Source organism: Meles meles, chromosome 2 (assembly GCF_922984935.1).
Source record: "Meles meles chromosome 2, mMelMel3.1 paternal haplotype, whole genome shotgun sequence".
Taxonomy (NCBI): Eukaryota; Metazoa; Chordata; class Mammalia; order Carnivora; family Mustelidae; genus Meles; species Meles meles.
Window position 1 is genome coordinate 112,776,870 of NC_060067.1, and position 72,089 is coordinate 112,848,958.

The 72,089-nt window shown below is 34.9% G+C and overlaps 2 pseudogenes; one reads left to right on the plus strand and one right to left on the minus strand.

The window, feature by feature from the left end:
- Positions 1–5,489: 5,489 nt before the first annotated feature.
- LOC123936883 lies at positions 5,490–11,281 on the minus strand (annotated as a pseudogene).
- A 159-nt stretch (positions 11,282–11,440) lies between these two features.
- Positions 11,441–51,920, plus strand: LOC123936884 (annotated as a pseudogene).
- The last annotated feature ends 20,169 nt before the right edge of the window (positions 51,921–72,089 follow it).

The following is a 72,089-nucleotide window of genomic DNA, read 5'->3' on the forward strand; positions in this document are numbered from 1 at the left end:
CCTCTCTGCCTGGTTGTGATTTCTCTCTGTCAAATAAATATTAAAAAAGAAAAAGAAAAATGTTTGCATTATTTAGTAAATCTGAGCGCTCTCTCCCTCTGATCCTGACCAAGGATATTCATGTCAGTTTTTTCAAAAAGCTTCAAATAACTCAAATGTCCACCAACAATAGAATAGTAAACTATAGTTATAAGCAGCAATGTGATAAATTTCACACACTTAATGATGGTGAAAGAAGCTAGATACAAAACAATATGTGCTATTTGTTTTCATTTTTATAAAGCTCTACCGTAGGCAAATCAAAGTAATGAATTGCTTTCAGAGGTGCAAAGAAGTGAGAGAGGATGAAATGCAGACTTCTGGGATAATGGTAATATTTTATATCTTCATCTGGATTATAGGTCTATGTTCACTTCTAAAGCATCATTGCATGGCACAAGTTATAGTCCATGTACTTCTCTATGCATGTGTGCTGTACTTCAGTGAACATTTTAAAGAGTAAATTCAGATTTAAGTTAAATGGAAAAAGTGTTTGTCCACTAAATTATTTTATAGCCATGCCTACCTTCTGTTTTTTCTGTTGATTTCTGAAACCATCCATGTACAGATCCTAAATTATTTTATTCGTTTTATTTTTAAAATAAATTCAGAATTAGCTAAATAATTCTGGGTTTAACTGGTAGGGTTAAAAAACCCACAGTGAATATCATCCTCAATGGGGAAAAGCTGACAGCCTTCCCTTTGAGATCAGGAATATGACAAGGGGGCCCACTCTCGCCATTTTTGCTCAACATCATATTAGAGGTCCTAGCAACAACAATCAGACAACAAAGAGAAATAGAAGGTGTTCAAATTGGCAATGAAGAAGTCAAACCCTCTCTCTTTGTAGATGACATGATACTTTATATGGAAAACCCAAAAGACTCCACCTCCAAACTACTAGAACTCATACAGCAATTCAGCAATATGGCAGGATACAAAATCAATGTACAGAAATCAGTTGCTTTCTTATACACTAACAAAATACATGTATTCTGAAAATACAGAAAGGGAAAATTAAAGAATTGATTCCATTTACTATAGCACCAAGAACCATAAGATACCTGGGAATAAACCCAACCAAAGAGGTAAAGGACCTGCATTCCAGGAACTACTGAACACTCATGAAAGAAATTGAAGAAGAAACAAACAAACAAACAAACCAAAAAAAAAAAAAAAAAAAAAAATGGAAGACCATTCCATGCTCATGGATTGGAAGAATAAAATGGTTAAAATGTCTATACTGGATAGAGAAATCTATACTTTCAGTGCCACTCTGATCAAAATTCCACCAGCATTTTTCAAAGTGCTAGAACAAACAATCCTAAAATTTGTATGGAACCAGAAGAGACCCCCAAATTGCTAAGGAAATGTTGAAAAAGAAAAACAAAGCTGGGGGCATCACATTGCCCAATTTCAGCTTTATTACAAAGCTGTGATCACCAAGATAGCATGGTACTGGGACAAAAACAGACACATAGACCAGTGGAACAGAGTAGAGAGTCCAGATATGGCCCCACAAATCGATGGTCAAATATCCAACATGTGTTGGAGAGGATGCAGAGAAAGTGGAACCCTCAAAAAAAAAAAAAAAAAAAAAAAGAAAGTGGAACCCTCTTACACTGTTGGTGGGAATGCAAGTTGGTGCAACCACTTTGGAAAACAGTGTGGCGATTCCTTAAGAAATTAAAAATAGAGCTTCCCTATGACCCTGCAATTGCATACTGGGTATTTACCCCAAAGATACTGATGTAGTGAAAAGAAGGGCCATCTGTACCCCAATTTTCATAGCAGCAATGACCATAGTTGCCAAACTGTGGAAAGAACCAAGATTCAGTGGATGAATGGATAAAGAAGATGTGGTCCAAATATACTTTGGAGTATTATGCCTCCATCTGAAAGGATGAATACCCAACTTTTGTATCAACATGGATGGGACTGGAAGAGATTATGCTGAGTGAAATAAGTCAAGCAGAGAGAGAGTCAATTATCATATGGTTTCGCTTATTTGTGGAGCATGAGGAATAACACGGAGGACATGGGGAGATGGAGAGAAGTGAGTTGGGGGGAACTGGAGAGGGAGATAAACCATGAGAGACTGTGGACTCTGAGAAATAAACTAAGGGTTTTGGAGGAAAGGGTGTGGGAGGTTGGGTGAGCCTGGTAGTGGGTATTACAGAGGGCGCGTATAGCAAGGAGCACTGGGTGTGATGCATAAACAATGAATTCTGGAAAACTGAAAAGAAACAATAAATAAATAAATATTTATTAGTATTTTACTGAGATTATATTTATCAGTATAGAACTCATGGAATTAATATTGGGTTTTCCTCACTAATGATAGAATATGCATTGTCATTTGTTCATATTTTTTGGTTTTATATTCTTAATTTTCTTTCTTAATATTTTATCTTTCTTATTGCCTTAGTCAATGAGTTATTTACTTTTTATTTATTAAAGTTTTTTTTATTTCAATATAGATGATACAGAATGTTACCTTAGTTTTAGGTATAAAACATAGCAATTCAGCTTGCATGCTACGTTCACCACAAACATTGCTAATATCTATTATCATGCGATGCTATTACATCATCGACTATATTTCCTATGCTGTGCCTTTTATTGGGGTGACTTACTCATTCTATAACTGGAAGCCCATATTACTCATTTCCCTTTGACCATTTTGCTCATCCCCCTACCCCCTTACACTCTGGCCACCATCAGCTTGTGGTCCTTTGCTTTAATGGATACTTCATAATGTTTTTGTCTTGAAATATGTGAAAGCTACTTTTCATTTAAAAATTAATTTTGTGGGGCACCTGGGTGGCTCAGTGGGTTAAGCCTGTGTTTTCATCTCACGTCATGATCTCAGGATCCTGGGATCGAGCCCCGCATTGGGTTCTCTGCTTAGCAGGGAGCCTGTTTCGCCACCTCTCTGCCTGCTTCTCTGCCGACTTGTGATCTCTCTCTCTCTCTGTCAACTAAATAAATAAAAATTTTTAAAAAATTAATCTTGTAAGTAGCTACAAAGCACATTCTCTTTTAACACCAAACTATTTTGTTGATGTCTTTCTTGTGCATCTAAGTATCCAATTTGATCATCTGGAAATGATGGCAATTTTCTTTCTCTATATACAAACTTTCTATTTCCAATTTCTTGTTTGTTTCTTTTTTCTTATTGCATTATCCATTCTGCTCATAAAAAATAATATATATTTTTAAAATCTTGATTAGGAATCCAGTGCGGTTTGTTCAGAGTCAATCAGAAAACAAGAATAAAGACTAGGATGACAGACTGAAAATTAACAGGTCCATCTTCAATGGTCTTCTGACAAAGCATTATGTGGTGAAGAAGAGGTAAGAGGACGATAACCATTACAGTAATTGTAGCATTTGTTATAAGGAGTGAAATGAATTGTTTAAAAATTTGCTATTTTCTTTCTAGAGACACATATTAAAAATAGGGTAAACTATATCAAAATTTCTGAGTTAGGTCACTATTTGGGGAAACTAAGACCAGAAAATAAAAGTTTGTTTCATAAAATCTCATGATTAATCACTGTAAGGGTCAGATTTCCTATCTCCCAAACTAGTACCTGGATGAAAGAGTATTACAAAGTCATTTTATAAGCTAAGAGAAATTAATTTAGTATGAATGAAACATAAACATTTTGATAAAGCATAAGATTTAATTATCTATAAAACAGTGCCTCTCTTTTGAAATAATTTTGGCTGATTTTTTGCCCAAAACAAAGTAGGGTTTAGCATCCAATGTGCACATAAAACAATCAGCCCAAAACAAATAGAATATTAGATGTACAGAACTATTTAATTTCCTTATCTTTGAATAGCTATTAAATATATGAAAATTTATGACCACAAAACTGTGCAGTTTTCTTTATTCTGAGCCCTACTTTTAAACATCTTTACAAAGAAAAAAAAATTAAACTAAAGCAAATGGGTAAACTGCTTTCAGGATGTTGTTTATTTATAAATTCATTTATAAAGATTTGTTTATTTTTTATTTGAGAGTGAGAGAGAGAGAGAGAGAAAGCTTGCATAAGTAGGGGCAAGGAGGGAGAGAGAGAGAGAGAAAGAGAAAGATAGAGAGAGAGAGAGAAGCTAACTCCCTGCTGAGCTTACTCATGGCTCCATCTCATAACCCTGAGATCATGCATGACCAGAACTGAAATCAAGAGTCAAATGCTTAACCAACTCAGCCATACAGATGCCCCTGGGATGCTGTATATTTAATTATAAATGCCTCAGTTTGATGACTGACTTTTTGTTTTTGTTTTTCTTTCATTTCTATCACATTCTGCAAAGGATGTATTAGACTCACTAAAATTAACATTAGGTCATGAATAGTGACAATTAACATTTCTGAACTTGTTTTTCAAAATAAGAGAATTATAGGAGAAATAACATCAGGCTTTACTTATTAGCAAAAAAAAAAAATTTGCATTTGGACCACAAATTCTGTAAGGTCACGTAATATAAAACAAATTTCAGTAAAATTACCAGCACCATGCATATTTGTCATTTTGAAAGTAAGTCAAGATTCTAAACATTTGGGGCACCTTGGTGGTTCAGTCGGTTAAGCCGCTGCCTTCATCTCAGGTCGTGATCCCAGGGTCCTGTGATCGAGTCCCTCATTGGGCTCCTTGCTCAGTGGGGAACCTGTTTCTCTCTCTGCTTCTGCCTGCCATTCTGCCTGCTTGTTCTCTCTCTCTCTCTGACAAATAAATAAATAATTTTTTTAAAGGTTCTGGACATTATGGGTAGAGATAAGGCCTAAAACTTACTTGTTGTTGGACATCTTACAAATTGAAAATTGAATCACCTGTGTTCATAAGGTAATTAAATTGTTGACATTGTCTTTCCCCAGTCAAAATATCCTTATGCTTCTGTGCTTGAGAAAAGTAGATAATCAATTTCAATTTCTCTAAGCAATTTCTCCTTTCCTTCATCCTTTAATTATTTTGACCTGGAAATTTACCATTAATTAAAAAATAATGTATCTACACTGACATTTGGCAAACAATGGATCGATGTTACTGTGAGACACATATATCATAGGCCATTTCCATTCATAAGCAGTTCAGTCATTTGGACTAAAAAGCTATACTTAATGGATGACTTAGTAGTCAAAATGGTAAATTGGTATGTGCTTGTTTTAATTGTGTTGATAGTCAAAGGCCAGAGAGGTGAAATAAATGAGAGAAGGTGAATGAAATCAGTAAGTAATCAGGAGTGGTGGGGAGTGTGGCCAACCAAAGAACAAAGAATCTGCATGAAGTGCCACTCAATATTTGAGTAGTAAAGATTGTCACTATTCAAGAATGTGGGCAAATTCTTGTCAGGTCTTTCTGTTTCAAGAGAAGCTGATAATAAGGGGTTTTTGTTTAGATCCTCAAGATTTTATTGTCTTAGTATAAAAAATATGAAGCTTAAAACTGGATCACTTGGCCCTTTCTATTCTATTCCTCCCAATTCAAAATGCTTGCATCTCTTAATAGCCATCATTCTCTTAGATTTGTAGTAGCTGGGCTCAATACATTCAAACCTCAGCACAATGTTACTTAGCTTTAGCCATTTTCCAGAAAATTGGCTTACTCTGCCCACATAGCCACCCTGCTTCCCGTCATAACACTGCTTTCCCTGGGTATGAAGAGAATCTTTGCCTTTCTTGAACTGTGTCACGTTGTGATGTTGGTGCTTGCCACACTTCTTGCAGAAAGTCAGGCGACTTTTAGGAATATTTCCCTGTTTGTGAGAGCTCTATCAGCACTGGAAAAAAGAGCCCCAAATCTCTTTTTGTAAGAAAACATGGTGGACAAAATAAAACATAGCTATAAACCAGATCCAAACTCTTGGGGTTCTAACTGCCCATCTCTCTTTTTGATAAATGAGAGCAATATTCAAATATGTACTCTAACCAGTGTATAGTCTTAAGACATATAAGACATCTTTGTAAGTTAGTTGTATGAGCTTCCATTCTAATCTGTGTGTGAGCAAGTGTTATTGCAAAAAAGTACCCTTGACTGGGGACTAGTTTGTCATAAAAACTTGAGAACTAAAAACAACTGTGCAGTGCTGGCTTGCCAGGGAAGAAAACAAAGATTGTTATCTAGTCCCTCCTGGTGGGGAGATAACTTCTCCCTACATATATTTTACCAAGGTATCCTCCTGGGGTTTTCAAACATTTGCTCTTAAGAAGCCCAAATTGAGTGTATTGATAATGGTAAAAGGGGGACTGAGGCATGGAATCATAAGGGACTTTCTGTATACGTGAATTTTAAGTCTTTTAAGAACATTTGGGGATTTCCCCTCTTTTTCATGACATATCTATGTCTGTGTATGAAAATATTTTAAAGAATATTAAAATTGCTCTCCCAAGAAAATGGGCCAGTTTATTTTGTGGCTTCCTAGGGAAGACAAAGAATTCCTTAGCTGTGGTAGACTGGAATAGTCCGTAATGTGACTCCTAAGCACTGGTCCAATAGAGTGGACAAGGCCATTACAAACCAGACAATATCATTACTATGTTGTAGTTCCCACCTACATTTGCAGTTTTTTCAAGATCTGAAGAAAGCCAGGCACCTAATCGCCAAAAATACGTTATTTCCAGAAATCAGTTACAAACGGAATAGCACTAGTCTGCAACTTAATAAATGAAGCATAGTTTTATTTGCTCCCTTGTCACATTTGTTACAGCCAGTGGTGGTGTGTATGCCAGAATTGCTCGTATAAATAAACAAAAGGCTAAAAAGTATGCTCTTTTATAAGTCCTTGAACATTACATAGGAAAAAGGAGAAGTTAATATGAGCAATACTGGCTTTTAAGAAAAACAGACTCTAGCAACTATTTCAAAAGGCTAGCAACCTTACTTTTTGTTTATTTCAATCCCCTCAGCTATTATGAATTATTTAAATGATGTATATTTATACTGTATGAAACCCGATTGTGTGTTTATCTAGACACAAATTATAGAACAATGTATTTCGTGTAGAAGTCCACTTTTGATCTCTATTTTTTCGCACTAAAAATCTTGAACCAGCATGGGTCAAGAGTCTAAAATGTGTACCAGTCCTTTTTATTGCAGCATAAAATTTGAAATATTTCTATGGAACAGGCAGAAGGCAAGTAATCTGTTATAGTGCGCATGAAGATTTTTCTTTTTCCTGTATACTTGCATTCCTGTTCTTTTGTGTAGATATGTTGAGTAATGACAAAATGACATTTAAGTATGTGTATGTTGGCACTGTATATGACATGACTTCTTAGAGAATATAAAATTATATATAATAGTAGATAAGAGAAATAGTTCTGGAGTTAAAATGGGTAGTTTGTCCAAGTAACTCATTTTGAACACTTACCATTTGTGTGGCTTTGAAAAGTTATCTAACCCCTCCAGGCCTTACTTTCTTCAAATGTAAAATGATAAAAATGGAAATTTCTGTTCCAGAAAGTTGTTACCAGAATGGAGTCACCACTTAGACAAAGTGACTGCATGCCCCAGAGGCCCTAAGGAAGACCTGAGTGTGGGGACAAGGAAATGAGTCAGTGGCAATTGATCTATAGAGTTTGCTCTTTCTATGTGACAAATCTATTCGACCCTACCTATCTTAGTACAAATGCACCTCCAAGTGATATTATCAAAGCCCATTTTGTAGGTGTTCTTTTAATCTCCAAATCTCAGCATTTTATCTTTTTATATGTTTTACTGGTCTTTCTCCACTACTACATTATATCTTTCATGAATAAGGATATGTATTTGGAACTCTAAACAAATTAAATATTTACAGTAATGGAATTTTTATTGCCCTCCAAGCTATACTCAATGTCTTTGAATATAACAACAGGTAATGTTTAACTTTTTTTTTTTTTTTTTGGTGGGGAAGTGATAAAAGAATGTAATTCTGTGAACTTAAAAGTAAGCTATCATGTTTTACTGCCTTTATCTTTAGGTTATTCCTCAAAACAAACCTTTCCCAATATTTATAATAGTCGTTTATTGTTTCATATTGTTATTGCATATTGCCATAACAAAGTACTTAAAAAGAAGCACTCATACTGCATGCAATGTACACTTTAATTCAATTTGTTAAATATATTTGCAGAAATTAAATTGTCAGCAGGATGTGACTGATCATGAAAGTGCATTTTATAATCTCAATGATTGTGAGTCATGTCTATTTATGTTATTAAATGTTAATATGATTCCTCTCTCATTTATGTTATATTTTGTTCAATAAATGCACATAGACAATTAGCACATAATCTGCAAAATGGGTTAATTTTCACAATGTTTCCTTCAATTTTCTTCTGGAATATTCTTTTATATCTCTCACTGCTTGTGCAAATATTGATAAAAATATTTAGAGACTGTACATGTGTAAGTTAATAAAAGAAGCAGATCCCTATTACCTTAGGTATAGTATCCTTGTTTCTTGGCAGTGGCAAACAGTCCTTCCCACCTTTTTCCTACCCTCCATATACCCCTGCCTCTCTGTAGAACAGGGAATTATAAAGGGCCTAAAGTTTCATTGGCTTTAGGAATTTAGGAAATTTCTTGGTATGTATGTCTCACTTTCTTCATTTATGTAAAGGAAATGATACTCCTTCCTTCTCAGGTTTGCTCTGAATCTAAAATGAGAGGATATGGGGTGCCTGGGTGGCTCAGTGGGTTAAAGCCTCTGCCTTCAGCTCAGGTTATGATCTCAGGGTCCTGGAATCAAGCCCCGCATCTTGCTCTCTGCTCAACAGGGAGCCTGCTTCCCCCACCCACCCACCCTCTGACTGCCTCTCTGCCTGCTTGTGATCTCTGTCTGTCAAATAAATAAATAAAATCTTTTAAAAAATAAAATGAGAGAATGCATATAAGATACATAGCACAGAATAGACGAATTTAATTCTCCTCCTCCTTTCTCATTTTGTTGAACCCAGTAATTAACAGTCACAAGAGGATCCCTTAAATATAAATTTAATTTGACATGCAATTACAAGGATATGTTGGCCTCTGAAAGAGAAATTGATGCTTGATGAAGATGATTCTTATTGGAGTGAATAGAACCGCACGGAAGATTAGAGACTCCAAAGCCATGAGTGCATTATCGGCATATTGGTTCTTGCAGAGACAAACTGCATGGCATTTAGGGATTATAATACAAAAAAAAAAAATCATAGATTAATAGTAGATTAAGAAATACTCTGGAGCAAACTAATTACATTTTTTTAAATGATAGAAAAAAAGGGAAAGAGAATACTGCTTTTTGGTTGTAAATTTAACTAACTGAAAGAATAGAGCTTACAACAGCATTGGCAAGTTAAAGGTACACTGACGTTCTCAAAAGTTACACTGGATTTGGAAGAGAAATCCATGATTTCACATCATTCAGGACTATATATGTTAGTGTGAGGAAACTAAAAGAATGAAACCAATACCATCTAAGCCATGTCTGGCTAAGAGAGAGACACACCATCCATGATCAAGTTCAGTTAAATGGCCAGGGGATTTGGTACTAACTCAAATCATGATGTGTTCCAAGAGAAAATCACAATTTTAAAACAATTATTATATCTAAGGAGAATGGGGAAGGGGATAAGTTAGGATGACGGATAATTTGGAGAAAAAATAGAATACAAAAATTTGGAATACAGTAAAAAGCATTACATTTTCTTTTATATTACCTCAAATGTGTATATATTTATATGGTATTAAATATGAGAGATTCATATACGTGTGTAAATAAATGTGTTTGGTGAAAATAGCAAAATCCATTTGGAAGAAGTAATCTTCCAAATCTGAAAAGTGAATTGCTTTCTCAATCTCATTTTCTTAATTGTGTTATGTTAGTCACCATAAAATACCTCATTAGACACAACATGGGGAGTATCCTTACCAGTGGCAAACTAGGGATATGTGCCCCCCAACACACATACATACAAAAAAGTGAGAATTTTTTTTCCGAAGTTACAGGCCAAGGCCAACCCTTGACAGAGGCAAAGAAGGAGCGCCTCTCCATTGCTTCATCATTTGAGCTGACCAAAATTGCACTCCATGCTCCACTAATGCAGAGATAGAGCTACAGCATTTCTTCTCATTTAAAATATGAAACTGAGTTTGGAAATTTGGTATGATTTGAGAAGAGGGGTGAATATGTAGGAAAGGTGGTTTTTTATTCACTGCACAAATACTGCCTGTTCATCTGGAACAAGCCAGTGAAGCTGGAGGTTTCAAATGAGAAAGGAGAATCACAGGGGTCCCTATTAAATTCAGCTTCTACTCTTGATTCAGTTTTATCACTGGCTAAACAAAGCTTGGTTTTCAGGGATTCAGGTTTCATGAGTCCAGACCAAGTTCCTTCTACTCAGTGAACTGGGTCAGTTTGTGACCAGTCTAACTTAAAATCGGTGAGTATGACTTGTTTAATCTATTGGGCAGATTAAGAGTCATTGAGGATTCCAAATCCTCATTTACCTTTCATTCTCTAATCCTCTGCTATCTCCAGCATCAGTGGAATTTGACTCACACACACTTGGAAGCTCCAGATGGTTTTGCCTCTAAGATATACTCAGTGTATTTCAGTGTCTACATTCGTCATTTCATACTGTCCTTGATTGAAACTGGACTTGAACAGAACTCTCCTGAGTTACCTCAGAGCTGAAAAGCTTAATCTAATCACAGTTTATTAATGGTGACAGTAATACATAATGAAATGCCATTAATTCACACATGTACTATTGGTTTCTAATTTAAGGCATCACATCTAATTATCAGTAGATTAGTTACTCAGATTCATAGCCTGGTGACAATGGGGAAAATGTGCCTACTTCTACTACCTGAACTGTCAGAAAATAGAAAGATGTCTATTTCTTATGAGGGCAACTAGGAAATCTCTGAAGCCTTCACATCGTTATAGATTTATGGCTCAGTCCATAAAGAGCTCAGGAAAATCAGCTCTGCTGCTTGTTATTTCTCCGTAGCTCTCATCCCAGACTGTGCTTGTAAAGAGCTTCGTCTTAGAAAAAGCACTTTATTTCAGTGCAACAGTTAGAGGCCATTATCCTGCTGGATTTAGGAGTAAAAGGGCATCAAAACATGGCAGCCATGTTTCTAAAAGCCCTGACTTCTGAAAGTATAAAGGAGTTCAACATTTGATCAACCTTTTTGTGGGCAAGCTTCTTATTCATAGCATGAATTCCTAACCTCTGATTCCGCGTTTGCTTAGCTAACATGGAGCATTTGCACCCCAGAGCAATCTGGCTTCCACTTACAACTATTGTGTAAGGCTAGTTTCAGAAAGTGCTTTTGAATTCTGGGAAACTATAGTCACAGACATATTGAAGTTACAACTACATATTCACAAAGACTGGCCTCTTTACAAAGGACTCTAAATGTTTGTAGCAAACATTGTGTATCTTGGCTTCAAAGCACCCACAGCCAGTCAGCGGGGAAGTATGAGGATGTCAGGTAAACATAATCAAACCATTTGTGGAAAATGTGAGAAAAGAAAGAGGAAGGGTAATGAAGCAGGGAAACAGCAAGGCTGTTTCCCAGTCTATTTAGCTAGATTGTCTGTCTCTAATTGTTTTTCTCCCTGGAGGTTAAAAAAAGAAAAAAAAAAGAAAAAAAAAAACAGAGAAAAGAGAGAGAGAAAGAGAATTTCAATATGATAAAACTAAGCTTTATCATTACCCCTTTTGATTCCTTCACAAAGAAATATGTACGTCATTATATTTGTACACAATAGCAACTCCATAGCCAAGGATTTGTCAGCAGGTCCATTACAAACCCATATTTTTGAAGATTTCTATTTCAAAGTAAAATATTTGCTTTAAGGTAAAACTGTGATCAATGTTCTCAACCCAGGAGCATTTCACTTTGTTCCCTACTTTAGGAAAATCTTCAAAAGTGTTGTCAGGTTTTTTCTGAAGAGTTTTATTTATATCTTATGTGATATGAAGATTCTCAAAATTAAGGTTCAATTTATTATCTAGAATATAATGATAAAAAGTGGTAATATCCTAAACTCAAGTTTTTCTTTCTGTCATGATGAATGTAGCTGAATGTGAATCATCTATGAAAATGGGAAATAGGAGTGACATGGTTAAATAGAGCACCGAATAAATTCCGAAACATCTTGTAAGTCATTTACTTCTTTTATTTTCAACAGCCCTCACCAGCTATCAATCAGACTGGTAAACTTGACCAAAGATGATATGATTTCTACCAACTTTCAGAGGTTTATTTTATAGTACAAGAAAATGGTCATTACAAGCAATAAAAAAAGAAGAAGAATTCAACAGTGGTCTAAATTGAGACCCATAGCTCAGGCTCATGGACTGACTTTGAGGAAATCCCTGAGTCCTCATACTTATGTAACAGGTCTTGTGTATGCACATGCATGTATATAAATATGCCTAAGTAGGAATCCTATATTTTTTGTATGTATATAAGATTATATATATTTATATATCATGTGTATATAAGATTATATATATTGTATATATGCATGTATATAAATATGCCTAAGTAGGAATATATATATAATACACACACATACATACATGTATATATTTTTGACTTTTTATGACAAAATCAGATATTTAGTGTCAATGATCTAGAAATTTCATTAATTAGTTTGTGAACAAGTAATATATGACTATATTCTAGTGAAACGAACCTAGTACTATTTAGCACCTAGTACTTCAAAAAAGTACCTTGTACCTCTACTAAAGCCTAATGTAATTTGAAATGTTTTTCAAATGTATTCACCATTTTATGCAAAAAAGAAAAATAGTGAGACTAGGAAATTGTAAGTTATTGTATTAGGCAAAGAAAGCACCTGTGAACAAGAATGTTGAAGATAAACATTTACAAAAATCACAGCTAATGGAAAAAATGTGTAATAAGAAAAAAGATATTTATGTCCTAATCCCCATGGTGTGACTTTGGGCAATAACAGACTTTCTGGGTCTCATTGTCCTCATGTATAAAATAAGGTTGCTTATGGGTCTAACAATATATTATTGCAAGACTTGATAAATTAATGTAGGTATTCATTTTTTACCTATACCAATTTGTGTTAAAAAATTCAATGAAAAGGCTGATCTTAATTAAATTTGCTCCAAAATATTCAGGCAAATTTTCAATCGTTTTGGTTGTAATTTCTGATGAACGCTGGGATGGGTATCTTATTTTGCTTTTCTTTGCTTAATTATTGTTTTGTCTTTGTTTGTCTAAGGTCACATAAAAGTAGAAAACAATATTTGTTCCTCTTTTTCTCTATAAGGATTAATGGTGACCTGTAACTGACAGCAAATATCACAGAGAATCAGATAGAGGCCAAACTGGAACTAACAGACGTGTCTGCTAATCTTTGAAAAGTTAAGGTACACATCAGAGGTGCAAGGATACATTGGAAACTCAGCCTGATGCTCCTGAATGAAATTAGAAAGAAAAAACAAGGACGAATGGATAGAAGCATTAAATAAATCTCTGTGCTCTTGGACAAGTTACTTAACTTCTCTGTTGCAATTTATACACCTGTAAAATGAGAATAACAGTATCTAAATCATAATGTTATTATGATATTGATATGTTATTATGATTATGATATTATTATGATATTGACAGCATAGCCTTTGAAAATATATACTGGAAGAAAACTAGAACAAAAACAAAAATGAATAAACAAACAAAACCCATTTGTTCTACTAACAGTATCTTTGATTTAAGGGTAGTCTGTCTGCTCTTTCCTCCTTCACTTAGTGCCACTTCCAGAAGGCGCACCAGAGAAGGAGACACAAACAAGTCAGCTGCAACACAGTGGAGCAGGGGACGACAGTAGCAAAGACTGTGGCCCGGAACAACTCCTCAGTCCCGTGTTTATTAGATATTAGATGGTAATTAACAAAGGAGCCAAAGAAGGCTACACGTTAATCATATGCTTTGTAGATAAAAGAGAAGGAAGGCAAAGTATATCTGGTCAAGCTGTATACAACTCAGAGTTGAGCAGCCCATTCAAAGGAATCATCTCATTAGCCACAGGTGCTCTCCGGAGAAGGGGAGATAACAGAAAAATGAAGCAGGTGGTTCTATCGTGAGCAAGCCGGACATCCCCAGCTGCTGGGCTTCAAAAACATATATCATCCTCTCCCCAGAGGCCTGTGGCCAGTACATGTTTTTCTTAAGACTATATCTAAGCATGCTTGGTAACTTGTACAGTTTCTTCTAAGTTATATTTTAAGTAATGCATTGTTCTAAGAGACACATGGGTGTTTCAGGAAAATGCTTTGACTGGATGTTAGTTAATGCACATTTGCTTATGTAGTCACATTTCAGACGCTTTATTTTTTTTTTGAGTATTAAAAAACACACAAGTTGATTGAAATAGTCTTTTTTCCCAGAGCAAAGTATAATCTTTGCACTAATTTTTTAAAATCTTTGTATTTTATACATTAAAGTTTTGATATTTTGGAACACTGGGGTGGCTCAGTCGGTTAAACCTCTGCCTTTGGCTCAGGTCATGATCCTAGGACCCTGGGATCCAGTCGTGCCTCAGGCCCCTTGCTCAGCGGGGAGCCTCCTTTTCCCTCTGCCTGCTGCTCCCCCTGCTTGTATGCTTGATCTTTCTCTAACACATAAATAAATGCATCTTTAAAAAATCTTTAAAATTCTGATGTTCCTTAGCTTATAATTCTATGCCTGTCTAGATCTGAATTTTAAGGACTTCCAACCTTTGTGAAGGCACAGAGGGATGATTATAAACCATCAAACCAATGATCTTAGTATTCAGCTGTTTCCACTCCACTCTCAACCCCCATTCAACACTCTTCTATAAAGCTATTGCAGTAAGAATCATAAAAAGTACATTAAAATTTCATCTGATGTTGATTTTGCTTTTGAGTATATATATCTCAAGCAGTTTAGATGTTTATGGTTGCTTGTGCCTTATTGTATTTAGTTAATGCACTTAATCGCTTGGCTGAAAATGCACGTGTAATGTTCTAGGGTTTTCATGGAGAGTAGTCCTTATTTTACCTATCATTATTCTACTCTTTTTGTTAAGAAGCACATTCACTACCTTTTTCTTTGTATTAAGTTCAGAGAACACATAACTCTCACACAATATTTATTTTATTTATCTCAGTTTTATCTCCTTAGTGCATTTTTCTCCTACAATCTCTCTTCTTCTCTTTTATTTAAATCTCTTTCATGAGGATATGTATAAATATAATAACATATAGTATATATTTTAATTAAATATGAAAATATATTTGATTTTGTGTATTTTATAGTATATATTTACATATTCAATAAAATATATAATTTGTAGAATAAAATTTAAATAAAATAACTTAAATATGAATATATATACATACATATATGTACACACACACACACACACATACCCATCACCCATCATCTCTGTCTAGAAGTTTGCCAAGGGATGTTATCTATTGCTGCATAACAAATTAGCTCAAAATTAAGCAGGTTAAAACAACAAATGAACTCTCTCACACAGTTTTTGAGGTTCTACATAGTTCTGGCTCAGGGTCCATCATGAAGTCACAATCAAGCTGTTAGCCTAGGTTGTATTTCTCTGAAGGCTTGGCTCATGCTGGAAGATCTACATCTCAGCCCACTAACACAGCTGTTGGAGGGAGCTTCAGTTCCTTACTATTTTGTCTCTTCATGCCATGTGTGGCACGGCTGGCTTTCCCAGAAAGAGTGATGCAAAGTTGAAAGTGACAAAGATGGAAGCCACAGTGTCTTTATAATCTAATCTTGAAAGACACATATCATCGCTTCTACTGTATTTTATTGGTCAAGTAGACCAAATTATATGTCCTTGAACTATGTAATGGTGTATCTAGGGAGAAGAGAATTCATGGTTATCTTGAAAGCTGACTCCTATAACCAGCATTAAAATGAAATATACAGATAATAACTGGATTTTTCTTTAACACTTTCTGTCTTATAGGGGGAGAAAACACTTTTGATTGTGTGTGTGTGTGTTTTAGTGAGATATAATTCACATACTATAAAATTCAACCTTTTAAATTGTACAACTCTTCTGTTGTTGTTGTCGTTTGTATACTCACAAAATTGTGCATCCATCACCACTATGTAATTATGGGATGTTTTCTTCACTCCAAAAGAAATTCTGTACCAATTAGCAGATTAGCAGTCACTGCATATCTTTTCCTTCCTCCTGTTCCTAGAAAGTACTATTCTACTTTCTTTATTTACAGATAGAGCTTTTCCATCATTTGATGTAAATGGACTTACACAATATGTGACTTTTGGGGATAGTATCTTTCAATTAGCATAATGATGTCAAAGATTTTGAGGTTACAGCATGTAAAAGCTTTTCCTTTTTAGGATGTACCACATTTTATTTGTCCATTTATCGGTAGTTGGGCATTTGGATTGTTTACACATCTTTGATACTGTTAATCATACTGTCATGAATATCTATGTACAAGTTTATGGATGGACATATGTTTTCAATTTATATGCCTAGGAGTGGAATTGTTGGATCATGTAGTAACTAAGTATACTACTTTGAGGAACGGCTAGATTATTTTCTAAAAGTTGCTGCACCATTTTATACTCTCACAGGCAATGTATGAGAGTTGCCCATTCTCTACACTCTCAAGAACACAATAACAATTGCCTTTTTTATTCTTGCTGTCCTCGTGGGTAAGAAGTGATATCTTACTATAGTTTTGATTTCCCCTTCTCCTTATATGTGCCTTTTTGTAGACATGTATATATATCTCTATTCAAATGTGCAGCTTTTCAACCAATAAAAGAAAGGAAGGAAGGAAGGAAGGAAAGAAAGAAAGAAAGAAAGAAAGAAAGAAAGAAAGAAAGAAAGAAAGAAATACTGAATTCAAGATACGCGTGTTCACATGCTCATATAAATGCATTATATTTATTCAATAAGAATCCTTCAAAAATTGAGATGACTCATATGTTAAGTTCCTAAGTAATCTAATTTAGCCTGGAATTGATACTCAAGACATATTCATTGTTTTAAATTAAATGTATTAAATAGAAGACAAATGATATTACCATCAATCCTGAGTTCCAAACCAAAATCACACTTGAACTTGTTAGGTTCCAGTAGGAAGAAAAGCAGAGCAGAGTGTCTGGATTAGGAACATAGGGTCAAGATTAAATTCTCCATGCTGAACAAGAATCCATACTGGACAGATAGAAACAAATGATGTTGCTACAAGACAGGGTTGGTAGTTTCAGACTCAAATCATCCATGTTGGAAAATAGGAGAGAAGAGTATAGTCAGAAAGAGTAAAAAACCCAACTTAGGATCAAATAGAGGGAAAGGGGTTAAAAATCAGTGTAATAAGACTGTGGCTGCTGAATGTATGTCAAAGATAGTATGGAAGTGCACTGCCTGGATCTCCGTTCACAGAACTGGATGATCAGCTGTAAGGAGTTCACTTCGCTAACACCCTCCACCTGCCTTGTGGATAGGACACAGCATTTGCCTGAGGCTATGCTCTTCCCAAGGCAACCCTCAGCCAAAGGGTGAGCATGGTGGTGGTATTAAGCCCAACCAGCCCTATGCAGGACTCCTTTTCCAGGAGACTTTGTGCTTGAACTCCCACAGCGGCATGCTGAGACTTTTTCAGAGGTGCAAGCAGGCTGAGACTTTGTGTACCCAACAGGTATCAGACCTGTAGAATTATCTGAAGGATTTCAGGAAGCCAACTCCTGTTACACTCTTCTCCCCTTATTTCCCATCAGCATTCCCGTCAATAAATTCCTTACGCTTCTAACTCTGCCTTTACGTTCTTGATGTGCCAACTAGAGGAACAAACAGGTACGAAGGCTGCCAGTTTTTTTGTTTTTTGTTTTTTTGTTTTTTTGTTTTTTTTTATATGAAGCCCTCTAAAATTTGCTGTCTTCTGTGGTGGTGGTACAGAGGAGGATTTTGTAGATACTGAAAAGCATGATTATATCACAGATAGGAACTTAAGCTTCTGTGGAATCTTTATGTTTCTAACACCACCATATATTTTTTATGTTATTTTAAACACTTTTATGTAAATATTCTTAAATACAATATACCCCCCAAATAAGAAAATAGACTTCCCTTAAGGATTTGGGGCCTTTTAAAGTTTATATTATTGTGCTGTGTACCAACAGGGTGCTTAGAATTTTGAGGGTCTCTTTTCTTTTTCTTTTTTTTTTTTAAAGATTTTATTTATTTATTTGACAGAGAGAGAGATCACAAGTAGACAGAGAGGCAGGCAGAGAGAGAGAGAGGGAAGCAGGCTTGCTGCTGAGCAAAGAGCCTGATGCGGGACTCAATCCCAGGACCCTGAGATCATGACCTGAGCCGAAGGCAGTGGCTTAACCCACTGAGCCACCCAGGCGCCCTTGAAGATCTCTTTTCATAGTCTCAGTGTTTATAGGCTGCTATTTCAGTGATGTCACCTTTTTCACTTCTTATTGATATGTGTTTCTATTCTGGTCCTACATGTCTAAATGGGTAGAACATGTGTGATTTGGAAATATTTCAAGTCTGAAATAGTTTAGTTGTGTTTATTCCCTATTGTTAAATCCATCCCCCAATCAGGGACTAGCTTTGATTCTTGATTTCATTCATAGGAACTCTGTTTGGGTTTATTAAATCATGAGTCTTTGCTAAATCAGGGTGGATCCAGAGGCAGAATGGTGAAATGGTAGTAAGAACATAGATTTTAGACTCGGATAAACCCTTACTATCTATATGTCTTTGGGTAAGGAATTTCACGACTCGAGACATTTCCTCAACATCTATAACACTTATTAATAACATCACAGATGCTCTGTTGCTGTAAAGTTTAAATAACATAAGTGCTTACAAATTCATCAGCGTGCTACTCAGTCCTTTGTACATATAATATTAGTCCTCTTTAACTTCTCTACAGGAATGATGAATCTTTTCAGAAGTTAGTCGGGAACTTTATCAAATACACATTTCTTAGCCAACTATGATAAAACAGTTTGCCCGCAGGTTGTGTTTAACTAACTGCAATTTGTAAGACATAAAACTTAAATAATTAATATTTGTTATTAGAACCATGCAAGTGATCATGCCCTAATACCTTAGCATGTCTGATTTTGTGAATTTATTTCCCAATCAGTGTTTGCTAAGTGGAAGTCACTGGAAAGTTGAAAACATATTGGTTTGGAAGGTGGGTAGTATTAAGTAATGGAAGCCTACACTAGCACTTTTGAATTTCTACTTTGAAAAATCAGTGAATAGTTTTAATAATATAAATACTTTCCTCATTAATACAGAACAGTTTGAGTGACCAAGTGTATATTTAGAGCTATTAGGGGAGATTGAATGAACATACTCAAGACAGACTTTCAGGGGTTTTTCACATGGTGAAAATGAATTTGGTTATAAGTTCTTATGAATATCATAATTTTAAATTGTCTTTCTTATTTCTTATATATTGTTTAATTTCACTCATAAAGGACAAAAGATCAAAAAGGGTAAAACAGATAATCTGAAAATAATTAATGTTGAAATACAAAAAGTTAATAGGGACATAAAATAATAATAATTCTGCAATCAAAATTTTATATAACACAGGAAGTATATAGGTATTTGGTAATTCTTAAAAACTTTTCAGAGACAATATAGTGATAATTATATTCAACTGCAATTATAGTCAACATTTAACATTGATTAAATTTAATGTGGACTTTTATTTTTTTTAGAATGAAAGGTATCAATAGAAGTGATGCATTTTTGCAGAGAAACATTGGCATAAATCATGCTGAAGCACTCTAAGGTTTTTTGGTCATTAAAAAGAATGAAATTGAACCCCTTTCTTGTATGATACACATAAATCAACTCAAAATAGATTAAAGATTTGAATGTTTAATACCTGAAATCATAAAACTCCTAGAAAAAAGTTGGAAATTAAGCTCCTTGTCATTGGAATTGGCAATAGTTTATGGGTTTTTTTGTTGTCTTTGTATTGTTTTTTTTTGTATTTTTGTTTGTTTGACATCAAAAGTAAAAATAAACAAGTGAGGGGTGCCTGGGTGGCTCAGTGAGTTAAAGTCTCTGCCTTTGGCTCAGGTTATGATCTCGGGGTCATGAGATCGAGCCCCGCATCGGGCTCTCTGCTCGGCGGGGAGCCTGCTTCCCGCTCTCTCTCTGCCTACTTGTGATCTCTGTCAAATAAATAAAGTCTTCTAAAAAAAAATAAAAAATAAAAAAAAAACAAGTGAGACCACATTAAACTAAAAAGCTTCTGGACAGCAAAGGAAAGGATCAACAAAATGAAAAGACAACCTGTGGAATGAGAGAATATATTTATAAAACATATATCTGATAGGGGTTAATATCCAAAATAAATAAGAAGCACTTGCAACTCAAAAGCAATAACACAAATAAAAATATAAGTAGAGGAACTGAATAGACATTTTTTTTCCCCAAAGAGGACATACAAATAGCCAGAAGATACATGAAAAGGTTCTTGGCATCACTAATCATCAGGGAAATGCAAGTCAAAACTACAGTGAGAAACCACCTTGTTAGAATGGCTATCGCCAAAAAGAAAAGAAATGTGTTGGTGAGGACGTGAAGGAGACCCTTGTGCAGTGTTGGTGGGAGTGTAAACTGGTGCAGCCTCTATAGAAAATAGTGTGGAGGTTACTCAAAAAATTGAAAATAGAACTAATATATGATCTAGCAATCCCACTTCAAGGTATATATCAAGAGAAAATTAAAATAGGATATCAAAGGGATATCGGTATACCCATGTTCATTGTACCATTATTAACAATAGCCAAAATATGGAAACAACATGTGTCAATGAATAGATGGATGGATAAAAGAAATGTGTATATAAGTATATATATAAATATATACACATATATTTAGCTATGGGTAAAAACAAAATTCTGCTATTTGTGACAATATGAATAGACCTTGAGGACATTATGTTAAATGAAATAAGTCAGAGAAATACAAATGCTGCAAGGTATAATTTATATGCACAATCTTAAAAAAAAAAAAAAAGTCAAACTCATAGAAACAGAGAGTAGAAAAGTGGTTGCCAGAGGGTAGGGGGCAATAAGAAGAAGTTGGTAAAAGGGTGCAAACTTCCACCGTAAGACGAATAAGGTCTGAGGGTCTAATGTATAACATGGTGACTATAGTTGATAACATTGTCTTGTAAAATTTAAATTTGCTAAGCAAGTAGAACTTAAATATTCTAAATAAATAAATAAATAATAAGAGAGGTGATGGATGTATGAATTAAACAGGTGGGTGAAATTCTCACACAATGTATACATGTATCAAATTATCAGGATATACACTTTAAACAACTCACAATTTTATTTTTCCGTAAAGCTAAAATTGAAAAATAATAAAAATGAAAGACACACAATAATCTGTTGGATAGTTAAAATAAAATGCACAAATTACAATAATCTAATTTTAAGGCACTTTTGCCTTTCTAATGTTGTAACATAAGAACATTAATTTATTATACCTTATTATATTTTAAATTGATTTTTGTTATGAAACAACTTAACCATGTAAACTAAGGAGAACTTAATATAGTGAATACCTGTGTAATGATTTTCTAACTATATCAAATATATATATACATATATATATTTAAACCAAGTTAAAACTAAAGATATAAGTAAGGCTATTTAAAGAACATTTTTTACTCGAGGAACTACAGAACACTCATGAAAGAAATTGAAGAAGACACAAAAAGATGGAAAAGCATTCCATGTTCATGGGTTGGAAGAATAAACATTGTTAAAATGTCTATACTGCCCAGAGTGATTTATACTTTTAATGCCATACTGATCAAAATTCCACCAGCATTTTTCAAAGTGCTGGAACAATCCATCCTAAAATTTGTATGGAACCAGAAGAGATCCTGAATTGCTAAGGAAATGTTGAAAAAGAAAAACAAAGCTGGGGGCATCACATTGCCCAATTTCAAGTTTTACTACAAAGCTGTGATCACCATGGTACTGGGACAAAAACAGACACATAGACCAGTGGAACAGAGTAAGGAGCCCAGATATGGTTCCTCAAATTGATGGTCAAATAATCTTCAACAGAGTAGGAAAATATATTCAGTGGAAAAAAGACAGTCTCTTCAATAAATGGTGCTGGGAAAATTGGACAGCTATGTATAGAAGAATGAAATTTGACCATTCTTTTGTACCATAAACAAAGATAAACTCGAAATGGATAAAGGACCTGAACGGCTGGGAACCTATCAAAATCCTAGAGGAGAACATAAGCAGTAATCTCTTTGATATCAGCCACAGCAACTTCTTTCAAGACATGTCTCCAAAGGCAAAGGAAACAAAAACGAAAATGAACTTTTGGGACTTCATCAAGATCAAAAGCTTCTGCACAACAAAGGAAACAGTCAACAAAACAAAGGGGCATGAAATAGAAAAACATATTCAGAAATAACACTACAGACAAAGGGCTGATATCTAAGATCTATGAAGAACTCCTCAAATTCAACACCCACAAAACAGATAATCACATCAGAGAATGGGCAGAAGACATGAACAGACACTTCTCCAAAGAAGATATACAAATAGCTAATAGATACATCAAAATGTTCACACCATTAACCATCAGGGAGATTAAAATCAAAACCACATTGAGATACCATCTCACATCAGTTAGAATTACCAAAATTAACAAGATAAGAAACAACAAGTGTTGGAGAGGATGTGGGGAAAGGGGAACCCTCTTACACTGTTGGTAGGAATGCAAGTTGGTGCAGCCACTTTGGAAAACAGTGCAGAGATTCCTCAAGAAATTAAAAATAGAGCTACCCTATGATCCTGCAATTGCATTACTGGGTATTTACCCCAAAGATACAGGTGTAGTGGAAAAAAGGCCATATGTACCTTAATGTTCATAGCAGCAGTGACCACAATTGTGGAAAGAGTGAAGATGCCCTTCGACAGGTGAATGGATTAAGAAGATATGGTTCATATATACAATGGAATATTAAGCCTCCATCAGAAAGGATGAATACCCAACTTTTGTATCAACATGGACAGGTCTGGAGGAAATTATGCTGAGTGAACTAAGTCAAGCAGAGAAAGTCAATTATCTTATGGTTTCTACTTGTGGAGCATAAAGAATAACATGGAGGACATTAAGAGAAGGAAAAGAAAAGTGAATTGGGGGAAATCATAGGGGAAGACAAAGTAAGCATGAGAATCTGTGGACTCTGAGAAGCAAAATGAAGGTTTTGGAAGAGGGGAACGGTGGATGGGTGAGCCTTGCGGTGGGTATTAAAGAGGGCACGTATTGCATTGAGCACTGGGTGTGGTGTATAAACAATGAATCTTGGAATACTGACTGAAAGTAAAATAAAATGAAAAAAAAATCCTTCTTGTAAGATTGAAACATAAATCATAGGCAGTAGACTCAATATACTTCCTAGAAAATGAAGATGTCCATAAACCATCACACCATACTCTCCTATCAACTTAAATAAGTAGCAATTTTAGTAATAGGGTAAATGTGTAAAGAAATATAAATACATATGGAAATATAAATCTTTAGGTATAATTTTTCCCCTAAAAACAGTAAGTTAAATTTGATGCTCTCAGTAAAGTACCAAGATAAACAAAGTTAACCAGGTCAAAATTCGGTGCTAGAACAATACATAACTTTACATAGAAATATTACAAAATGGTTATATGATTCCAAAAACTCTCACCCTTGCTGAGGGCATTTGAAGAAAGAGAATTTCTCTAGAGATAGCTGGGTTGGGCTTGTGCTCCCCTCCGCATCCCCAGGATCCAGGATCCCCTTTTCCTCAAGCCTGAAGAGAAAGACTTTGTGAGATCTTTCAGAGAGTTTAACAACTACTCTGTGATGTAGTGTAGATACAGAGAATATGGGTTGAAGATAGAAATATAGGAGAGAAGACCACTTGGGTTCCTAAGTCCTTTCAGGATGTATTGGGTATATGAGTATTTCCCCTGGACCTGATTTGTGCAGAGAGAGAAAAAGAAGGAGAGAGGGAGAGAGAGAGAGATATTTTATCAGTTATAGTTGAAAAAAGCCCAAGTGAACAGAAGTGAAACAGGCAGTGTGGTAATATATAAAATGTGGTTATGATTACAACCCATTTGTGGTGTTTTTTCACTACATTCATTGCATCAGTAAGCTTGCTTTCCTTACGTCCCAGGTGTGTGTTTGTTTATATCTGTATATACCTGTTCAGTTTTCTCCTCTTTTTCAGTATTTTTCTTGACTTTTGTGTTTTCTGCTTTGCACTAACATCATTATCTATTTGCAAATGTCTTCTTAAGCAATTCAGATTCTAAATTCAGCATCTGCTTCCTTTATATTCAGTGATAAAACAAGCAAAGTTGCAGCATCAAAGAAAAATTACTAGTCAAAAGATCTGAGATTGTTTGCCCTTAAAATGAGGTGTAAAAAAATCTTGATCTTTTTTGGAAAACACCAGGGTATGAGCCTGCTTTGGAAAAGACACCTGTTTGCAATTTAGCCACTACAGGTTCATGAGAGGGGTGCTTATGTAGTATTACTCAGGACTTTTAGAGAACACAGGCTGTTGGAACATCAGAATTTATTTTCTAGTTTAGCTTAAATCCCAAGGGAAAGTATCCTAAGAAAATGTCTAAGTGTGAGTGTTTTTTATTCAAGAGAGAGTACTGTGGTTTAAAGCATCAACTAAAATATTCTAAACTAAACAAAAATAGCAACAAATTTTGAATATGAAAAGCCCCTAAATGTATGCAAAGCTTCATCTTTAGCCTGTTTATTTGATATAAATTTGTAAATCCCATGTGATTTCACCTCCAACTTTAGTGATTTGTTTATGGCGCTTAAATTGGTTCTTTCTTTCAATTAAATTATTTTGAGATAGGGTTTAGTTATTGGAGAAGACACAGAAAAAAATGTTAAGTGAAAGTGGAAAATAGCTTTAAGGTTCTCCTGGGTATCTCAGTCAGGCAAATATCCGTCTTCAGCTCAGGTCATGATCCCAGGGTCCCGGGATGGAGCCCTGTATCAGGATCCCTGCTCAGTAGGGAGTCTGCTTCTCCCTCTCCCTCTCCCTCTGCCTGCTGCTCCACCTGCTTATGCTCATTCACTGTCAAATAAATAAATAAAATCTTTAAAAAAAAAGGAAAATAGCTTTGAGAAAAAATTCGTGTTAGTTTTCTTTCTCTCACTGCCTACCCTGCACAGCCCAGTCCTACTCAGTGGGGCAGTAGTAATGGCAGAGAAATAATCTAAGCATAGGCTGCTACAGATGCTCTAATGTAAAGCCAACTTGAACAGCTACCAGTAGAACAGGGTTCTCTGAGTCAGGAAGTGTCAATGAGCTGCCAGCGCTACCATTTGGCAGAATGTTGAGTGTGCAATAATGGAGAGGAGAAAATCTACGGGATAAAGAGGAAAGTACCCATATTAAATAGTTGATACAGAAAGAGTAAGTTCAAGAGAAAATCAATAGGATAGCAACATTTAGAGCGAGAGAAAAAGAAAGAGAGAGAGGAAGATTAAAGAAAGAAACAGGCAGAAACTGTAAACTAGTCACACAAAACTGAATGGGTCTAATCCTACAGAGTACATTTATTTGAGAAGAGTTAAGTTTTCTGCAAAGACAGCAATGCCCATTCTTTGCTCTGGTTACCCTGGCAACATGACTCTTTTCTTAAAATAATGCTATTAAAACAAGGAAAGAATGAACAAAAATGATGTGAAAAGTGATTAGAGGGCAGGTCTCTAGCCACCTTGGAATGTGCCCCAGGGAAAAATTTGAAAGCTATTTGTTCCATAGAGCAGTGAAATCATGAGGAAATTCACTGAATTAAGTAAGGACAAGAGGACTGTGTTGCCTTCAAATGTTTTCCCTGCGTGCTGCATAGTTCCACTCTTGGACTGAGACAAATAGAAGCCCTGCCTGCTTTGTCATGCACTAGAAGAGGCCCCACTCTGGTCTCCTTCCAACTTCATGTGCCTGGGAGGTTGGGGTGTGGTGGGGGAATAGCCAGGGCTTCTGGGATGTGGGCACTCAGAAACCATGCATGACCTCCAGAGCATGGTGCTGGTTCCCATACACTGGAAATCCAAGCCCAAATGGCTTCAAGTCTGTTTTCTGGATCTTCCTGAGTCCTGTATAGGGCAGATTACCCACTGTTGTGGGTGCCTCTAGGCTGGAGTGTCAGCCAAGGGAAGATTATTTGAGGAGACTTTGGACAGATTTGGATGTCCAGGCTGGGGTGCTTGGCCTCATAGTATAGGATCGAGGCAAGGCTAGAACAGAGGGTCATACTGCATAGCCACATTTAGTGTCTTGCCACTGAATTCTGTCCTTCTAAGTAATTTTGAGGAATGCCTTTTTCAAAGTAAAACATTAGAGCATACTTAACTCTTTGTTATTTTCAGTTTAATGTAATATTTAAGTGTTAAATATATGGAATATGAGACTGCATTTCTGTTCTTGTCCTGGTCTTGCAAATATCAAAGGCAGACTTTGGCTGCCTGTCACAGGTCATTGCACTTAACATTTGTGTTGGCAGTTCTTTTTTCTGTAAGTGCTTTAAAGGCAAAGAAGAACAATAACCCACATGCATTATGAGTACTCTTAGAATATGATTTGGAAAATCTGTAAGTACTGATTTAAGATGATTCATCTTATTCTTATGCATGCACAAAATTCTATAAGACCTTCTACACATACTCTCATTAAGGACCAGAAAAATGAGCAGACCAGGAGCCAAAAGGGAAAGTATTTGCAGAGGTAGCCACATGGATCTTTAAAAACTACATTAAAGAATGAAACACAAGAGTTATCATTGTGAACATAAGTCCAGCAAGGTGCAAAATTTTAAAATATATTATTTTCACATTTTTAATCTTAAGAATCAATGCTGAAAAAGTGTGACCTAATGCTTCTCAATAGACATCTGGGGTTGGTATCTTCCTTAGTAGTATTTTTCCTTAATGACAATGATGATATTTTTAAAATATTGTCCCCACCAGTTGATCAAAAGAGGCAAAGAATGTGAAAACATTTTGAAGCTATTTTATAAACCTAAATATTTTATATGTGTTAAATTAAATCAATAAAACAATTATATGTGTATATGTTTTACAGTGAGACTGTATCATATAAATATAAATACTAAATTACAGTAAACATTTATGAAAATGCCTTTGAGATAAATGTTGCATTATTAGCATTGGTTTTTAATATATTATAATGATAAGTAATGATAAGAAATGTCTCAGGCACATAAGCTGGGATGTCAAATCTATTTCTCCCTCACACTTAATTATAGTATTTTAGTATAACCTTCTTTGTGCAAGCTATTTGTATAATCTCTACCTTTTAGAATCAAGTGCCAAAATATGGTGGTATTTGCCAGAAATAATGTTGCAGAGAGCTAAATGACAGTCAATGAAGGACCCTGGGGATACATAATGAACAAGCACAGAGAAGATTTTTCTTCCAGTAGAGCTTACAACCTAGTTGGAAAAAGGTAGAGAAGAAGCCCTATATATTAATAAACATGTATAATTTAACTTATTCAGATAAGTGCTTTGTGTGAAAGGAACACGGTGTATAAGAGTATCTCACAAAGCAGTGGTTCTCTACCTTTAACATACATCTTAATCTTGTGGAGGGCTTAAGTTATTGTACAGAAACTCCAGAGCTTGATTTTTTTCACATCTAGCTACTTCCCAGGTAAAGCCAATGCTACAGGTATTAAAAAACAAACAGACCAAAAGCCAATCTGTCATTAAAGAAAACAAAAACAAAAACAAAAAAAACTCCACCTAGATTGGGATATGACTACTCCTGCATTTTTATACAGTGTGCAAAAAAATTTAAACTCAGCAAGTGCAGAATAAATGTCTATCTATGGATTTCAATTATGTACTTTCTGTAACATATACTCCTTACCAGGAATTTTTCTTATGACCATTTCTTCAGAAATGATCCTGAATTTACTATGATGAGTACAATCAATTGGGCAGAAAACCAACAAGTAGTAGTTTTATGACCCAAAGTACAAACTCTGTATCTTCTTTTCTCTTTTATTGCTGTCATTTATAAAATTATATTTTAAGGTAATTGGAAGTGCAGATAATTTCCCATAAAATTACACGGATTTGAAATGTCAGTATGTCAAAATATTGTAAGCTACAGCAAACTAGTTAAATGATGGATACTTAATATTTGTAATATTTTACACCTACCCTATCTTTCCTATCTTTGAGTAAGGACTACCCTATTCAAACTGAAATATGAAATACCAAATATTAAAGCAAACTGAAAGATTAAGCATTATATAAACATAATACCATAACAAGGTCTTATGGCTATTCTTACTATCATTATATAGATAGGAATATAGAATAAAAACAATGTGGTTACAATTTTATAATTATATTTATGGATAATTTTATATTAATGAAATGAATGATTAAAACAAATTTTTTAAAATAGAGTTGTATATGTATCAATAAATTATTCACAATTTTCCCTCTAGGCTGCAACTACACAATGCAACAACACTATAATTTTCAAGTAATGAAACAAATGACCTTTGTATGCATTTAAAAGAAGCTATTCCTAAATGTTTCCTTCAGACTATTAAGTTGAATCAAAATTCCTCAGCCTGACATTTTTTTGGATTCTACTTGCTTCAATAAAACTCAGGTTTGTTTATTAGTTTAATCCTAAATAGCAATTCTGAAAAAGAGTAACCTAATGCTTCTCAAGCATAATTTTGCTCAAAGGATTTCGGTTTTAAGAATATGTGTTAGCTGGTAACTAATGACTGACTTATGAACACATGTCTCACTAAAAATAATATAAAGTAATATATGTACCAAAGTATAAATAAATCAGTATGGAATGGGCCATAATTAATGCCACTCACATCTATACAGGATAACTAAATAAAAGTTGAAAATAATTTACATATTCTTCATACAATTTCTATTTTTTTAAAGATTTTATTTTTTTTAAGATTTTATTTATTTATTTGACAGAGAGAGATCACAAGCAGATAGAGAGGCAGGCAGAGAGAGAGAGAGGGAAGCAGGCTCCCTGCCGAGCAGAGAGCCCGATGCGGGACTCAATCCCAGGACCTCGAGATCATGACCTGAACGAAAGGCAGCGGCTTAACCCACTGAGCCACCCAGGTGCCCCAAAGATTTTATTTTTAAGTACTCTCCACACCCAGTATGGGTCTTGAACTCACGACCCCAAGATCAAGAGTCACATGGACTACCAACTGAGCAGGTAAGGCACCCCTGTACAACTTATGCTTCCTATTGTTTTAAAAATTTGGAGGAAAAAAAATGGCATAATGAATACATTAGACCTTTAATTCTGATTTGATTAATTTGTCTTTTCTATATAACCAAGACCTCTGGTAGTTGGGGTGGAATGCAATTAGAAATACTGGGAGTTGAGTTATGATTAATTTTAGTGTAAGGAAATGTCCTGAAAGAGATAACAGAAACTTTCAAAATTATTAAAATGAAAGTCATGAGGGAGCCTGGGTGGCTCGGTGAGTTAAAGCCTTTGCCTTCGGCTCAGGTCATGATCTCAGCATCCCGGGATTGAGCCCCTCATCAGGCTCTCTGCTCAGCAGGGAGCCTGCTTCCTCCTTTCTCTCTGCCTGCCTCTCTGCCTACTTGTGATCTTTGTCTGCCAAATAAATAAATAAAATCTTAAAAAAAATAAAATGGAAGTCATGAAACTCAGCAATATTGCCATCTCTAGAAAATTCTTTCTTGACCCAAGCTATTAGACACAGAGCAGATTACATGTCCCCTCTTCAGTGGCATTCAGTGCTTGACTCTGGTGTGATCTACCTCACTGTGTGTTGGTGATGCATATGCACTTATCTGTCCACTCTATTGAACTGTGAACTCCTTAGAGACTTTGAATATTTCTTACTCACTTTTTCCCTTCCCCTTCTTTTTTTAAATTTTTCTTCCTTTTTAGTAATGCTATGTTTTTAGAGCAGTGTCAGGTTCCATGCAAAATTAAGGGGAAGATACAGGCATTTTCCATATACACCTAACCCCACACAAGCATAGACACCCTCATTATAAACATCATTCACCAGAATGTTGCATTTTTTTTAAAGATTTTTTATTTTATTTATTTGACAGAGAGAGAGATCACAAGTAGGCAGAGAGGCAGGCAGAGAGAGAGGAGGAAGCAGGCTCCCTGCAGAACAGAGAGCCCGACGCGGGGCTCGATCCCAAGACCCTGAGATCATGACCTGAGCCGAAGGCAGCGGCTTAATCCACTGAGCCACCCAGGCGCCCCAGAATGTTGCATTTTTTTAAACTACATTAACACATCATAATTATCAAAATCCCTGGTTTACATTATAATTTACTAATGGTGTTGTACATTCTGTGGGTTTGGACAAACGCATCGTGACATATAACAACCATTATGGTGTCCTACAGAGCATTTGTCCTGCCGTGATGATGCTTTGTGCTCTGCTTATTCGTCTTCCTTCCTTCCACGCCAAGACTTTGGAAACCACTGATACTTTATTGTCTCTGTAGTTGTCTTTTTAAAAATATTTTATTTAATTATTTGAGAGAGAGAGCGAGCTAGAGAGAGCATGAACAAGGTGGGGCATAGAGAAAGAGAAGCAGACTCCCCACTTAGTAGGCAGCCTGATGAGGGACTCCATCCCAGGACCCTGGGATCATGACCTGAGCTAAAGGTAGATGCTTAATCGAATGAGTCACCCAGAGGCCTTCTATAGTTCTTTTTTAACCAGAATGTCATATAGTGGGAATCAGAATCATACACTATGCATTTCAGACTGGTTTTTCTTTTTCTTTTCTTTTTTTTCCCCCCAATCAGTAATACGCTTTTACATTTCCTCTTCATTTCATAGCTTGCTGGTTCATTTCTTTTAAATGCTGAAAAACATTCCATTATCTGAATGTACCACAGATTAAGCTATTCACCCAAAGAAGGACATCTTGGTTGCTTTCAAATTTTGGCAATTATAAATAAAGCTGCTATAAAATCCATGTACAGGTTTTTGTGTAGATCTAAGTTTTTATCTCTCTTGGGTAAATACATGCATTTGCATTCCCATGACCAATGAATGAGAGTACTGCTGCTCCACAACCTCACCAGCATCTGGCTGTTGTTAATTGTTCAGGATTTTGGTCATTCTAATAGCTGTGTAGTAGTATCTTATTGTTATTTTAATTTGCATTTTCCTGATGACTTATGTTGTAGGGCATCTTTTCATGTGTTTATTTGCCATGCCTAGCTTTTCTTTGGAGAGGTTTTGTCCCATTCCTATGTCAAGCTATTTGTTTTCTTATTGTTGAGCTTAATTTAACAGCTCTTTGGATAACAGACCTTTATTAGACACCTCTTTTTGTAAATATTTTCTCCCAGTTTCTGGATGGTCTTATATTTTGACAGTGTCTTTTACAAAACAGAAGTTTTTATTTTAATGAAGTCTAGTTTACCAACTATATTTTTCATGGATCATGCCTTTGGTGGCATAGCTAAAAAATCATCCCCATGCACAAGGTCATCTAGGTTTTCTAGATTTCTATTATATTATCTTCTAGGAGTTTTATAGTTTTGCATTTTAAATTTAGATCTGTGATCCATTTTGAGTTAATTTTTGTGAAGGCTGTAAGTCCTAAATTCATTCTTTTTTTCTTTTTTCTTTTTTTTTTTAATGTGCCTGCCACCTTGTTCCAGGACCATTTATTGAAAATATAATCTTTGGCCTATTGTATTTCCTTTCTCCTTTATCAAATATGAGCTGACTATATTTATATGGGATCCTATTCATTTTTATAGTTCAATACCCAGCACTATGTCTGGCACAGGGTGAGTTTTCACCATATTTTTGTTCAATGAATAATGAATGAATGAGCAATCTTAGATTAATATTATATGGGTACAGTGTTTTATTTATTCAATTTCTAAGTTTTTTTAAAGGCAGGTGACAAAAATCATACTAAAATAAAAAAATAAATGAAAGGGAGCACTCTGAAAGAAAAATGATTAGAATAGTATTAATAAGCAAACAAAATAACTGAAAAATTTTTAAATGCTAATTTTAGATTAGTATTTAGATCTTAGCATCTTATTGGCTACATTAAAAAAAGGGAATGCTGTAACAATTATGTAACATTTTGGAAAAGGCAAAACTATGGAGACAGTAAATGATCAGTAGTTGCCAAGTATTGGAAGGTGGAAAAGGTGTGAATAGGAAGAACACAATGAATTTTAAGGCAGTAAAAGCACTCTGTATGATAATATAATGGTGGATACATGTCATTATACATTTGCCCAAATCCATAGAATATACAACACCAAATCTGAACTGCAGTGTGAATAATAGAATGTTGATTATGATGTATCAATGGAGATTCATCAGTTCTAAGAAATGTGCACTCTGGTGAAAGATGTTGATAATAGGGGATTCTATACATGTTTGGGGACAGAGGGGTATATGGGAAAGCTTGGAATGTTCTCTTCAATTTTGTGGTGAATATAAAACTGCTCTGAATAAATAAACTTTTAGTTTGTTGACAAATTGTAGGTTTAAAAAGGAAAGACTGTTGATAAGAATGAACTCTATGATAAATAACAAATATGTTGATCTGTAGAGAAATATAGAATATAGTTAAATTAAATTTAGTAACTAGATAAAAAACCAGAAACTCTTATTATGTTGTTAGCTATAGGTGAAAGTTGAGCTCTAAGAGTCTCATAAACTAAGGCAAAGGGAGAAACACAATCTTAAGATTTCAACATAATCGTTAACATAATTGTTTGGATTTTTGAAATTAAGACACTAGAAAAAAATCCTTGATGCCTCTTGAAGGAACACTGTGTGATATAGTAAGCAATATCCCTTAAAAATCCCTATAATGATTATAAAGGCAAATTTTATATAATGATTCCTACAGCATTCTTAATGCAAGCTGAGCTCATGATGCACAGGAAAGTCTAATCAAAGAAGTTAAGATATCAAAGCATTGAAGTCCAAATCCAGAGACCCTGAAATATAGTACTAATATAAGACAGTACCTATTTTCCATATCAAAGGTGATACATCATTCAACACATCCTCCAGGAGTAACCCTATTAATAGCAACCACCAGTTTTATTGGTTCTTTTTTTTTTTTAATTGAGGAGCGAAGAGTATGATATCATAGTCTGTGGAAATCTAGAGACCTGACAGTCACTCTGCTGATCAAAGGAAGCCCTATGGTGTGCCTGAGTGCCTCAGTCAAGGAAGTGTCTGACTTGTTTTTGGCTCAGGTCATAATCTTGGGGGTCCTGGGATGGAGCCCCAGGTTTGGCTCCATGCTCAGCAGGAGTCTGATTGGAGATTCTCTCACTCTGCCCCTGTTCCTGCTCGCTTGCGTGCGCTCACTCTCTCTTTCTCTCTCTCTCTGTCAAAGAAAACAATCAGTTGTTAAAATAAAAAAAAAAATAAAAGTGGGCCTATATGCTTTATATATTATTCATTTATAATAAATAAAAGTAGTAAGGATGGTTGATATCTAAAATGAAAATTAGATTTCAAACAAAGAATTAAAGCTAAATTAGTTGCAAAATATACCCTGAGGTAACTAAACATGTTAGCACACTGGATAGAGTTGTTGGATATAAGCCAATTAGACATTGGAGAACATGTGCTAAAAATGGATTTCAGTTTTAGAGTAGTTGATTCTAAGTCATTCTATCTGATAGTAATTGTCAGCCACTAAATCATGATAATGAAGTCATGTTGCCAACAGGTTGTAGATACAATATTTTTATTGTTGTTGTTTTTAAAGTAAACTCTATCCCCGATATGGGGGGTCAAATTCATGACCCCAAGATCAATGGGGTCATTGTAACACAATGTACCTACTGAGCCAGACAGGTACCCCCAGAACATGGTATTTTTTGGTTATCTACAGTTGTGAAAGCCATTCATTCAGTGTATCTAAGAGCTATATTAAGTCATTAATCCAAAGTTAAAGAGAAGGAATGTTAAGAACTCTGATTTTGAGAAAATGGGGTTTGGTATATATTTCAACATTGTATCACCATAAGATTTGTGGGTAATAAAATTATGTATCTATGTATTATACTCATCTACATTGTGTGAATTATATTAAATAGAATCCAATATACTGTTTCAAAATGAAAGTTAAAAAAAAAAGAAAATGAAAGTTATATGTGCAAGCTTTAATGGTTTAAATCACTTGAAATCTAAAACTTCAAACAAAAATTACCATAATCATAATAAGTTATGCTATTTCCAGCCATCTACATTTTTGTGGATGCTTATCTTCTGTCATTTTTTTTAACAGTTTTATTTATTTATGACAGAGAGAGACAGCGAGAGAGAGAACACAAGCAGGGTATAGCTGGAGAGGGAGAAGCAGTCAGCCCCGATGAACAGGGAGCCTGTAGCAGGGCTTGACACTAGGATTCTGACCTGAGCTGAAGGCAGAGATGCTTAAGGACTGAGCCCCTTTTGTCATGTTTAAACAGAAAAAATTCTCTATGACTGAATCTGAGAAGAAATAAAAAAAACAGTAAATATCTAAATTGTATATTTATCATTGTAAAAAAGAAATTTGTTTTTAAACTTGAAATCGAGACTAAGATCATTTTTCTAGAAAATACAATTTACTTTCTTTTTAAAATTTTTCAGAAATGTTAATTCATTTATTCATCAATTTATCAATTATATAAGTGCCTATCAAACCGATACACTGTATACCTTAAAGTTACACAATGTTATATGTTGATTGTATTTCAAAAAAGAAAAGGAAAAGAAAAAGAACATAACCAGGTGATGCGCAAAGAAAAAACAAATCCCAAGCCTCCAGAACTCAGAGTTCACAGGTGATATAACAAGACTACAACATAGTTAGAAGCCCAGACATGGTTCACCAACCTGGTTCTCATCCCTTCTCCCCTTGAACTAGTTGTGTGACTTTTGGTAAATTCTTTAATAAAATCTTAGTGTTGTCACTTACGATGAGAACCAAGGCAATAATTTTGCTTCATGGGATTGCCTTAAGAATTAAATGAGATAATGTGCTAAACCCATCGTTGGAATATTAGCTCATGGTAACCCTTTACCAATATCTTCTAAATTTTGTAAAGGTGCATAAAAGGTCTGAATGATGCTTAGTCAGGCTTTGTGGTCCACGGTGAGTCAAATCTATAGCAGGGAATGAGGAGGAACAGTTATTCTGGGTGTAGTGCCAAAGAATGTGACTGTTTTTGTTTGTTTTGTTTTTGTTTTTGTTTTAATTAGGTGCCTCTATGTGCTAAGATCTGAAGAGATAAGGGAGCAGAGGTCCCTAACTATCATGGAGCTTATAGTCAATAATAAAGCAAACATCTGTCTCTGTCTCTCTCTGTCTCTCTGTGTGTGTATGTGCGTAAAAATGTAATGTAGAAATACATAGAAAGTTTAATCAATATAATGGATATTGGGATGAAAAAGAGGGATGCTCTGAATGGAGAAAATTGTATCAAAGGTATCAAGCCAAATTTCACAGATGCTGTGGCATTTAAACTTCAGTCTAAAATGTAAAATTAGGAATAACTACTTGAAGAAAATACTAGAATTGCTATGGAATTAAAAAGATTAAATGAATTACATGTTGCTTCTGAAGAATAAAAGTGTAGAGGTCTTATAAAACTAGGGCAATTAAGACTATAGTATTGGAATAGAGGGTCAGTGGATCAGAATGGAAACCCTAGAGGTAGACTCACACATGTTTGAAACATTCAACATATGACAGAGGAGCTTTGCAGATCAATGAGGAGAAAGAAGGGTTCTTCAATAAACGGAGCTGAAAATAAAATGGTAATCCATGTGGAAAACAGATAAAATTGGATGCCTAACTCATGTCATGAACCAGAATAAACTTTGGGCACATTAATGTCAACAACAAAACTTAAACTTTGAGCAGAAAAAAATTGAGACATTCACAAGATACTGAATTAAGGAAAAATTCTAATTCCAAAACACTATACAAAAAATAACATTGATCATAAAAGAAAATATTGATAATATTGACTATAGACTATTAACATTGAGAAAATTAATTCTTTCAAACATGCCATAAGAAAGTAAAAAGAGAAGTTACAAACTGTAGATGTTCAAAGAGCATACAGTGGAGAGATTAGTATCAAGTATACAAAAATAACTCCTATTATTAATAAAAATCAGAATTCAATAGGAAAACATGGGCAACAGACATGAATAGACATTTCTTATGAAAGGAAACACATAGAGAAAAACAACTTATGAAGAATTATTTAATATCAGTTGTGATCAAGGAAATGCAGATTAAAGGTACAATGACATTTATATTCATTCAACTGGCAAAAAGTAAAAAGGCAGATCATATTAATTGTTAGAATTGATGCATCTCCATGTTTCTTTTTAACTGAGGTAAAATTGACATATAACATTTTATCAGTTGCAGATGTATCACACAATAATTCAATATCTGTATGCACTGTGAAATAAACACCATAATAAATCTAGTTGTCATCTGTGACCATACAAAGTTACATTTTTTTCTTATGATGACTTCTAAGATTCACTTTCAGCAACTTTCAAATATGCTAGAAAGTATTTTTGATTATGGTTCTCATGTAGTAGATTATATCTCTGACTTACTTTTTTCCTAGATGTTTTCATCTCTTGACCCCATAACACATTTCTCCTAACCCCAAACTCCCTTCCCCTCTGGCAACCATCAATCTAATCTCTGAATTTATGAATTTTGTTTTGTGCAAAGATTCCATGTATAAGTAAAATCACATAGTATCTGTCTTTATATCACTTGTTTCACTTGTTTAACATAGCACCCTCAAAGTTCATCCATGTTGTTGCAAATGGCCAAGACTTCCTCTTTTTTATGGATAAGGTGTATATATGTATATGTATATATATATATATATATATGGATAAGAGAATTTAGTATACATGTGTATGTGTGTGTATATACACACTTAGTATACGTGTGTGTATACTAAATTCTCATATGTGTAACACTTAGTATACATGTGTGTGTACACTAAATTCTCATATGTGTATGTATATATATATATATATATATATACAGATATACATATATATACACACACACACATATACTAAATTCTCTTATCCATTCATCCACTGATGGACACTTAGGTTGTTTCCATATCTTGGTTAATATGAATAATGTTATAATGGACATAAGGGTACATATGTCTCCTTGAATTAGTGCATTCTGTTTTATTTGATAAATGCCTAGTAGTGGAATCGCTGGCATATGGTAGTTCTTTTTTTGTTTTGTTTTGTTTTTAAGAACATCCATAATGTTTTCCACATAGTACCAGTTCACACTCCCATTAATAGTACACCAGGGTAACCTTTTCTCCACATTCTCACCAACACTTGTTATTTCAACACTTGTTATTTCTTGTCTTTTTGAATAGCAATTCTGAGAAGGTGATATCTCATTGCAGTTTTGATTTGCATTTCCCTGATGATTATGATGCTGAGCACCTTTTCATGTGCTTAATGTTAAGTCCAAGTGTAAAGTTCACTGTGGATTTTATTATATTGAGGAGTGTTCCCTCTACATCTGCCTTTTTGAGAGTTTTAATCATAAAAGAATGTTGAATTTCATCAAATACTTTCATGCATCTATTAAGATGATTACATGATTATTATATTTCATTTTATTAATGTGCTTTATCGTTATGATTGATTTGCATATATTGAACTATCCTTGCAACTCTGGAATAAATCTCATTTGGTCATGCTGTATGATCCTTTTAATATATTATTGAATTTAATTTGCTAATCTTTTTTTTTTAAGATTTTATTTATTTAGGGGTGCCTGGGTAGCTCAGTGGGTTAAAGCCTCTGCTTTCCGCTCAGGTTGTAATCTCAGGGTCCTGGGATCAAGCCCTGCATCGGACTCTCTGCTCAGCAGGCAGCCTGCTTCCTCCTCTCTCTCTCTGCTTGCCTCTCTGCCTACTTGTAATCTCTGTCTGTCAAATAAATAAATAAATAAAATCTTTTTTTTTAAAGATTTTATTTACTTATTTGTCAGAGAGAGAGAGAGAACATAAGTGGGGGAATGGCAGACAGAGGGAGAAGCAGGCTCCCTGCTGAGCAAGGAGAATGATGGGGGACTTGATCCCAGAACCTGGGATCATGACCTAAGCCAAAGTCAGGTGCTTAAACAACTGAGCCACCCAGGCATCCCAGGTTTGTTAATCTTTTGTTGAGGATTTTTTGCATCTATATTTATCAGGGATCTTGGCATATAATTTTGTGTTGTGGTCATACTGTCTTCTTCTGGCCTTGCTTTCAAGGTAATTCTAACCTTGCATAATGAGTGTGGAGGCATTCCTTCCCCTTTAATGTTTTGGAAAAGTCTGAGAAGGATAGGTATTGATTACTTGGTAAAATTCATCAGTAAAACTATATTGTCCTGGAAATTCTTTTTGTTGGGAGTTATTTGATTACTCACTTAATTTCATTACTAGTAACTGGTCTTCTCAGACTTTCTATTTATTCATAATTAATTCCTGGAAGATTGTATTTTCTAGGAATTTGTTCTTTATTCTAGCTTGCCCAAGTTGTTGGTGTACAATTTTACATAGTGGTTTTAATGATCTTTTGTATTTCTGTAGTATCAGCTGTAACTTTTCCTGTTTCATTTCTGAGTTTACTTATTTGAGCTCTTTTCCTTTTTCTTGGTGAGTCTAGCTAAAGGTGTAATTTTTGTTTATTTTTCAAAGAACAAGTTCTTAGTTTCATTGATTTTTTTCTACTGTCCCTTAAGTCTCTAGTTCATTTATTTCTTCTCTGATCTTCTTAATTTCTTTCCTTCTAATAACATTGGGCTTCATTTCTTCTTTTTTGAGTTACTTTTGATGTAAAGTTAGATTGTTTATTTGAGATCTTTCTTGTTTCTTGAGGTAAGTCTATCTCTCCATTTTAGAACTGCTTTTTAGAACTCCCTTTTAGAACTGCTTTTGCTGCATTCAAGAGATATTATTATATTGTATTTTTATTTTAATAAGGCATTTTTTAATTTTTTTCATTGATCCATTGGTTGTTCAGTAGTATTTTGTTTAATCTCCATGTATTTGTGATTTTTCCAGCTTTCTTCTTGTAATTTCTTTCATACCATTGTGATCAGAAAAGATGCTTGACTGGATTTCAATCTTCTTGAAGTATTTGAGACTTCATTTTGTGGCCTAAAATGTGATCTATCCTAGAGAATGTCCCATGTGCACTTGGAAAATTATGTGAATTCTGCTGCTTTTGGGTGGAATATTCTGTACATATCTATTAAATCCTTTTGGTCTAATGTGTCATTTAAGGCCAATGTATCTTTATTAAATTTTTGGTCTGGATGATCTATTCATTGATACAAGTGGGGTGTTAACATCCTCTACTATTATTGCATTGCTTTCATATTATTCATGTTTGTTACTATTTGCTTTGTATATTGAGGTGCTCCTATGTTATGTTCATAAATATTTGTAAATATTAGATCCTCTGTTGGATTGACCCTTTTACCATTATGTAATACTCTTATTTGTCTTTTATCATAATCTTTTTTTTTTTAAGTCTATTTTGTCTGGTATAGGTATAGCTATACCACATTTCTTTTCATTCGCATTTGCATGGAATGTCTTTTTCTGTCTCTTTACTTTCAGTCTGTGCACTTACATCTGAAGTGAGTGTTTTGTAAGCAGCATAAAGATAAATCTTTTCTTTTTAATACATTTAGGCACTCTATGTCTTTTGATTGGAGAATTTAGTTCATTTACATTTGAAGTAATTATTAATATGTATGTATTTCTTGCCTTTTAAAAAATATTTTTCTGGCTCTTTTTGTAGTCCATTTATGTTTTTTTCTTTTTTTGATCTCTTATAATTTGAGACTTTCTTTACTGTTATGTTATATACCTTTATATTTTTGTCTATCTACAATGTTTTTGATTTTTAATGATCATGAGGTTCACATGTAAGAGACTATACATACATAAAGCAATCTACTTTAAGTTGATAGCAACTTAAGTTTGAATGTATTGTAAAACTACTTATTTTTATTCCCTGTCACCCCATATTTTATATTGTTGTCATATTTTGCAACTTTTTATTTTTATACCTTAAATAATTACTGTAGTTACGGTTAACTTTATGACTTTTGTATTTTAACCTTCATACTAGCTTTGTGAGGGATTAATCCTATACCTTTACTATGTATTTACCTTTATCAGTGAGATTTTTACTTTCATATTTTTTTATTACTAATTAGTGTCTTTTCTTTTCAGCATAAAGTACCTCTAACATCTCTTGTGAAGCTAGTTTAATGGTGATAAACTTCTCTAGCTTTTGCTTATCTCTGCCTCCTCTTCAATTCTGAATGATAATATATTTTTTAAGATTTTTAAAAATTTTATTTATTTATTTGACAGAGAGAGAGAGAGAGATCACAAGTAGGCAGAGAGAGAGGGGAAGCAGGCTTCCCGCCGAGCAGAGAGCCTGATGTGGGACTCGATCCTATGACCCTGAGACCATGACCTGAGCCAAAGACAGAGGTTTAATCCACTGAGCCACCCAGGCACCCCCTGAATGATAATCTTGATGAATAGAGTATTTTTGGTTGGAAGTTTTTTCCTCTCAAGACTTTGAATATATCATACCCCCTCTCTCCTGACCTGCAAAGTTTCTGCTGAAAATTTTACCGAGATTATGGGGGTTCCTTTGTACACCACAAGTTGTCTTGCTCTTATTACTTTAAAAATTCTGTTTATCTTTAAGATTTAATTTTTTTTTTTTTAATTATAATGTGTCTTGGTGAGGATCTCTTTGGGTTCATCTTATTTGGAACTCTCTGTGCTTCCTATACCTGGATGTATGTTTCCTGCCCCAAGGTAGGGAAATTTTTAACCATTTTTTAAATACACTATTTTTTTTTCTCTCTTTTCCTGCTGGGATCCCTAAAATGCAAATATTATTCTGCTTGATGTTATCCCACAAGCCCCTTAAAGCTCTCTTTACTTTTTAAATCTCCTTTTTGTAAACTTTTAAAAATTTTTGCTGCTCTGGGTGAGTTCCAATACCCTGTTTTCTAGATTACTGATTCACTTTCTTCTTTATTTAGTTTTTTATTTGTTGGGGTTAAGATGGAACATGAAATCATCCCTAATACTTGGCTTGCCAAAATGTAACACAGAGCCCCTGGAGGTCCAGGAAAGGTTTTGGAGAAGGGCACAGGCCCTTCTTTTTGAAATGTGGAGGCCTTCATAACCACTCTGCCTTTGGGATGCTACATGGAGTCAACTTGCCTGAAGCTTTCTTAGCCCAAACAGCTGCCTTGTGATCTAAGAGATGTATACACTGTCCCTTAGGCTATGTTTAGCAGGACTCACAGAAAACACAGATTAGCTTATTATATCTTTCCCGTAAACAGATCCTCCCAGTTTCAGTAAAACCCCATGTCATACATCCCATGATTGAGAAACACTGTTAAGGGTTTGTGGTTTTCCTGAAGGATCAGTAAAAGTTGGACCAAAGAAAAACAAAGTGCCCTCATCTCTGAGCATTGACCTCCATGCCTTCTCCTCTCTTTCACAGCAAAGTTTGGAGTAATCTTTTCATCTGTCAGTACAGGGATTGCTGGCCATTCTTGGTTGCTATTGAACCTCTCTAGTGAATTTTTCAGTTCAGTTATTGCATTCTTCAGCACTGTGACCTCTGTTTGGTACTACTTTATGTTCTGCACCTCTTCATTGACGTTCTTATTGAGTTAATCCATTCTTCTCTTTGGTTTGGTGAGCATCTTTATTACTTAACTCTGTTTCATTAATTCTTTATATGAGGTTTAATTTTTTTGTTTGTTTGGAACATATTCATTCGTTTTCTTTTTCATTTTGCTTCACTATCTGTGTTTGTTTTTGTGTATTAGGCAGAATAAGTGCCTCATCCAGTCTTGAAGGAGTGAACTCATGCAGGAGATGAACCTTATCATCAAATTTGCCTTTGCTCTTGGTTGTCGTTTTAACTTTTATAGTTGTCTAAGCAGCCTGATTTATTCTTGATAGGTCCCAGTTTTTGAGGATCTGCCAAGATATGTCAATGTTTGAAAGGGAGGAATCTCAGTCAGCAGTTAGCTTCAGGCTGTTTGGAAGCCAGATCCTCAGGCACCAGCTTTTAAGTTATTGAGATTTTATATAATCCTGTGGGAATACAATCATAAACCCTGCTGGCCTCCAAATTAGGAGATCTGGAGGTGTTCCCTGGGAAACAGTTGCAAAAATTTGGACTTCAGGCAAATGTATAAGCTCTTTTCTGGAAGGCACACATGAGCTGTAATATGGGCAGAGGAGAACACAGTGATGGTGTTCCCCATCTACATTTCCTGTCTATGCAATGCACTGGGGGTAGTAGCCTGCTGAGAACTATCCTCATGATTTTTATAGTGCCCTGGCTTCCAAATGTGCAAGACCCCAGACACTGTGGTTAGGTGTTCAGGGAGCATCCCTCTGTAGACTGCAAGCATCTACCAGTTTTAGGTAGACAGTGGAAGAATACTGGGGACAGGGCATACTTTTTGGCTTTAAAAAGGCAGCAAGAAATTGCTTTGACTGTTTGTGTCCACCAGTACTAACAAGGCAATGAGAGAGTGTGGTGCCTGAGTACCTCATCAGCTTTAGCAGGGAAGCAGGAGAATGCTATGATTGTGCATCCCATCCACTGGCTTTAGTATGGCTGTGGGAGAATGCTGTGGCTATACATTTCCCCCAGCTTTAGCAAGACAACAAGAAAATGCAGTGATCTCTTGTGACCTCATGCTTTAACAAGGCAGCAGAAGGGTGCTGTGTCTGCACATGAATGCCTGCGCTAGCCAGGTAGAGGAGAGAGCAAAAATGGCAACTGCCAGTCCCTCCATCCCTGGAGATACTTCCAACTGCTCCCTGCCCCTTCTGCAGGTGCTCTCAGATTAGCAAATTCATCTACTTATTATATAGTCTAGGCAAACTGTTGTCTTTGCACCAAGCCCTAGGCAAATGAGTCTGAATGTAAGCCCTTTAAAAGGTATATCTCTGTTCCCTACAGCCGTTTGGTCTCTTGGACATTAGTCCATTGGTTTTCAAAGCCAGATGTTTTGGGGGCTTGTTTTTCTGGTCCAGGTCCCAAGAGTAGTGGGATCTAATGTGGGACCACACCCCTCATTTTTGAGGGAGAAGTTGCAGACTTGGGAAATCCCTCCCTATTGTGGGTCATCATATTGGTGATGGGTTTTGGTGAGACCACATTTCTGCTTCTCCTACAATCTTGATGTGGCCCTTTTATGTTTTGTTCTAGAAGAGCTGTTCAGTTAGTTTTCAGTTCTTCTACAGAGGGAACTCCTCCAAATGTAGATGGAGTCTTGGATCCCCATGTCAGGAAGTGAGTTCAGGATCTTTCTACACTATCATCTTGGACTGCCACTAACACATTCTTATGACTCTTTTTGATAACTTAGAACACATGGCACTCAGAAAAAAGAATGAAGGAAGTCTAGATTAGAATAACTGTCTGCCATAAACTTAATAAGTCTTAACTATATGCTTAATTTTATTCACATGAAAGAATATTTGGGGTGCCTGGGTGGCTCAGTTGGTTAAGCAACTACCTTCAGCTCAGGTCATGATTCCAGAGTCCCAGGATCAAGTCCCACATTTTGCTTCCAGCTCCATGGGGAGTCTGCTTCTCCCTCTGATTTTTCCTTGTCATGCTCTTTCACATTCTCTCTTTCTCTTTCAAATAAATAAGTAAAATATTTTTTTAAAAAAAGAAAGAATATTTGGAGCCCTAGAGTTATATATAGATTACTCATGTTAATGATGTAGAAAATATTTGAAATAGCTCATCATTTTCCAATACCTTATACATTAACCCTGGGCATCTATACATAGCCAAGGAGTTTAACTTAATGAGATCGGTATCAAGACATTCTGTCCTGACTAATATCCTGACTGGACCACATTCCGGATTTAGTAGGATGAAGGTAAATAGACAAATGGAAAGTAGCATCTGCTCTGTCTCCTAAATGAAGCTGGTATAACAGAGGTTTCCATAAGAATGATAACCTCACGGAAGCATTTAAACATAATTGGATTACTCTCAGTACAATTACCCCTATAAATGTGCTTTGAGTCTTCCTATGACCTTCTGTATCTAATTGGCAAAATTTAGTAGGAGGAGAGAAAAGCAATAAATACAGGATGTGAATTTCAGTATTTCAGCAGCATAATTGCTACTTATTAATAAGTGTTTCTTATCTTTTTTGGACCTTACTGTTGAGTTTCAGTGATAGTCTTATAATATTTATAACATTCATGCATATATTTATAAATACATACAAATAATGTGTATTCTACTTTATATCACTGAGTACCAAATTGAATTAATTAGTACTTAAAGAAATAAATGCTATTTCTATGTCTTTTCTTTCTGAAAATTTTGGTGTTTTCAGAAAATTGATATGGAAATAATCTGAGATACTGGTGTTAAGCTATTTAGAGACCTAATAGTAGAGCATGAAAGGAAATAAACACATGGATGAGGAGATACAAACATATGTGTTCAAATAAATCTATTTTTCTTTGTCCTGTGTTTTACTAGGATAGTGTTGCTGCCCATCTCATATACCTCTTACATGAAAATTCAGATTAGAAAGACTTGGTTGAATTACAATGTCAAATATTAGAGATTTGTGAGCAAACTCATCAAAGTCATTGTCAAATTGCAGTCCCTTGACTATAGCACTTAAAACTGAGAAGATAATTGATTTAGCAAAATTTATCACTTTTTTAAGATAAATTATATAACTACTCTATTTAGTCAAAATTACTCTGATGAATCAATGAAAAGTAATTATCTATGTAAAATGCCTGGTAGATACAGTTTTAATATTTGTTATTCTTCTCTGTACTGAAGCAAAATTTCTTACAGCTTCATATTCAACCGTAGGTATGACAATTATTACTATAAATCTGTGCTAAAGCACCTCAGTATTTTTTCCCTATGTGGTTGCTTTTGGGAAGCTTTTTAACTTTTGAAGTCATCTGATAGTGTATAATTCTCTTAGCAGATATTCTAGGTCTTTTTTTTCATCCCCAATTTCATTCTTTTCGTTAGTGCTTTCAGTACTTAATAGACCTCAGTGCTTTTGCAAGAATGAATTTGATTCCATTACAGCCATTAGAAAGTATCAAATTCAGACACAGTCACAATGTCAATTACAAGCATGGTTAGAAATAAAATATGGATGGAAAACTGAAGATGTGTATAAATAAATTGCCATCCATTCTTTGTATAATATTCCACAAGTAACACTAAGAGACTACATGATAGCTATCATGCTGAGCTATAGGACCATTTCTTTTCTGCTTGTATGTAAAAACATCTATTTTTTTTTATGAAAGGTTTTGAAACAGTGACCACTGAGTAATTTGATATCTTAGCTGACAAATGATTAATATAGAAGATTTTAATGTGTTGTAAGTAGAACAATATTGCATATTATATAATTTTGTCACATTAACATTATCCATATACTGAAAGAGCCACTAGGAGAAAATAGAGATATAGTGATTTTTTACTTATAGTGAAGTAGGAATTGCTGCAATGCATTTGAATATGCAAATTTGAATTGCCCTTCAGTGAACTTACATTAGAGTCAAGTTTTCTGCTAGAATAAAAAAGAAACATTTATAATTCAATGGTTACGCAAAGTTTTAAAGAATGATCCAATACATTTTTTTTACTAAATGAAAGCTCCATTTTTTTATTTGTTCAGGCATGGACAAGTTGAACTACTTTGAATTTTGTCATCTATGGACTACTATCTTCTGAGTCAATGATTTCTCTGAGCTTTACTTCTTTAACAAGTAACAAGGTGGTAAGAAAGTGTTCTTATTATGAAAACAATTAACATAATACTGCATCTGGGAAATATATAAAAATCTTCCTTAAGCATAAATTTTTATCAGGAATCTCTTAAATGGGACAGAAAATGACATGAAACAGAGACATTTCGGGAAAAGTTATCTTTATTAAAGAAGAAAAAAGTAAGAAAAAAATGGAGAGAGATAATGGACATTTCTAAATTACATATTTCTTTTTTTTTAAAGATTTTATCTATTTATTTGACAGACAGAGATCACAAGTAGGCAGAGAGGCAGGCAGAGAGAAAGAGAGGGGAAGCAGGCTCCCTGTGGAGCAGAGATCCCAATGCAGGGCTGGATCCCAGGATCCTGGAATCATGACCCTGAGCCAAAGGCAGAGGCTTTAACCCACTAAGCCACCCAGGTGCCCCTAAACTGCATATTTCTATATAACAAGTCAATATGCTATCAGTATTGCATTACAATATAAAATAAAGAAGTCATAGAAAATGGGGATTCTATATTGTCACAAAATCCTCATAACAATTTATAGGAATAATTTGCTCCCTGCTTATAAACAAATACTAATTTTATATGTATGATTTTATATCACAAACCATATTACATAAATCCTAAAATACTTATTTTGTTAGCATATAGGAAGTTTTTAAAACAACACAATATATTCATTCTGAGGCAGTGTGTCACTGAGAAAGTACCTTTGTAAAAGCAAATATTTTTTTTTTTTTGAGAATGTATGTGTCTGCTTTACCAATAGAGTGAATATCTCTCAGGATAATCTAAGGTATGTTGTGATAATAAACAATCCAAAAATCTCAACAAAAGTTTATTTCTTTTCCATCAGTGTTGAATAGCATCCTGTTGTCTGTTGTCCTCAATCAGGGGCCCATGCTAACAGAACACTTGCCCACTAAAACTGTTAACTGTGGTAGAAAGAAAGAGAAGGTAGTGAATTATATTCACTCATAAAGCTCTGCCACTGTGTAACACACACTGGAAAAAGCAAGTCATATGGCTACACCTCACTTTAAGATCAAAAGGATTGTCATTTACCAAGTGCCAGGGGATAGAATTAGAAATATTTAGAAATATTTAGTTTATAGTGTTAATGACTAACATAGGATTATTAAAAAATTATATTTGACCAGCAAAATCTGGTCAAATCTTGGTTATACAAGCCTGATTATTAGAAGATGACAGGCTAAATTATATTACTATATATTGTCAGCTTAACCAAAGCCAAACCAAAATATGTCACCATCATTAAAAAGCAAGTAAAGCAGTATTTAAGAAGGATCACAGAAATAAGTTACAATTTTTCTACTGAATGTTATGTTTTTATTTCTGTGGAAAAAGAGAAAAGGAGAAAAACAGGGGAAAAAAATCCATAATAACCATGGTTAGGTTCACCATTAAATTCATTTTGTTTTAAACATGCATTACAAATGGCATTATTTTGGTAAGTATGACAAAGTTAGAAAAAACAATCTGATTATTTTAATGATTGAGAAGAAATGCAGTTAAGAGAATGTATTTTCTTGGGGTGCCAGGGTGGTTCAGTGGGTTAAAGCCTGTGTCTTCAGGGTTCTGGGATCAAGCCCTGCATCAGGCTCTCTGCTCAGCCAGGAGCCTGCTTCCTCCTCTCTCTCTGCCTGCTTCTCTGCCTACTGTGATCTCTGTCTGTAAAATAAATAAATAAAATCTTAAAAAAAAAAAGAGAGAATGTATTGTTTGAAGCTGGACTGCCTGTGTTTGATTTCGAGTTTTACCATTTGCTAGCTGTATAACTTTGGCCAATATACCTAACCAGTTTGCGCTTTTACTTCTACATCTATAAACTGAGCATCATAATATAAGTCATAGAGTTGCTGAGACGATTAAGTGAGCTAATACACAAAAGGCCCTTAGATCAGTCCTGAGCACACTAGAGGTCAATTATGTTACAATCTTCTCTCTCCCTCTTTTTAAAATAGAGTAGCTGAGTCAATAAAGATTTTAAACTATGCCTCTTGCTCTTGCCATCTCACCATACTGCTAAGATGTTTAAGAAAGAAATGACAATGAGACAGAGATAAGTTCTAATATGCAAGACTTGAGATGGATGGAACTACCAAGATACTTCTGTAGAAGAGGGGGGCGTGTGTGCATGTATGTGGCTGAGGGTTTGCAGCCCTTTATCATGAATTGTATCCCTAGTGGATGGACAGTTAGCACACATCTGATCTGATTTTTCATATATTATTTTGAAGCATAATTCATTTTCCCCATTCTTAATTTCTTTCTGTAACATTTATTCAAGTGCACACACACATACACACAAATACATCCTGGGGGATGTGAGTGTGTCAAAACCTTTACCAGGAACAGAAAGAGAAAAAAAATTCTGCTTTCCCATGAGTGATAGCGCATTTATTTACAACTTTTTTCATACATTCTTCATTCTTCCCAATATAACTCTTTTCTTTTTATACGTAGTTAGTTTAAGTGTCCAATTTGTGTGAAATGTGTGAAATAAGGCAGCTTAGAAATAATTTTTATAAACCAATTGAAACATAATTTATAGTAAGAACCAATTGAAACATAATTTATAGTAAGAACTGTATAAAATTGTTTCTTATGTAAAAACTTGTGTTTTTCCTTATCTTTATAAAAATTTTAAAGATTTTTTTGACATTTTATTGCATGATATATATTCACAAATGTGTATGAAAATGGCATATACATATGTAGGTCTTTCACTACTAGACAGGTCAAAAATCACCATTCATCAGTATCCCAGGAGGCCACTTCAGCCCCTCCTAATTCCAAAGCCTCTTCTGAAACAAGTTTATTCCTTCCTTTTTTTTAATTCCCATGTAGGAATCTTTAACATTATTGTTTAGTTTTGTCTGCTTTAAATTTGTATACATGGAATCAAACTGCATGTTTTCTTTTATGTTTTTTATAATTAATCCAACATTATGTAGGTAAAATTCACCTTTACTGTTGTGTGTAGTTCCACTTTGTTTTGTTTTGTTTCATTGCAGTGTAGCAATCCCTAGGATGAATATATCCATTCTATTATGTGGATCTGGAGGTATTTCTTTTTTTTTAAAGATTTTATTTATTTATTTGACAGAGAGAGATCACAAGTAGATAGAGAGGCAGGCAGAGAGAGAGAGAGAGAGAAGCAGGCTCCCTGCTGAGCAGAGAGCCCGACGCGGCACTCGATCCCAGGACCCCGAGATCATGACCTGAGCCGAAGGCAACGGCTTAACCCACTGAGCCACCCACGTGCCCCTGGAGGTATTTCTAAGTACATTATTACACACATACCAGTGATCCATGAACACATAACCATTTATATATATTGAATATATATCTAGGGTTAGAACTGCTTAGTTAAAAAAAAAAAAAAAGAACTGCTTAGTTATGTATATTTCAAATGTGCAAGATAATGCTTGATGTTTTCTAAAATAGTTGTACAGGGGCGCCTGAGTGGCTCAGTGGGTTAAAGCCTCTGCCTTTGGCTCAGGTCATGATCCCAGGGTCCCGGGATCAAGCTCTGCATCAGGTACTATGCTTAGCATGGAGCCTGCTTCCTCCTCTCTCTGCCTGCCTCTCTGCCTACTTGTGATCTCTGCCTGTCAAATAAATAAATAAAATCCTTAAAAATAAAATAAAATAATTGTACAATTAACAGGAGTAAATGAAAATGTAAAAATGCTCCACATTCTTGGCAATATTTCACATTATCACACTTTTCATTTTCCCAACCAGTGGATTTGTTTTGAAACATAATTGTGGTTTTAATTTACATCTGTCTGATAATTTATGAACCAGAATGACATTTCATATGTTTGTTAGTCATATTGGTGTCCTGTTTTATGAAATAGACACCAGATTATTCATTAACAATCTTGAATATTTGTGCAGTTAGTAGAGTGTTGTTGTTGGGTTATTTATTTATTTATGGTCTTTTACAGCTTCTAAAGGGAAAGATTTAAGCATTTCAGCACAAATAAATTGTTTACTATAGGAATTATGTAGCTATAAATTATCAACCAGAGGAAATTCCCCTATATTCCTACTTGACTAAAATTTTACATAAATATTGAAATTAATGGATTCTGAAATTCATTAAAGGCTTTTTTGTGAATCTATTGAGTTGCTCATTAAAAGGCCCTTTGAATGTGTTATATTTCTCCTTTAATTTGTTAATATAATATATAATATATAAATGGGATGTGTAATATGTTAAACTAACCTCCATGAATATACCTTATATATTGCTAATTCAGTGTATTAGTGTTTAAATATTCATGACCATATTTATGAGTCAGATTATTTGTAATTTTCATTTTTGTAGTTCTTATAAGGTTTGAATATTAGGATTTCTCTAGATTCAAAAAGCTAGTTTGGAGGAATTGGATTAGTTTTGGATTTTGTCTTCTTTATTGGCTAAGTCTCACCAGTTAAGACATTATTAAGATAATGTCTTAATGGAGACATTAGTTAAGTCTCACTAGTTAACTAGTTAACCAGTTAAGTTAGCTTAACTAACTTAAGCTAAGAGTCATGTGACAATCAGACGGGCAGTTTTAGAAGAAATTGGAAATAGAGTTACAACCAGAGCTACACAAGTATCTAAGAAAGCTCAGAACACGAAAATACCTGTTCAACCCACCAAAACAAATGTCAACAAACAACTGAAACCTACTGCTTCTGTGAAACCAGTACAGATGGAAGTGTTGGCTCCAAAGGGTCCTACCCCCCCACTGGAGGATATCTCCATGAAGGAAGAGAACCTCGGCTAAGCTTTCTCTGATGCGCTGCTCTGCAAAATCGAGGACATTGATCATGAGGACTGGGAGAACCCTCAGCTCTGCAGCGACTACGTGAAGGATATCTACCAGTATCTAAGGCAGCTCGAGGTTCTGCAATCCATAAATCCACACTTCCTAGATGGAAGAGAGAGAAATGGACGCATGCGCGCCATCCTGGTGGACTGGCTGGTGCAAGTGCACTCCAAGTTTAGGCTGCTGCAGGAGACTCTGTACATGTGCGTTGCCATCATGGACCGATATTTACAGGTTCAGCCGGTTTCTCGTAAGAAGCTTCAGCTGGTTGGGATTACAGCTCTGCTCTTGGCTTCCAAATACGAGGAGATGTTTTCTCCAAATATTGAAGACTTCGTTTACATCACAGACAACGCTTATACCAGTTCTCAAATCCGAAAGATGGAAACACAGATTTTGAAAGAACTGAAATTTGAGTTGGGTTGACCTTTGCCGCTACATTTCTTAAGGCGGGCATCAAAAGCCGGGGAGGTCGATGTGGAACAGCACACTTTAGCCAAATACTTGATGGAGCTGACTCTCATTGACTACGACATGGTGCATTATCATCCTTCCAAGGTGGCAGCGGCTGCGTCCTGCCTGTCCCAGAAGGTTCTGGGCCAAGGAAAATGGAACTTAAAGCAGCAGTATTATACTGGATACACAGAGAACGAAGTGTTGGAAGTCATGCAGCACATGGCCAAAAATGTAGTGAAAGTTAATGAAAACCTAACAAAATTCATTGCCATCAAGAATAAATATGCAAGCGGCAAACTCCTGAAGATCAGCACAATTCCTCAGCTGAACTCAAAAGCCGTCCAAGAGCTTGCCTCCCCTCTGATGGGACGGTCCTAGGCTGCCGTGGCCCTCGGGGAGGAGTGCTCCGTCTGTGCCCTTGGTGTCGCTGATTTGGAACTCTTCACTTTGTATATAGTCCTCTGGTCTATTTCATGAAACCTTTCCTTAGACCTATTTTCTAAATGTATATTGAGGAAAAATAAAGCTATTAATTTTTCTTAAAAAAAAAAAAAAGCTGACCTAATCTTTTCTATTGGGCTATATTTTCACTAGTAATACATTTTTTAAATGTGTAAATGGTTGTTCAGGTTTTCTGTTGATTTGGTTTTGTTAATTTATATTTTTTCGAGGTATTGCTTCATTTGTCCTTAATTGTCAAATGTTTAGGCCAATGTTTTCATAATTCTTTTATTTTCTTTTTAACATTATAGCCCTTTTTCATTCTTGATATAGGATATTTATAACTTCACTCCCTTTTGTCACTATCACCATACATTTTTATTTTGTTTTCATAATGTGCCAACTTTAGTCTTTCTTGCTCTTCTCAGTTATGTTACTTTTCTCTGTTGCATTAATTTTATTATTTTTATTATTTCCTTCTAATTTCTTTTTTTCTAAGATTTTATTTATTTATTTGAGAGGGAGCAAGAGCAGTAGGAGGGGAAGAGGGAAAAGCAGACTTGGGAGTCTGATATGGGGCTTGATCCCCAGACCCCAGGATACTGACATGAGCTAAAGGTAGATGCTTAGCTGACTGAGCCACACAGGTGCCCCAATTATTTCCTTCTAATTTCTTAATCTCTTATCCCTTTCTATCATTGCTTTCTTTAATTTATTGAGATGAATTAATTTTAATTTTATTCATTTCTAACACAGGCATTTGTCTGTCAGTTTTCTCTACATCTTGTAGTTCTGACTTATGTTTATTATTAGTCAAAATAATTTTAAATACATACTATGATTTTTCTTCCCCATAGGTTACTTAGAAGTATCCCTTACTTCCAGACTTGAATGGCTTAAATTTACTCATTCATTCATTCATTCATTAAAATGCATCCAAATCTAAATTGCAGTGTGGACAGAGAGTACATTCTCTATGGTTTCAATATTTCAAAAGATTTAGAGTTGCTTTACACCACGTGCTATGGACAACTTTTATATGTGATCCTTATATTCTTAAAAATTAAGAAGACCTCAGGTCATGATCCCAGGGTCCTGGGATGGAGCCCCACATCAGGATCTCTGCTCCACAGGGAGCCTGCTTCCTCCTCTCTCTCTGCCTGCCTCTCTGCCTAGTTGTGATTTCTCTCTGTCAGATAAATAAAATATTTTTTTAAAAAAATTAAGAAGACCTAACAATTGTAAATATTTATGCTTCTAACTTGGGAGCAGCCAATTACATAAACTTTATTCTTATTGGGTAGACCCTTTAAGTATTACATTGTGTCCCTTTCCATCTCTTATTATAGTCTTTGGTTTAGAATCTAATTTGTCTTATATAAGGATTGCTACCCCAGCTTTCTTTTGAGGTTCACTAGCATGATAAATTTTTTTCCACCCCCTCACTTTCAAACTGGAGGTGACTTTGAGTCTAAAATGAGTCTCCTGTAGACAGCATATCAATGGGTCTTGTTTTTTTGTTTTTTGTTTTTAATCCAATCTGATACCCTCTGTCTTTTGATTAGAGCATTTAGCCCATTTATGTTCAGAGTAACTATTAAAGATATGAAGTACAATTGTATTACCTGCAAAGTCACTGTTTCTGTATATTGTCTCTATTCCTTTCTGATCTATGTTACTTTTGAGCTTTCTCTTTGCTTAAAGGATCCCCTTTAATATTTGTTGCAGGGCTGGTTTAGCGATTACAAATTCTTTTCTGTTTTAGTTTCTGTTTGGCCTGGAAGCTCATTATCTCCCCTTCTATTCCAAATGAAAGCTTTGCTGGATAGAGTACTCTTGGCTGCATATTTTTCTCCTTTAACACCCTGAATATATCATGCCAGTCCTTTCTGGCCTACCAGGTCTCTGTAGATAGGTCTGCGGCCAGCCTTATGTTTCTACCTGTATAGGTTAGGGACTTCTTGTCCTGAGCCTCTTTCAGGAATTTCTATTTGTCTCTGAAATTTGCAAGCTTCACTATTATATCAAGGTGTTGATCTATGTTCATTGATTTTGAGGGGCGTTCTCTGTGCCTCCTGGACTTGAAAGCCTGTTCCTTCCCCAGATTAGGGAAGTTCTCAGTTAAAATTTGTTAAAATATACTTTCTGACCCCCTCTTTCCTCTTCTTCTGGGACCCCAATTATTCTAATATTGTTTCATTTTGTGGTATTACTCATCTCTTCAATCCTTCCCTGGTGATCCAGTACTTGTTTATCTCTCTTTTCCTCAGTTTCTTTATTCTCCATCATTTTATCATTTATGCCACTGATTGTCTCTTTTGCCTCATTTATCCTAGAAGTTTGTGTGTTCTTGTTGATTGCATCTCAACAATACCTTTTGGATTTCAAATTGATTATACTTTAGTTCTTTTATTTCTCCAGAAAGGAATTCTCTAGTGTCTTCTATGCTTTTTTCAAGCCCAGCTAGTATCTTTATAGTCATTATTTGGAATTCTAGCTCTGATATTTTACTAATATCAATATTTATTAAGTCTCTGGCAGTTAGTATTGCCTCTTATTCTTTTTATTGGGATAAATTTTTCTGTCTTGTGTTTTGTCCAGAGAAGAAAAGATGAATGAAAGAAGAAATGCAAAAATATCAAGCACTATCCCAGTGATATATACACTAGACAAATCAGAAGAAATAAGAAACCAAAAAAGAAAAAAAAAGGAAAAGAGAATATAATCAAACAGGTGGAAAGAACAGGTTGATACATTAGATCCAGGGTATATTTTGTTCTGTAAGAAGACACTACATCCCAAAAAAGTAAAGAAAGAAAAACTTATATACATACAAAAATAAAATTGAATACTGTGAAAGACAGCCAAAAATGAAGAATGTAAATATATAGATAGATAGATATAAAATATAAATGTAAACATGAAAATTTTAAAAAGAATGATTTAAATTTAAATTTAAAAAATTTTAAATAAAATCCAATTGAAAGGAAAAAGAAGAAAAAGGAAATTTTAAACTGAAAGACTAAAAGATTGTGAGAAAAACTCTTGATTTCTATATACTATTTTCCCCTAGCACTTGGGTTTGACAGTTATGTGTGGTAGGCAAACTCACTCTTAGCTAGATGTTCCTGCTAGTCTTCTGAGGGAGGAGCCAGTTCATCTAATTCTCAGGTGTCTTTGCCCTGGCAGAGTTGCAACACCCTTTTCAGGGGGCTGGGCTCCCTGTAAGTGCCTCTGGATTGCTCTGTATGGCTTTTGTTACCTGAAAGCTTTCTGCACCCCTTTAGAGGGTAAAAATAAAAATGGCAGTGCCCCAATGTCCAGCCCCAGAGATGAAAAACTGAGGCTCCCACTCTTCAATGGGCCTTCAGGGAAAAGCTGACAATCGCTTTTGTCTCCCTGGTCTCTTTACAAATTCTGTTCATCCAGCCTATGACCAAGCATTTTTTTTTTTTTTTAGATTTTATTTATTTATTTGACAGAGAGAGATCATAAGTAGGCAGAGAGGCAGAGAGAGAGAGTGAGAGGGAAGCAGGCTCCCTGCTGAGCAGAGAGCCCGATGTGGGACTCGATCCCAGGACCCTAAGATCATGACCTGAGCCGAAGGCAGCAGCTTAAACCACTGAGCCACCCAGGCACCCCTGACCAAGCATTTTTATCTCAGACACCCAACTCCTTTTCAAGTCTCCAACCTATAGAATCCTGCAGCAGATCCCCTGCCACCTGAGTCTCCAAACCTGCAGATTCCTGTGGTGGACCCTGTGCTGATCCTCTCAGAAGAAGAAGGAGAGTCACCCTGTGATTCTGCCACTTGCTGGGCTCATGCTTGGACAGTAGTTGCCCTATCTTTCCCCAGTTCGCAGTTTATGGCAAAACCAAGCTGAAAGCCTACTCCTGGGTTTGCTGATTGCAGCCAGTTTCCCCACTCCAGTGCCTGGGAACTGCTGTACTCAGGCACACCTGTTCTTTCACTAACCTTGGGATCCTGGGACCACACTGTCCCACTCAGGATTCTGTCCCCATTTTGCTATTTGAGTGCCCTTCAGACAGGGACATCCTTCACCAGAACTGACTTATAAAAGTTAGGATTTTGTGTTCTGGTAGCCAGCTTATGGAGGATCACCACCCACAGTTTATCTTCCAATATATTGCCTCAGATCCACTTCTTTGCACCTCCTCCTTTGCAAAAAGTGGTTGCTTTTCTATTTGCAGAATTGCAGCAATTCTTTTCTATGATCTTTAGTTGAGTTCACAGGTGTTCAGGATGATTTGATAGCTAGCTAGCTGAATTCAAGGGACCAGATGAAAGTAGGGTCCCTACTCCTCCACTAGCTTCCTTTGATCAGAAGCACTGTTTTATGTAAATACTTTGTCAAGTATTTTTCAACACATTTTTCAAATCTCCAATGGACTTATTAATACCTCTCTGCCTATTCTATTATTTAGAATGTTGCATTTAAAACCCCCATTTCTGATTGTTTATTTCACTTTGTACTTGAAAAATTTTGGTTGATATATTTTTGTGCTATGCTAACAGATCATAGAACTTATAAAATGTTACAAACTGTAGATGAATTTAAGCATTTATCATGTTAAAGTGATTTATTGATATTTTACCTTAAAATAAAGGTAAAAGAAAGGTTTGCTAATGTTATACTCTACTACCTAGTAAGTTTTCCTTTTTATTTTTATGGTACACCTCTTCTCATTCTTGTACTTTCAACATTTCTATAATTTTATATTTTAGGTGAATCTCTTGTAATTGCATACAATTGAATTTGTTATTTTCTCTAGTCTGACAATCTTTGCCTTTTAACCGTAACTTTAATAAAATTTATTAATTTTGCATTCCATGTAATTATTGTTCAGTTTATTTCTACTATTTTGTTTTGAGCTTTTAATTTTTCTGATCCACTTTTTTTTCCTCATTCTTCTTTTTTTTTGTTTCGAGGGATATATTTTAAGAAATATTTATTCTCTTGGGGCACCTGGGTGGCTCAGTTGGTTAAGCATCTGCTTTCAGCTCAGGTCTTGATCCCTGAGTCTTGGGATCAAGCCCCATATCAGGGTCCCTGCTCAGTGGAGAACCTACTTCTCCCTCTGTCCTTCACCCCACTTGTGTTCTCTCTCTCTTTCTCTTTCTTTCTCACTCTCTCTCAAATAAATAAAGTCTTTAAAGAAAAGAAATATTTATTCTCTTTACTCCTTTGGAAGTTGCATACCTTGTTTATATTCTCATGACAAATATTCTGTAATGAATTATGCCCCCCCCAACAAAATATATATTGAAGTGCTAACACTTAGAAACTCAGAATGTGGCCTTATTTGGAAATAGGTTTGTTGCATATGCAATTGCTAAGATGAGGATATGCTGGAGGAGGTGGATTCCTACTCTAATATGATTGCGGGTTTTTTTTAAAGATTTTATTTATTTATTTGACAGGCAGAGATCACAAGTAGGCAGAGAAGCAGGCAGAGAGAGAGGAGGAAGCAGGCTCCCTGCCGAGCAGAGAGCCCAATGCGGGGCTGGATCCCAGGACCCTGGCATCACGACCTGAGCTGAAGGCAGAGGCTTTAACCCACTGAGCCACCCAGGTGCCCCATGATTGTGTTTTTATAAGAAGATGGCCCTATGAAGATGGAGATGCACAGGGAGAACACAAGTGATGATGAATGCAGAGATTGAACTGATGCAGCTCTAAACTGAGGAACATGAAAGATTGTCCACAAAATACCAGAAGTCAGGAAAAGTTAAGGAAAGTTTCCCCTACAAGTTTTGGATGGATTATGGCCCGCTGACACCTTGATTTTGCATTTTACTCTTTTCCAAGGTAACAGGTGGATTTAGAAAACTTTAACCTCATTTACTTTCTTCATGACTTCTATAGTACTCTTGGAAAGTGTTTTGAATAATATTATTTTAGAGGTGCCTGGGTGGCTTAGTCAGTTAAGTACAGATTTGGCTCAGTTCATGATCCTGCGGTCCTGGGATCCAGCCCTGAGTAGGCTCCCTGCTCAGCAGAGTGTCTGTTTCTCCCTCTCCCTCTGCTCCTCCTTCCCACTCATGTTCTCTCTTTCTCTCTCACTCTCTCAAATAAATGAATAAAACCTTTAAAAAAATAACATTTTATTTCTCCACCTCCATCTGTTTTATACCATCAACATAATGTTTTATTTACATTTGCCCTTCTATTAATCAACTTTTCTTTTCTTTTTCCTCTCAGAAATTTCATCTCCTGGCAAATCCCTCTGACTAAAGTATACCCTTTATAGTTTCCTTTCATCCAGATGTCCTATTGATAAATTCTCTAAGTTTCTGAGTGTATATATTTTTATTTCACCTTTAAGTTTCTTTTTTTAAACTTTTATTTATTTATTTGAGAGAGAGAGAGAGAGCATAAGCAAGGAAGAGGAACAGAGGGAGAAACAGACACCCTGCTGAGCAGGGAATCCGATGTTAGACTTGATCCCAGGACTCCAGGATCACGACCTGAGCCAAAGGCAGCTGCTCAAATGACTGAGCCACCCAGGCACCCCACAACTTTAATTTTGGGAAAAAAAAAATATTTCACCAGTTTAGAATAGGTAGGTTGGCTATTATTATTATTTCTTAGTATATTGCAAATATATTAACATTTTATTGTTTCTATTATTGATTTTGAAAGTCTTCTAAGTCATGTGTGTGTCAACTATAAGCCCCATAAGTCAACTGTTGCTATATTTTGTCTTTTGGATCATTTTTTAAATCCCCGTTTATCTTTGCTTTTTTTTTTTTTTATCGTGTCTAGGAGAAGATGCATTTTAATTTATCTTGCTTGGGATTAACTGAGCATTTTGAATCTGAGGATTGATATCTTTGTTAGTTCTAGAAAATATTAAGCAATTATATCTTCACATATATCATATGCCTCTCTCATCTCATCTTCCTGGGACTCTACTCAAATATACATTGGATCTCTGACTATATTCTCTGTACGTATTATGCTTGTATCTCTATTTTCCTTTTTGTTCTCTATATAGGGTATTAGATAATTTCTTCTGATGCGATTTTCAGTTCACTAACTTTTTGTTATGGCTTACCTGTTGCCAAATGTGTACAATGTGCTTTTAATTTTAACTATTTATTTTGCTGCCTTACAAGTTTACTTGGTCTGTTTTTAAATTAATTAAATCACTCTAAAAAATTCTAATCCTTACAGCTGTTTCCAATGTTTAATTTGTTTTGTTAAACATTTTAAGAATGGTTATACCCTAGGTATCCATCTGTTTCTTTTGTTTCAATTGGATTTTATTCAAGTTGTCTCCTTTTCTTTCTAATTATCTTTGACTGCTTTCTGGGTATTGCCACTAAAAATTTTGACAGAGAATAGGGGTTCCAAAGCTAGAACTGATATGGACCTTCTAGGGAGGTGATGCATTGTGTTCTGCAGATCCCTAAGAGCTCTATCATTCAGAACCATCTCAAATGAAGTTCCCAATTATAGAGTCCTTAGTCCATCCAAGCTCAGAAAAACACTGGGTACAAACTCTATCAGGTTTTAGATTATGGCTGTTACCTGTCATGGATTGTTTTCTTCCTTTTCCCTTTCTTGTTTTTTTCCCTTTATTTGAACAGAGCCAATTAGGTTTGCTTGCCTTTAATGTGTGGTGCTGGGAAAGCAGAGGTTCATATGGAAATCTTCCTATTTATATTAAATACATCACACTTTGGGATAAATCATACCTTAGTGTTGGGAAGGAGTACTAACTGAAACTAAACCTCAAATAAGCCCAAGTGTTAACTTCTGCTCTAACACTATTAAAGTCTCAGAACCACAGCCCAGGGCATGGTGGTATCAAATGTTTTCAAGGAGTAGCTGATTTGTGCTTCTGTATCACAATTTTATCTTTAGTTATAGGCTTTCATCCAAAAGTTGGTCTTGGAAATCTATACTATATTTAAATGTTTTTTTTAAATCAACTAGTATTTTGTTTTATTTTTAGTAAGAACATTTATCAGAATAATCTAGCCTGTCAATAATATAAACTAGGGGCACCTGGGTGGCTCAGTGGTTTAAAAGCCTCTGCCTTCGGCTCAGGTCATGATCTCAAGGACCTGGAATTGAGCCCCACATCGGGGCTCTCTGTTCAGAGGGGAGCCTACTTCCCCCCCACTCCTGCCTGACTCTGCCTACTTGTGATCTCTGTCTGTCAAATAAATAAATAAAATCTTTAAAAAAAATAAACTAAATATTTTACCTTCTTTATTATTTTTTATTCCAATCTTTTTTTTTTCTTTTACTGCACACAAATGTAACTGAGTGGGATGATGAGAAACTGTTAGTATGTTTTTCTTAGTCACATATTAAACACATTTCATATTTACTGTAAGGTGTTTGTTACAATTTATTCTTAAAGAATATTGTTTATGTAAACTTTCAACTCTTGGTTTATTTATTCAATGAATATGTGCATTTCACTGAATGGTAGAAGTCTCAAGTTAGACTATAAACAAAAAATTCTGTGTAGCTATGTGCATTTATTATTAAAAAGAGAATAGTGGGGGCGGGGCACCTGGATACCTCAGCCAGGTAAGTGTCTGCCTTTTGCTTGGGTCATGATCCCAGGGATCTGAGATGAAGCCCCCCATCAAGCTCCCTGCTCGGTGAGGAGCCTGCTCGTTCCTTTCCCTCTGTCTCTCACCTCTGCTCATGCTCTCTCTCGCTCTGCTCTCTCTCTCAAATAAAATCTAAAAAGTAAATAACTAAAAAGAATAGTGGGTTTTCACTCAGGAAAATAAAATTCCATGTATTGGTGGCAAGAAAAAATATATATTGATAATAATTCATTGGTAGACTTTCAAAGAATTACAAAACTGGGAAAATTTTGCATGGAAAATTAGCACCTCCTCTTTGACATAGACCCTATCCCTACACATACAGAATATAGAATCCATTTCAGTGTCACTCACTGAAGGAAGGTCATTCACTGACCTTCCTCCTACTTTTTTTCTTACATATATTAAATATAATTTTCCACCTTCTTGAAAGATAAGCAGATAAATATTTGTAGATAATTATATTAATAATCACTTGAATCTTGCATGTTTTAACTCATTTCCTTTAATATATTTTTGTATGATATTAATTCATAAGTTTTCTCCAGCCTGTGTAGCTGTTTTTCAGTATGACATATTGCCATGGGGATGACCAGGAGGCTCAGTCAGTTGTCTTAGGCTCAGGGTCCTGGGAACAAGCCCCACATCAAGATCCCTGGTCAGCGGGGAGTCTGCACCTCCACCCCTGTTCATGCTCTCTCACTCTTTCTCTCTCTCCAATAACTAAACAAATAAATAAGACATATCACCATGGTGCAAAGTACAACAGATGTGATGTCATGTGAGCACTGTGGAAAAGAGAAGCCTGATTACCTCTAATCTTACCAGATTTTAACTGGTATAATCTAGAATCCATTAACTGTTTTGGGAGCATTTTCACAATTTTTACTCCCAGTATGATCACAGTAAAGTCAGAAATCCAAACTCTTTTGTACATGAACCACCGCTAAATTAGATACTTCTGATCCTGTTAAATTTTGGTTAAATATAAGGTTTTGTATTGATTTATGGTTAATTAACCTCTATTCATTTCAGCCCATTTTTCTGAACAATTGAAAATTTTCTCTATCTGACTTCTGTTGTCCTACTTATGCATTATGTATTTTGTAATCATTTTCTGCTGCTGCTATGAAAACTTACCATATTTTAATGCCTCAAAACCACAAAAAATATCTTATACTTATGTATTTCGAAAGTTGGACATGGGTCTCACCAAGGTAAAATCAAAGTGCTTTCAGGACTGTGTTCTTTTCTGGAGACTCTAGAGGAGAATACATTTCCTTGCATTTTCCAGTTTCCACAGGCTACTCACATTACTTTGCTCATGACTCCTATTAAAGCAATTAAATAGAGAGGCCATTAGACTGTGGTGTCTCTAATATCTTGGTAGCCTGTATAAGTAACCCAAAATCCATGCCAGAGTCAATATACTTGAATTCGAGTAGGAAAGGAAATTTAGAAATAATAAATTACAGTCAACTAAGCTTTCTAAGATAGAGTGACCACCAAAGTCATAGGCAATCAAATAATTTTCTTCCTTTAAAGGAAGAAAATTCTATGTCTTCTCTTTAAAAACTTGTACCCTAGCTCTTGCTGTTGGAGGATGCCTAGCCACTTTGCAGTTGGCACTGCCCAGTTAAATCAATGTATACTTAAATAAACTCTTGAAAATTTTAATATGCCTCAGTTTATCTTTTAACACCTCCTTCCATTTTGAAAGCCAGAATGGTACATCTCTCTGATTCATCTGGTGTCTCAACACTCTGGCCACAGCCAGGAAAGGGTTTCTGTTGTTAAGAACTCAGGTGACTAGAATAAATACACCAAGATAATCCAAATAATCTCCCTGACCTTAATGTCTTTAAACATTGCCCTTTCCTCATGTAATATATTCACAGGCTACAGAGATTAAGATATTAAGACATGGTTATCTTCCAGGAGCAATTATTCTGTCTAATACAATATTTATTAATGATCATTTATTTGTTTGATTATTTGTTTGTTTGTCTGTTTGTTTATTAGTACTTGATATTTACTGAAAATAATGCAAATGGTTTTCCAGGTAGTATTGAGGAGCAGGCCGAGTGTCTATTTTATTTTGTTTCATTTTTAATATTTTTGTCCAAATGCACACATCTGTAAGACTACTACAATTGTGAAAGAAAAAAGATAGCTGTGCAAAACCAGTGAATATGAGAAAAGAAATTTCAACACTTTGGTCATGAGGTACTCTAGGCTTCTATAGCAATCTGGTGGGGCAAGGGAGGACTCTGGGAGAAGGTTGGGATTGAAATATTAGCCCGTTCAGGGTTTGGTAAACTGTCCAAATCAATGTTAGAGAAGGTACAGTCAACTCAGGCACCTTCCAGGTTGTTCCTTATTTCCAAGGGTGTGGCTCATTGCTGGAATGTGGTAAATGGTGGTAAAGAGGTATAATCACTTGTTTAATCCAGATAATAACCAACTTCTGAGTGAATATCAAATGCCCATCTAAGTACTAGATGCATTTCAAAAATTATGATAATCAATTGAATTCAGCTTCCCATTTGAACTTGCAGTGAGTGCTGCAACACCAATAATAAATTGTTACAGTGACCAAAGAAATGTGTATGATAAATATTTCTTGTTCATAGTTTAACAAACAGCATAGATGTAATCCTGCTCTTTTGGATCTTACCATCCATAGAACAGATAAATTTTAAACAAATAGACACACACAAAAATAATTACAGATATTTGAAAGTTCTCTGATGAAAAAACATACAGAAGTGAATGACAGGAAGGGACTCAACTGGCTGGTTTGAAATGGTTCTCTGAGAAAGTAGCATTCAAATGGAAACCAAAGTATGAAGAACTCATTAGGGAAGAGAAGACAAGGATCCTGAGGAGTATTCCAGGTAAACAGAACAGGTCAAAGTAGAGCACTAAGCTGGGAATGGGCTCAGCACTTTGCGGAACGATAAAAGACCATCTAGGCTAGGTCTTGTGAATGAGAATGGCAGGTGGGAATGCATGAGCCTGGGAAGCCATTAGAGTTTAGGGGCCTTGGAGACCAGGTTAATCACAGGTGCAGTAGTAACTCAAAAGGGAAAGTGGGATTTTTTCTTTTGATTATTAGTGAAAGCAAAGCCAATGGGGATTGTAGTTCAGAAGAATTGATTTCAGAGGTAGATATTGAATAATGAGTGGGTATTTATCAGCTGTCCAAGGGAAAGAATGACATTCTAGACAGAATGAATAGCATGCACAGAGGCGAGGAGGAAAGAAACAGCAATACTGTGCCATGTAAAAATTTTATAAGCATGTTTTATCGACTGTATTTCATCTCTCCGATATGGAACATCAAAAGGAGGGGAGTAGAAGCCACATTATTTTACTAGGGAAGCCTATCTAAATTGACATTAATTCATTAATCTGCCCTTTTTGTGTAAATTTATTTAGCTATCATATATCTACTCAACTGAGCAGGAAGTTTCACCAAATAGGCCTAAGTTTAATTTCTTATTTTGCTAATATATTTAATCAACATATTTAACCTCTTTGGACCCAATTCCACATAATAATTTTTATGGTGTGCATAATCTTATATACTTCCTGTGGTAATGATAATATATGTTAAGTATTACTGATAGACAGTCCATATTCATCTCTTTTGCTTATATTCTCGCTATATAACAATTACATATAAAGCACTGTGCATTTGAACATACAAAAATAATATTCTGTTCTTAATTTTACAGTGTCTGTAAGGGGAATAAACCATAGATAAAAGAAACTGGAAGATAGATAAGGATATTCCATAATTGGCAAAGGTAATATATTATTGGAGGCATAGGTAATCTATTATTGGAATTTAAAATAAGAAAGTATTAATTATTATGAAAATTTTAACAGAGGCATTAGCCTTGGATGATGGGAAGAATTTGGGGTTGTTAAGGGGGAGGGATTTCTTTTTAGAAAGAAAAGCCAAAGTAAAGGCCTACATATATAAAGAAAAGGTAGTGAGTCAACCACCTTCACAGCAATACCAGGGGATTCTCACATTTAGAAAAACCATGAGGATAACTGCCTTCTAAGTTTGCAGTCTCTGAGCAATACTGAGGTCTGATGTTGTAGTGTTCTTTCTTGTCCCTTATCCAGTTTTCTCTCATTTATCTACTTACTTTATAACTTTGATTTATGAGTGTCTGCTTGTGGCTAGGTACCTTTATCTGGTTCCTTCTCTTGGTCAAGATCATTTATTATTGCTTAATACGGGACACTCAAACCTTACTGGTGGTTACAACTGTCAAATAGTTCATGATTTAATTTCCTCACATGTGTATTTATAAGCAGAAGTTTTAAAGATTATTGTTATGACATTTTCCTCCTTGGTAAAAAAAAAAAGGATTGAAACCTATTTTATTTTATTTTTTTAAAGATGTTTATTTATTTATTTGATAGACGGAGATTACAAGTAGGCAGAGAGGCAGCCAGAGAGAGAGGGGGAAGCAGTCTCCCTGCTGAGCAGGGATCCCGATGCGGGGCTCGATCCCAGGACCCTGAGATCATGACCTGAGCCGAAGGCAGAGGCTTAACCCACTGAGCCACCCAGGTGCCCCAAACCCATTTTATTATTAACAATACTTAAATTAGAAATCTAATTTTTAATGAAGAAAGTGGATAATCTTTTTGATTGGAGTATGTATTTCTCCTAAAATATAACTCTTTTTCTTATCTAAGAGAAATTATACAATTTAGTTATCACATTTAAATAGAAACAATTATAAAAACATGTATTCATGTTCATGTATTGTCTTCCAGTTTGGTGTATTAAGTTCTGCTTTTGCACATGTATCCACAAGGGTGTGTGTGTGCAGGGGATGGATATGTGTGTGGTTGTGTGTTTTTAATGACTTCTTGAGATCTGACTCTGCACTTCAAATTTCTTTAGAGCAAGAACCTCAGCAATTTGTCATCCACTTGGGAAAAGTTAAATTTAGATCATATTTCTGACATCATAAACACAATTGAATCTTAGATGGTTTAATAAGCTAAAGGGAAAGAACATGAAATCCAGAAACTATAATAGGATAGGACCAAGTGATGTGATGATCAATTTACATTTTTAAGTTTATACATAGCAAGTATACCAATAAAAATTATCCTTTATTGTCATTATCATAAAATTTCATTCAAACATGAATTTTTTTAAAGATTTTATTTATCTGAGAAAGAGAGCAAGAGAGAGGACACAAGAAGAGGGAGAGAGGAAGAAGTAAGCTCCCTTCAAAGTCAGGAACCTGATGCGAGGCTTGATCCCAGGACCCTGGGACCACAACTTGAGCAGAAGGCAGACACCCAACTGACTGAGCCATCCAGGCCCCCTCGTACATGGAATTTAAGAAGAAACAAATGAATAAAGAAAAAAAAAAAAGACTAACAAAAAAACAAAAAAGGAAAGAAAGAAAAGAGAAAGAGTTTTAGCTATAGTGAACAACTGATGATCACTGGACAGGAGGTGAGTAGGGGGATGGGTGAAATAGGTAGGTGAAGGGTACTAAGAGTACACTTAGGATGAGCACCAAATTATGTATGGAAGTGTTGAATCACACTATTGTACACCTGAAACTAATATAACACTGTATGTTAACTACATTGGAATTAAAATAAAACTAAAAAAGAAAAGGAACCTCAAAATTTCAGGCCTAGATCAGAGAAAAGCAAATCAGATTTAAAAAGGTTTCTGCTATCATAAAGCACTGGATTTTTACTGAGCTTTTATTGATTTCAAAACAGCCTATAAATTTTACTTTAAAGAACTCATTTAAAATGTATTGCAACCCTAGGGTTAGGTACTATTATTTCCTTTGTATGGTTGAGAAAACTGAGGCAATGAAGGCCACAGAGAGTTGCTCAAGCTCACATGGCTACTTAATGGAGAATCAGGACGCAATTCTAGAGACTTGTATCCAGAGCCTTAACAACTTTATTTATACTGCTTATTCTGCCCAAATTATGATGAGAAGAACTTGAGAGTTTCAAATTATGGAAACAAGCATAGGAAAGAGTGGGTAGAGAACATGCATCATTTTTTTTTTTTTTTTTTTTTTTTTTTTGCTATAAAGTCATGGCTTGTTTGCTTTGATGGGTAAATGTTTGGGTATTGTGGATGTTGAATAGGTATTTTTGCAGTGAATAATTAAATATTTTGTAAACTTAGGGTAAACTAAAGCCAAGGATCTTACCCAAAGTCATTAATGACCTAAAATCTTAAGACTAATTAAAATAATTCACAAAATATGTATCCAATGACTCAAGTCATGTCACAGCTCAAATATAGAGGCTTTGGTCTTAGGACTGGTTAAGTCTTGGAAAGGACAGCACATTTTTTTATCTCCTGAAAGGAGACCTAAATCACCTAGAATATTGTTGAACTTTGTATGTTTTGAAAAAGAAGTCCTATTTTCTCTTGCTTGAAAATTTGGGGTAATTTAGAACATTAATTTACAGCAATGGCTCCTAACATAATTCTCTTCCCAAATGCATACCCTCTCCAATTTCATGACCAAAATTGGTTTTAAGTCCTTAAACACTGCTTTAACTTCATTTTGTCACTCAGTTATTTGTAGAGTGTTTATAATAAGCCATTTATTGGAGCTACAAATTCATACCAGCTATCTGGGAAGCACAATTCTGGGGAAATCTTTGCCCACTGTTTCTTTGGAATGAACAAGAAATTAATACCCTCAGCACAGAACCTGACAAGCAGTTGACCCTAGAACATAGAAGAAACAATACATAAGCTGTCTTGTGATTTATGACATGCAGACCAATTGAGTCAAATCTAAAAAACTAAGAAACCATGCTATTTGATGAATAAACCAGCCCCTCAAAATCATATTATGAAAGTGAGATCTAGGACATGAGAGCACATTAAAGTTAAGAGCATGTCTGTCAAGGGAAAGAGCATGCAAAAAGATGTGGCTGCAGAAGGACCATATGGCTCTGAGAGGTGGAGGTGAGAGTTTCCTTATCTCCCAGAATCTGGTACCCATTCAGCTGAGGATTATCTATCTACTGCTTCAAAAGCCAAAGAGTCCTTGAGATTGTTCTTTTTTTTTTTTTTTCTAGTTTTATTTGAGATTGAGATTGTTGAGAACAACAAAACTTTATGTATTGGCAAAAGTTTCTCACATTTGTTTTGTGGTAAAAGTATTATGGGACTATTATAAGATATGAAAGTAAATGAAAAAAGTTAATAATCTTCATATATATATATTCAAAAGGTAATCAAGATTTTCAAAGTTATTCAAAAGTCATTCATCAACAACCTTCTTTTTACTCAGCATTCTTCTCTTACTTTTGTCATTTAATAATACATTATGGAGGATACCTGAGTGGCTCAATAGGTTAAGTGCCTGCCTTTGGTTCAGATCATGAACCCAGAGTCTTAGGATCAAAGTCTTGCATTATACTCCTTGCTCAAGGGGAGCCTGCTTCTCCGTCTACCTCTCTCTCCCTCTGTCTCTCAGTCTCTCATGAATAAATTAATAAAGGGATGCCTGGGTTCCTCAGTGGGCTGAGGCCTCTCTCTTTGGCTCAGGTCATTATCCCAGGGTCCTGGGATCGAGCCCTGTATCAGGCTCTCTGCTCAGCAGGGAGCCTCCTTCCTCTCTGCCTACTTGTGATCTCTGTCTGTCAAATAAATAAATAAAATCTTTAAAAAAATAAAGTAATATAAAATCTTTACTGAAATAATAATAAATTATAGACATATATATTCATATATACACATACATATCAACAATTATAAATTTAACTCAATATCTTTAAAAACAGAACATTCTAAATAATTATGACACAATTTGTTCAACAGTTGTCCCATTGCAATTAATCAAAAGAAAATTAATAAAAGATAAAAAATGAAAAATATATATAAAATACTGTTTATTTGAAAAGTGCAATAAAAGAAACAAACTCTCAGCTGCCTTGACTAAAATCAAAAGACACAATAAAAGTATAATTGGTGATGGAGCAGAAAATAGAACCAAAATTGAAAGTGATTATAAAAATATTATTACAATAAACTTCAAAATTCCAAGGAAATCTGTAACATTTTATAAAACTGGTGTATCAAAATTAACCCTTAAAGAAGTAGAACACATCAAAAACTGTAAAAAGATCAAAATAAAATTAGACTATTTAAAATTGCAAGAATTTCAGGTAGTTTTAGCATTCAGCTCTAATTAACCTTTAACAAAGGGAGAATTCAGTTGTTATTTAAATCAGCCCCGAACATAAAATTATGAAAACTTATAATGCATCTTATAGTGCTAATATAATTTAAATACTATCACCTAACACAACAGGAAAAACTACTGACAATATACAGTAAACATTAAAATAATGTGAGTGAACATTAGAATAGCATATTTTATAATTAGCCTTCAAAAATTCTCTGAGGAAAAATACATTGAAAAGAGTAAACCAATATGAAAAAGTACCAGTATTGTATGCTATGATGTCTTCACAGAGTGCCACAGTTTTAGCACTCTAACATAAATTTCAATGGCAACCCTGTTTGCTGGAGCTACACACTAAGTATACAGCATCAATTACTTCTACACAAAGGGATTATTTCAAATAACAGAAAAAGGTTTTCCTCCTTTCTTAATATCATTCCCTAGCTGATGAGAACTCTTAATGTCTGATGCATTTGCAAACTCAGGCAGTAGGGATTTAATGTCAAATTTTATGTAAAAAATGTGCATAAATTTCCTTGTATGAGAAAAGTGACTGCTAAATTTGAGAAAGAATGAGTCTCAGACAAAAATAAGCATATGATAAAAAACTAAGGTGACACAATTTGAAACTGCGGAAGGACCAGGGCAGAAGTAGTTCTCTATCAGATGTTAAGTTTTTCATTCTGCCCTGCTAGACAAGGACAGTTTTAACACTGGAGCCACCTGATTATTATTCATTTGTGGTAATTATTTTTTAATTGGTAGCTTAAAGGGCTCCATACTCTTACTCAGAAATTTTATCATAATATCTTATAGAATGTAATGTGAGTTAAGTATTTCCAAAGTACAAGTTTAATGAAGCTAATGCCTTTGGTTTTTTCTGTCAGTTCATATAAACTGTGACATCAGCCATTGTTCTGAGTTTTTCTTAGGGCTCTCCTTTTTTACATTAATATTTTATTTTAGCTTTTGTATATGCGTTTTATTTCATTTAATGTATTTAGTTGATGTTAATGCTCAAAACCAGGGTTTTCTTTAGCTGTTTGACACATTTTAATATTTAGAAGAGTTAGGAGAAATTACTTTCATTATTCACCATTTAGAGGTGCGCCTGGGTAGCTCAGTTTGTTAAGCGTCATTATTCACCATTTATTATTTTTGTTTGTGCTTATGGAATTTCATATTAGAAGATACCTTTAAATTATAAAATTAATAGCTCTCATTCTCCATATCCTATATCCATTTGCATAATATAAATAGCTAAATAAGTTGTGAAATCAATTAAGAATGATACCTTTAATATGGTTTAAATGCTTGGAATAAAATCTGTTTTTACATTAAGATAAAACATATAATCCATCAGTAAATATAGTTTAAATGAAATTAATAATCTAGATTCTTTCAGAGACATTGAATATTGAGACTCTTGAGCTAGTAAAGGCTCTGAAGTTTTATTGATTATGTCTAATGAGGCTCTTAAATTAATGGGTCACTTGCTGATTCAGGAGCTAGCGTAGATCTCCAAGTGGGTGAAAATGAGTATTGTTAAGTTGATTTATTGCTCCTGAAATCAATGATGAAAACAAAGTGGTAACGGAACTTTCCACCAGATGATTTAACAAATATAACCAAACATTCAAATTCTGAATGTATCTATTATGAGTATAGTGTTTGGTACTTGGGTTCATGAAGAGCTACTTCATTAAGATAACCCACAAAAATCTTACTTTTTCCTACATTTATTTTTTATTTTTGTAAAGCATAAAATGTCAATATGCTGACATTGAAATATAAGATAACACAAGTGACTCAAAAGTATTTGCATAACTGATCATTTGCATGTTTTTATCTAGTAATACTAAGAACTCCAGTAACAACAATAGAATAATACCCATAGATTTCTCTCATTTGTCAAATCCATACTCAGTGCAAGTCACTGTTAAAAGTAATTGGATAGCAGTGAACCCGACAAACAAGGTGGAGAAAAATGTAATTCAGAAACATGTTGACCAGATACTTTCAGATAGTCATAGATGCTATAAAAATTCCATTTGGATAGCTGTGCATAGTTTTAAATCATTTTCTTTTATATTAATCATGTTGATATTCACAATGCTGAGTTAGGAATATTATTGTAAATTTACACCTGGGAGTGTGAGGTTCAAAGGAGGTATAAAGAGTTGACCTAAGACACAGGGAGAGAAAGAGAACAGTGAGAGAGAAGGGGGGCATTTTGGGGGTGGGAAATCACCACTTTAAACTTAAATGTAAAAACAAAACAAAACAAAACAAAAAAACACACAAAACTTAACCAGAGAATGGAAAAACCAATTGGACCATGGCAGGGGGGGGGGGAGCTTGCTTTCTAAATGCCATTCTTCTCATGCTCCATATAAATGGAGAAGAAATATTTATAACAGGAAAAATCTAATCATATATATATATATATACACACATACACACACATATATGTGTATATATGTATATCAGTAACTTTTTCTTCTATTCCTTACACTTCATACCACAATACAGAAACCATTATTTGTGTTAATTTCCATTTAAATATTTTTTCAAACCTCACTAAAATATATTGATATTTTTATTTTTAACACATTTTCTCAGAGTTTTATCCCAAGAGTTTGACTTTCTACCAGAAAGCATGAGAATTTGTAATGTTCTTATTCTCAAAGTTTGAGTTTAAGGATTCCCTGAATCATGTACCTTACATCAATTACTCAAATATATACCAATATGTTCCTGAATTAAATGACTTTTGGATATTTTTTTTTTGACTTTTGGATATTTTGAAGGAATTAGTCATCTCTCAAGTAAAAAAAAAAAAAAGCTTTATAATGAAAATGTCAGTTATTGTTCTTTCAAATTCCAGTAAATATCCATTTATTTATGCACTCAAATATGAAAGCATTTACAATACTTTATTAAAACACATAATTATGTAAGGTCTCCCAACATGCTCTCCTCTGTTGGGAGCACTGTGAACTACAGTAGTATTGTCAGGAATATATATGGTAAGTGGCAAATATGTCTTTCTATAAAATTCAATTTCCTAAAATCCCTAAATATTGCTTAAAAAATAAAAAATATATAGTATAGCACTATATATAAGTACTTTTCACACACATAAGCTATGCATGTGTGCATGTATATCCCATATGTATACTTTAAGCTACAAAATATAAACTATATATGTATCCATATATGAATACATGAATATACATATATGTATAGTTACCCCTTGAATGTCAAAAACAATCATGAATTCCTTATATTATGGTAGTTGGACTCTTACAAACACTCAGGATACAGATCTCAAATGGTAGGTAGATTCAGAGATGTCTAATAACTCAGAGTGTACTGTGGCCACCCCTAGCCCCAGCATCCAGAGCCCAGGAGCTTCTAATGGAAAGACT